Here is a 72,089-nt window from a genome sequence, read left to right on the forward strand (position 1 = left end):
AGGGAAGGTAAGAGGTGAGTAGGGTTTAGGGGGAAATAAAGTCCCATTTTGAATTTAGTATCTCGATATCTTGTCCAAGATGTCTGAAATGCAGGTGGAGATGGGAAATTGGAAATCAGAAGAGAGGTACAAAGATACAGATGAGATACAGAATGTTAGAAGGGATGAATCAATTGAAGGGTTTTTTTTTCAGGATGAGGTAGAGATGAACATATTTGTAGATGGCAGAAAATGAGTTAGCCTTGGTAAGGAGTAAGAACATTTCATCATATGAGAAAGGAGTGAAAGGAAGCAAAAGCCACAAAAGGCCTCTGAGTGAAGAGAGATGAGAAAGAGATGAGAAGAGGGAGTTCACAATAAATGACCTGATTTTTTTTCCCCCTGTAAAATATGGGGTAAAGTTTAGAGAGAACTGAGAGAGAGGGAGCCTTGGGAGTTTTGAGGAGGGATGAAAAGGTTTAAAAGAGCTCATGTGGAGAGTGAGTTAGTGAGCTGATAAGGGAGATAGTTGGATTGATTAATAGCAGTGAGAGCCCAGCTGACATTGTATAATATAAATCTGTAGTGGACTCAGTATAATTGCATTATTTTCTTCATTCAGTAGGACATTTGGAGGGACAAAGTAATTCAAGGTTGAGACTTGTTTGAGCCATAAGAAATATTTATAAGGGGACTAGGGGATTCAAGAGAGGAGAATAGTAGAGAGTGACCAAGGTGTCAAGATGGAGAGAAGAGGAGAGTGGATAATGAATAGGTGATGGTTGAGAAGAGAATTGAAAGGTCACAGTGTGTATGAAGAACATGAAGGGTTTTGTAAGGGAAGGCAAAGGGAGAGGTGAAAAGACAATTATTGTTGGATAAGGGGATTTTGGAATTCTTGAGCACAGAGTTAGTACATTTATGGATTATAACAAAATCAAGGGTGTTACCAAGGTTGTCTATGGGTGAGGTGGGGTGTAAGAGTCTATAGAGAGGGGAGTATGTTGAAGAACTGAATGGTGGAATGTTTGAGGAAGAGTCAACATGAATATTCTCTAGTATGAGGGCAGAAATTGGGGAAAGGAAACAAATTCATTGAGGAAGGAAGGGAAGTGATCTGGTAATCTGTGGACAATATCTACCAGGGTTTTGATTGGATGGTAGAGACAAATGGCAAGAACTCGAAGGAAGAGAGGTTCCTGGGTGATGAAGAAAGGGGGAAGGCTTTCAGAAGTGGCATATGCCACTAGTAGGTGATGGACTAGTAATGAAGAATGGAGCATACACTAATATGTAAGTATAGTATGTATATGTATATGTATTTGCCACACTGTTCGCCACCATAGTGGGTGGGGAGCATGGTAGAAAATTGTGGAACTTATAAATTTGCAAATGGATGCATGTTGAAAAACTTCCATTGCGTGTTATTGGAAAATAAAATAAAATTTCAGTTAAAAAAAAAGAAGGGAGCATATACTTTCAGTTTGTTTTCTTTCGCTATTTTAATTTTTTACAAGGAAAAATTTCTATATGGGGGGGAGACCAAATCAAAAGATAGTGATAAAGATGTAAAAAAAGGAGAGAAAAGGACATTAATAAAACAGAAGAAAACAAAAAGTTCAGGCGGGGGCCATACATAAATTTCCATTTTATTACTACTGTGTTAAATAGCATACACTTTTAAAAATGTATATGATTAAAGTTCATGTTTTTATTATACAGTCTTTTTGTTGTTGTTCTTTAAAAAATATGCCAAGGTGGGGTGGCTAGGTGGCGCAGTGGATAGAGCACCGGCCCTGGAGTCAGGAGTACCTGAGTTCAAATCCATTTAATAATTACCTAGCTGTGTGGTCTTGGGTAAGCTCCTTAACCCTATTGCCTTGCAAAAACTAAAAAAAAATATGCCAAGGAACTGACTCCTTTATTACTATACTGAACAGCAGGGAGAGAGTTGACAGTGTTTGTCCTTAGAATTCAGTGCAGGATTGCAAGTTGCCTGTGTGCCAGTGTGATTTTGCTGACTCTTGTAAAAAGAAAGTGGGATAAGTTAGAGCAGACTGAACAAACTGTATTGTTAGATTTTTACCTACTTACTGGTTGCACCATTTCCTTCATTCTCCAAAATGAGAGAAGTGGTTTTTATCTAAGATTTTTTTTCCTGTTAGGGTCAGCTTCTATAAGTGCAGGCTAAGAAGCAAGGCTTAAAGAATAGAGCAAGATTTTCTACATCTTTTTTTTTAAGTTTGTTTGTTTGTTTGTTTGTTTTTTGCAAGGCAATAGGGTTAAGTGGTTTGCCCAAGGCCACACAGCTAAGTAATTAATTATTAAGTGTCTGAGGTCGGATTTGAACTCAGGTACTCCTGACTCCAGGGCCGGTGCTCTATCCACTGCGCCACCTAGACACCCCCTCTATGTCTTTTTTTTTTAACCTTGCTATTGTTCCTATTCAAATTTTGCTCCCTATAGAATTTGAATTATTTTGCTATTCCCTAAAGCACTGATCTTTAGAAATAGACATGGACTTCACTTAATAATTACATAAAATTATTCATATTGAGAATTGAATGTTATTCATTCATTCAACAAATATTTGTGGCATGACCCATGGGTGCCAGGAGCTATATTAGATGCTGGAGTTATACAGATGAAAAAAGAGAGGATATCTCTTTTGTATGACCTCTATGACATAATCCTTGCCTTGATGGAATTTACAGAGTAACAGAGAAGAGAGAATACAAGGTAGTTTTCAGAGGAAGGAGAAATTTTTTCCCCCCCTAGTTTGAAGATCAGGGAAGAGTTCAAGGAGATGGTAACAATTTAGTTTTGACTTGATGGATGCATTAGATTTTAGCAGATGGAGATGGCCAGGGATGCTACTCCAGGTAGAGGGCATGATGTGAGATAAAGTAAGAGGAAGGGTGTCTTTGACAAAGAAGACAGCTTTCCTGTGGTGTAGTGGACCTCTGTCTTCAGCCTCAAACTGTTTTATGAGGATGGGATTTATTATCTGGTTTGCAGACTGGAATTTTATTCACAGGGCCAGTTTGGAATGAATTCCTTTGAATAGAGTCAGAAAATTTGGCTTTGGACAAGTGCTATTGTAGGTATGGACACCCTATGAAATCCTTGCATTACATGTCATTGCAACCATCACCTGAATGTTGTTGTTACCTAACAGCATAACATCATTTTAATCACATTGGCAAAACTGGTGGGAGTGCCAGAATTCTCAGAAGCTATTTGTATGATTTAGTCTGATTCCCAAAAATTTTATTCCATTTCAAATAAATGTAGGTATTCTTATTAACAATGATTTTCTTCAGATGCTCCTTTTTGTAGGTGACATTATGCTGATTACTTTGAGTCCTGGAATGTGACACCTCATCTCAAAGATATTCAAGATTAGTCAAGTTGGCCTACACTTCACATTGGAAAAGCAAAGTCAATGAAAAACCCATATTGCCCCAATTTTTATCTATAGTTGAATGGAGAAACCCATGAATAAATATATCTGTCTATGTATTTTGGATAGCACTGCATATGTACAGTGAGTGATGAGTACCCACCCCAGGTGTTCACATGGACTATTTGTGCCTGATCTGTGGTAGAGCATTCTGAGCTTGTATTGGTCTAATCAGTTATAGTCAGACATACTGTAAATTGTCTCAAACATAGTGATGTCATTTTGTTCTTCTTTGATAATGAAGGACAAGAACTACAATATACAATGCACTGGACCATAATGGAATAGGAAGAAGATTGAATTGGATTTAAGTTGGGGAAATTCTTTGTACTTCCAATGATTCTAAAATTCTCTGTACTAGGAAAACTCTGTACTGGGAAAACATGACTATTTTTTTCTGATGAAGGGAAGCTAGGTAACACAGTAGATGGAGTACTGGGCCCGGAGTTTGGAAGACTTATCGTCTTGAACCTTATGTATGACCCTGGGCAAGTCACTTAACTCTGTTTACCCCAGTTTTCTCATCTGTAAAGTGAATTGGAGAAGGACATGGTAAAACATTCCAGTATCTCTGCCAAGAAAACCTTGAATGGGGTCATGAAGAGTTGTACATGACTAAAATACAACTGAACAAAAATTTTTTTTTCTGATGATGGTATTTAACTAGAAATCATAATCTCTGATGAATGAAATTTATATACAATCCAAAAGAAAGATATATGGTGCTTCTAAGCATGCTGTAGCATATTGACAACAATGATTATGAATTATAAATGATATTATCAGGGAGGCTTATGGTTAGAAAAGGAGTTGTGCTAATCATATATCAAAAACGAAGGGTAAATGATTTATAACCAGAGTGATGTGCTGGTATCCATGAAATACTCAAAGAATCTTATGAGAACCTTCAGTATGTTGGGTTGATACTCTAAGAGGGATTTATAGAAAGAATTGCCCAGAATGAGAAAGGCATGGACAAATTATGAGCTGTATCATCAGCAGTATACAAGGGGTGTCAGCATGGTCCTATCAAAATATTTTGAAAAATTAATTAATAATTACCACTCCTTGAAGTCAGAGGTATTGTATTATAGTGGTTCTCAACTTTTTTTGGTTTCAGGAAACCATTATACTTTTAACAATTATTGAGGACTGTACGGAGAGCTTTTGTTTATGTGGGTTATATCTATTAATCTTTATCATATTGGAAATTAAAACAGGTAATTTAAAATTTATTAATTTATTTAAGTAATAACAAAATTCATTGTATATTAACAAAATAATATTTCAATGGAAATCATAATTTTTTTCAAAACAAAAAGTTTAGTGAGAAAAGTGGTATTTCATATATTTTTGCAAATCTCTTTAATGTCTGACTTAAAAGAAGACAATTGCTGTTGCACATTTGCTTCTGTCTGTTGTGGTGTTATTTTGGTTGAAGTACATGAAGAAAATCCAATCTCAGACAGATATATAGTTGAAAAAGGGAGCAGTATTTTAATAGGCAAATAATACCTTTGTTATTGTATAGTTATTATTATGAAAAGAGGGCTTGGATACTTCAAGAGATTCAGAGACCAAACTTTTTTCTTTTATGATGTATTAATTTGCTCATTTATTTATTTATAATTTATGATTTTTTTAAGTTCCAAATTCTCTCCCCTCTCCCTCCTCCTCTCACTTCCCCACTATTAAGAAGGCAAGTAATTTATCAATTATACATATAAAGTTGTGCAAAATATATTTCCATATCAGCCACGTTGACAAGCAATCAAGAAAGAAAGTGAAAAAAAATATGCTCAATTTGTACTTAGAGTTGATCAGTTCTTTTCTCAGGTAGTCTTTTGGAATTGTCTTAGATCTTTGTCTTGATTGATGTAGTTATGTCTTTCACATTTGATCATTCTTACAAATTTTCTGTTATTGTGCACAATGTTCACCTGGTTCTTCTCACTTTACTTTGCATCAGTTCATAGAAGTCTACCCAAGTTTTTCTTACAGAAAGACTTTGTATAAAGTGTATAAAGAGCTATTAGATAGAGAATTAATTAGCAAGACTTGGGTTCAAATTAATTGTGTCTTCTTGGGAACATCACTTAAGCTGTTAGTACTCTAGGCAACTTTCTAAGACTAGAAGTTGTAGAAATATCATTATTTGGGTTATATTCTTTTTACTTGGGAATTCTTTGTGACAACAAAATCAGAGGTCTAGTTCTTAATCTTCATTGAAGAGCATTTTGATTTAAGCATATTATATTCAGAATTTTCATTTCCCTTGGAATTTTTCTGGTCTTCATGGAGACTCTTCTTTCTGTGATTCCAGCTATGTTATCATATGCTACCATATATTCCAAAAAATCAATTTGATAAGTATAAGATAAGAGAGATAAGGTTGGATAGCAGTTCTTGTGAGAGGAGAAAGACTCATGATTATTAATAATCTAAATAATCAGACCAAAAGTGGAATTAGTTGCCTCAGGAGAGAATGGGCTCCCTCAGTAGTGGGATTCAAACAAATGACAACTAGTTACCCCCTGGTTGTTTGGCATTTTTCTCTTTATAGTATATAACAAAAGCAAGGGAATTAAAATATAGTATTTCGTCAAAGGTATAATGAGTTTTAAGAAATGAATAAATAAATATTATAAGCATAGTTCTGTCAATTTTTTTTCACTTGTGGATGGAATGAACATTACTATAGGCACTTAGAAAATGCTGTTGCATAGATGAATGCTTTTTAAAAATATAAATATTTTATTTGTTTTCCAATTATATACAGTAGTAATTTCTACCTATAATTTTTATAAGATTTTGAATTTTAAATTTTCCCTCTACCCTTCCTTCCTTTTCCCCTCCCCCAAGGTTTCTGATAATTTTTATATTATTTTTATGCTATGCATTGATCAAAATTGAATTGCAGATGAATGTTTATAAAAAAAAGTAAGGAATATAAATTTGGATTTCCACATTGGGCAACTACCCAGGAGTCCACCTTGGAGAGAACTCTGATTACAAGTGCCATTTTAACAACTGGTTTGCTGAACTTAACATAAAATTAGGTATCGGTTCTGCGGAACTGGTATGAACAGGTTTAATTCCACCACTGGTTTCCCCTCATTAGAAGTCTTCCAGCATAAACTTTTGAGAGTATTTTGGAAAGAATTCTTAGGAACAAGTTGAACTAGATCAAGTAATCTTAATTTTTTTTTTTTGTGAAGTGAACCCCTTTGGCAGTCTGGTGAAGTCTATTAAGTCCTTAGAAGAATGTTTTTAAATATATAAACTTAACAAAGGAAACCAATTATATTGAAATGTAGTTATCAAAATATTTTTCTAAAAAACAAGTTCATGGACATCAGATTAAGAATTACTGCAATAAGTAAAATTATAAGTTTCTGTCAGTTTTGAGATTCTGAGATTTCGATGCTTTATTATGGAACTTATGGAAAGAAATCTTAGATAATTTGGAGCTATCAGATATCCAAATACATCATGGGAAATGGGAAATCAAGACTTGTGATGCATTCTTTGACTATCCCATAAATGCTATGGGTATTTGCTACATTTTAAGTAAAAATTGTTATGTTTCTCTACTTAAAATAATGCAAGAATTTTAAGCCTTCAATTTTTACTATGATTTTCTTCCATAAAAGATAACTATGACCTATTAAAAATGCCATTCATGCTATTAGATTTTCTAGTAGAAAAACATTTTTCAGAAAGTTAAGTAATTGTTGACTTCTGAGATTAGATTAGCAGCATATGACAGTGAACATTAACCAAGGTCCCTTCTCATCAACACTGTACCTTAGAGCATTCCAGCAGGGCTTAGTCACAAAACACCAGATGGCATCAAGGTACCGATTACTTACTACTCAAGAACAATGTCATAGATAAATTGCCTGAAGATTTCAAGCTGTTTTTAACATGAGTTATCAACATGAGTTGATGTGCCCATAAAGAATCGCAGAATCTCAGAGGTAGAAGGAAGCTCAGAGGCCATCTCCTTCAACTTACTATACTCAAACAAGATTCTCTCCTAGAACATCCCCAATAAGTGATTAATGAACCTCTGTTTGAAGATCTGGAGTGAGGAGGAACTCTCTACTCAGAGACAGCTTGATTTCACAATGGATAGAGTGCTGATCCTTGAGACAAGAAGACCTGAATTCAAACAGTGCCTTAAATATTTATTAACTTTGACCTTGGGCAAATCACTGAACCTTTGCTTCAATTTGCTTACACTAGTTAAGTCACTTAACCCTGTTTACTTCAGTTCTTCATCTATAAATGAACAGGAGAAGGAAATAGCATACTATTCTAGTAACTTTGCCCAGAAAACCCCAAATGGGGTCAAAAGAGTCAGACATAATAACAGTAATATCTACCCCTCCACACAGGGTAGTGCTGATGATCAAATGAATTAATATGTACCTTCCTCATAGGAGGCACTTAATAAATGTATGTTTCTTTCCTTCCTTCTTGAGAAAGTTCCTTTCACTTTAGTATAATTTTAATTATTTAGAAACTTTTCTTTCCATGAAGAAATTTGCTTCTTTCTGTCTTCTTCCTATTGCTCCTCCTACTGCCCGAAGTATACTTTTAAATGTAGAAATTGCATTTTTGCTCCAATAAGGTGTTTATCACATAATTTTCACCATGTTCACATGAAAACACTGCCTAAACTAGAATTTTAGGCCTGATTCTGATATTAAGACTGTAAAGGGATATAATAAATGGCAGGTCTATATTACTATTATCCTTATGCCCTAAATTTTCTTGGGCCTTCTCTTTGCAAGAATTCCCTAGTTTTCCTTTAAGTTCAAAGCTTATTGACTCTGCCAGAATCTTTTAAAGGTATTTACTTTTCCATGAGAAATGATACATTGTGTGATAGGATTTGTTTCTCTGCCTTAGAATGAGAATTAAGGGTGGGATTGACCACAGCTAGCAATGTGATTTTGGGCAAGTCTTCATCTATATTCAGTTTTCTCACTGTATTTCAGTTTCCTCATATGCAAAATTAAGATAATTTTATCTGAAATTCCCTTCACACCAGAATATTTTAAGGCTCTCATAAAGTATGGTAAACTCTCTGGAATGTTAAAGAACTATATGCCTTCGAATAGCAATTATTATTATAGATTATAAACCACATCAGGGTGAGGACCAGTGTTTAATGTAGCAGGTGAAAGATGAAATGACTGAAGAAATAGAGGTTGGAGCTTTTGAGGATAATGATTTTTTAAGTAATGCATATCAGTTGCCTAACAGATTAGACCAGTTGCCTTCTTCAGTTTTGGTACCCTGAATACAGGGAGAGACAGATTTTTATACATTTAAAAACAATCAGTAAGACCAATTAATCAGTAAAGGAACAATTAACTAGGTAATCTGATTTCTAATTGGAGGAAAGATTAGGGACTTTCTTGTTAGGAATGGGAGAGCTAACAGAAAAGGAGAAATCCCATTCCCAACAAGTGTCCAAATTTTAATCAAAGGAACATGAAAACAATAAGTGATTGCCCAGGATGGAATCTGTTTTTCAGATAAGATATGTGAGTTGCTTGAGATGTAAAATTGTGGGAAAGTTTCCTTCATCAGTCTTTGGATATGATCAGGTTTCTGGTCAGCATAACCTAAATCTTTAGGTAAAGGTCTCTAAGCAGCTGATAGAAATGGTTTGGCTTCCCAACCATGCAGGGCTAGGTTCAAACAATGCAATAAAGTTTTCTCACAATTCCACAGTTGAGTAAAGTTTTCTTGTAAAACAAAAATTGGACTACCCCATAATTGAATAGAAAGAGAACAGAACTAACTTCAAAACTGAGTCACAAGATGGAGTTGGTGTGGTTCATTCAAGTGCCAAACCCATTTGGTATTCTTTTCCCCTCAGTTCCCTGAAGGAATACCATGTTTTTAATTAGCACTGTCTGGAGGAGTGCCTTTCTTATTCTGGATACTTACTAAATTTTTTGATGGATGCATGAATGAATGAACCAAGGAGAATTGGTTAATAATCAACAGACATTATTTAGGTATTTATTGTATTCCACAGACTGTGGTGATACAAAATAGAAAAAAAAATAGTTCCATCCTCAAGAAACTTCCACTGGGTTAAAATTCATATTGATTATTCAGGAACAGCCTAGGGAAATAACTTTTTGATGGTATTAGGCTTCTCAAGTTATCCTGGATTATTTATAGTTCTATCTCAAACCATTGCAATAAAATCTGAAACAGAAATCGTCAGGCCTTTTTATTTGGATTGTTTGAATTTATTTCAGTTGAGTTTAAGAAATTTGGGAACAGGGACCTTAATATCTGAGCTATCACCATTATCTCACCACCGCCAAACAAAGGTTCAGGTTGCGAGGAATGCAGATGCCAAAGGATGCTCTAGAACATATTGTTGGAAGAAATTGGCCAGTCAGACATGTTGGGTTTCTTCTCATGCAACATGAAACTTCTTGGTGAATTAAATATCTGTTAAGCGTCTAGTTCATACTAGACATTGTGACAGGTGCTATAGATACAAATATGAAAAAAACAACATAGATTGTGCCCTTCAGAAAGTGATAGTTGAATACAGTAGAGGGATATAACAGGCTTACAAATACAAAGAAGACTATAGTAGGGCAGAGGAGAAATTCAGACAAATTTATCTAGGAAAACTTGAATTTTTATTTTAGTCTCCCACATAATAGACAATATCAGGCAGGAACCAAAGATCCCTTCTATCACTGATGGGTTTCTTGTAAAGAACTTAAAGATTCCCTCTTCACCCTTCCTTCCTGATAGTTTTAATGATTTAGGAGAGAAATGCTTAGGTTTCTAGGATATGTGCTAGTCAATTGTTATAGCTCATTTTATAATATCTCATTTGATCTTCCTAATAACTCTGTGAAGTGGGAAATAGAAGTAATATTATTCCCAAAATATAGAAGAGAAAACTGAGACAGAGAGAGATTAAGGAAGTTGCTAGGTGATACTATGGATAGTGTGGACTGGGCCTGGAATTAGGAAGACCTGAGTTTAAATCTTCACACTGACTAGTTAGGTGACTCTGGGTAAGTTAAATAATTTCTCTCTGCCTCAGTTTCCTCATCTGTATAGTAGGGATAATTTAATAAGACCTACCACTAGGACTATTGTGAGGATCAAATGAGATAATATTTGAAAAGTGCTTAGCATAGTGTCTGACATAGGCTACAAAATTAGGTAATCATTTCTAATTGGAGTAAAGATTAGGGGCTTTCCATGGTGGGAGGGGGAGAATGAATAGGATTAACTCATTCCTTAATAAATGCTTATTCCCTTCCCTTTCTCTTAAGGTCAACCAGATATTAAGTGGCAACGATGGGACTTAAACCTGGTGTTCTCACATTTTTCATTTATGAATCTTTTTTTTTTACCTTCCTGACCTAACTGCCAGCTCCACCAACTTCCCTTCATTCTTAGGTGCAATTCCCCTATGCTAAATCACATATCATCATAGAAAATAGTCATAGGAATTCCTTCCAATGAGTAATGCTCTTTGGGGTCAAGAATCATTGGAAACCAAGGGCTAGGGACTTCTCTCTTAGATCATGCCCATTACCCATATGCAATTATTACATTGGCAGTTAAAAGGTTCAGTGGATAGAGTGTTGGGTCTAGAAGCAGGAAAATTTGAATTCAAATCCAGCCTCAGATATCACTAGCTTTGTGATCCTATGCAAGTCAATAACCTGTTTGCCTCAGTTTTCTCAACTGTAAAAGGAGTTGGAGAAGAAAATGGCAAACTATCCACTATGTTTGTGAAGAAAACTCCAAATGAGTCAGTCACAACTAAAATAACTAGTAAACAAATAAAAACAATTCTCTCTTTCTTTATCACTATCCCATCATAGAATCATAAGGGGGTACAGCTAAGTAAAAAAAATAGAGATTTTTGACGTAGATTGGAGAATAAAAGGATAGAAGGGCTGATATGAGTCAATGGTTCATCTTGAATGGAGGACACAGGGTATATGCTTTGGGGAACTCAGTGAAGGATCTAGTTGGATCTAATTCATTATTTTTTTTAGTTGAATTAAGATTTTTATTTAATGTTACAAAAAATATTTAGTCAGACCAAAAACATGTCATCATCGAACTCCTCGGATTCTTCTTTTCTTGCTTCTTCTTTCTTCTTCTCCTCAGCTGGGGCAGCTGTACTAGCAGGAGCAGCACCTCCAGCAGGGGCAGCACCACCAGCTATTGGGGCAGGTCCACCAACTCCTACACTGCAGAAGAGACTTCCAATATTGACATTGGACAGAGTCTTTGCAAATAATCCAGGCCAGAATGGTTCAACATTCACACCTGCTGCTTTAATGAAGGCATTAATTTTATCCTCTGTGACCACTCAGAGACAGCCATTTCGAGAGATGGGTGAGGAGACTTGTTTGTAGTGGTGCTAGTTGCCGGCTAAAGAGAGTTCACCTCAACACGGCCTTAACTTCTGAAGAAGAACCAAGCACCTTACAGACAACCGAAAAAAGTTAATTCATTAGATTTTAACTGAAGTAATTAACACTCTGGTCATATTAGTTTTGATATTTAGATACAAAGTGAATAAAAACTTAATAAATTATGTCTGTTATGTAGGAAGTTAAAGTAGGTCAAGATTAAATTAAGTAAGTGCTCTTTCCAATAATTTCCCCTTTGGGCATACACCATAGTAGACTGATGTCCTAAGTCTTCTAACTTCATTTAATTCAGTCTACTGACAGGCTGCACAGCATGCTTGTAACACTATTAATTCACCTAAGATTTGTTATTCACTTTCCATTGTCTTATAGTTTTTAGGGCATAGCAATGACAGAGAATATTGAATTTCAAGTGTCACAAGATAACCAGAACCATTGCCACACAAAATAGCATAGAGGAGTAGTAGAGGAGCCAAAAACAGTTCAACTTTGTTTTCTAAACTCAAGGGATTGGGTTCAAAGGATGGAAAACTTGGTGGCAGTTATCCTCAGGAATCTAGAGGGAACAGAACATGAGGGGTGGCTCTCAATCCAGAAAAACATGAGTTCAGATGCCTCCTCAGATACTTTTTAGCTGTGTGACCCTGGGCAAATCAGAATGTATGTAATGTAAGGATAAAATGAAATATTTGTAAAACTCTTTTTAAATCTTAAAATACTATTTAAATGCAAGTTATTGTTATTAAATAAATTTTATCCTTGTTCTAATTATAAGAATGGAAATATAGAGATCTATTAGGATTGGGAGTTGATACCTAAGATAAATAAGAAAATAGAGTCCCTCACTATCCTTAATGAGTTCAGATCCTTGGTGCAGATGAATTATATTCTTGGATATTAAAAGAAATGCAGATATGATTACTTAGCCATTGTTTGAGATCTTTGAAAGATTATGGAAAATGGAAGAGGTACCATAGAATTGGAGCAGGGCAGATGTCTTGATTAAAAAAAAAGAATAGAATCTGCACTCCATAGGACTTGAATAATTGATATATTTCTGGAATTTATACCGAAGGGTTGGTTACCAAAAATTTAGAAAAGGAAGTATTGATCATAAAAAAAAATGGTGATCACAAAAGCAATACTAACATGGTTTTATCAAGAACAGGTTGTTTTTGTCCATTTTTCTAGGAAGACCACAATATCAGGGAAGTGAAGCCATGACAAAGACATGAATTGGATTTGAGTGAGGGATGCTGTGCCAAGTCACCAGACTCACTTTCTCCACCAGAACAATCTGGGCCCAGTGGCCAGATGTGGATCAGGATGCCTGGAGATTATCCTTGATGCAAGGAAATCAGGGTTAAGTAAGTTACCCAAGGCCACATAGCTAGTAAGTGTCAGAGGCTGGATGTGAACTCCCAAACTGCTGATTCCAAGGCCAGTTCTCTATCTACTGCACATCTAGGTTCCCTTCTGAAGACACATATGATTTACCTAGATTTCAGACAAGCATTTGCTAAAGTTTCTTTGATGTTACTGTAGAAATAATGGGGAATTGTATGCTGAATGATGTTAGATGAATTTGAGATTGGATGAATGGGCAAAATGACAGAATGGTCATCAATGTCTCAATATAAAATCAGGAGACAAAAAGTCTGATGGAATGCTTCAGAGATATGGGCATGGATTATGCTGCTCAATATTATTTTTTTATCAGTGATTTGATTAAAGATAGAGGTACAGGTTCACCAAATTTTCAGATGATACAGAGCTCAGAGAGACAGCTAAGCCTTTGGTGATAGTCAGAATTAAAATTTATTTTGAGAATTTAGAACATTGGGTTAAATTGAATAAGAAGAGATTTAATAGGGATAGATGTAAAATCTTATAGCTGAATTAAAAAAAAACCCTAGCTTTCCAAGAAGGACAAAATGAGAGCAGTATAGCTAGGACATTTGAAAAAAAAAGTCTCAGGGTTTTAATGGACTACAAGCTCAATATAAATCAATGGTATGATACAACAGAGAAGAAAACAAATGATATTAGTTACATTAGCTCTATTAAGGGAGCCTTAGCATCTAGGGATAAAGAAGTGAAGATCCCACTGTGATCTGCCTTGGTCAGACAATATCCAGATTTTCTTTAGTTCTGGGTGTCACAGTTTAGGAAGGATATTGGAAGGGTGTCCAGAGAAGGTGAGCCAGGATTGTAAAGAGTCTCATTTTCTTGCTGTATGAAATTTTGTAAAAGAAGTTGGGAATATTTACTTATTTAAATTATATTTAATTTTTCAATCAACAAAATTCTGCCTTCTTTCTCTCCTACCACCTTCCCCACATTGAGAAAGAGAGAAAAACAACACCTTTGCTAAAACATATGTAGTAAAACAATTGACTGTGATCAAAAAAAAATATGCTTTAATCGTTACTGTGGATCTATCACTTCTCTGTCAAGTGAGTGGTAACATATTTCATCATGAGTTCTCTGAAATGGTAATACTTACTGCATTAATCAACATTTAAAAAATTTTTTTTAAGTTTTTAAATTTTTAAGTTTTAAAATTGTTTCTCTTTTCGATATTCTTATTGCATAAATTGTTCTCCTGGATCTGCTCACTTTGGTCAGTCAGTTATTTAGCTAATAGATAATATGTAGCAGCTAATATGCTAAAGTCACAATAACTTGTGTTAGAGTCACAATAAAAGGCAAAAATAAAACCCAAAACAAGGAAAAAACCCACAACAAAACAAAGCACTCCCTGCTCTCAATGTAACAGGAAAAGCAATATACAAATAAGCTAAACAGGATAAATTGGAATACTCACACAGGGAAGGCACTGCATTAAGGGGTCTGGGAAAGACTTGCATGAGGTAGGAGATTTTAGCTGATATTTGAAGGAAGTTTAGGTAGCTGCCACCATAGGTCAGGAGTGAGTTTTTTTGAGTTCAAATTCAACCTCAGACTCTTATTAGCTGTATGACCCTGGGTAAGTCACTGTTTGCCTCAGTTTCCTCATCTGTGAAATGAGCTGGTGAAGGAAATGGCAAATTACTCCAGTATCTTTGTCAAGGAAACCCCAAAAGGGGACAGAAAGTATCAGAAACAACTTCAAAATACCTAAACAACAACAGAGAAGCCAGGAGCCAAAACATGAGAAGGAAGAGAATACCAGGCATAGGAGACGAGCTGACCCAGGAAAAGGTTCTGACAATCACGACCTGGCCATTTTACTTCCTTTTTTCTAAACATACCTTTCATGGTGTCTTAATGTCTCTTCTCCAGAGTGAGTCTTCATTAGTTGACATGCCGCTTATGCCCAGTGGGCATCTTTGTTTCATCCTTTGAGAAACCTGCTATTCTTGTTCCAAAACTATGGAATTCCAGGTTGTCTGGATGAAAAATGTAGTAATGGGCTAATTTAAGGGGGGGAGAATTAAGACCAATGTATATGAAGCACAGAGTTGATAAGAGATAAAGCTAAAAAGGTAGGGCAGGGCCAGATTGTGAAGGGCCTTGATTGTGACGAAAATGAGTTTTAACTTTATTCTATGGGAAATTAGGAGCCACTAAAGATTTTTGAGAAAGTTAATGCCAACAGAAAAGGCAGATTGTTTTTGTCAATGGTATGAACAAATAGATTAAAACAGCAAGAAGATCCAGTGATGACAGACTGCATACTTTAGGGAAATCATTGTGTACAGCTGAGTGGAGGATGGACTGGAATGGGAAGAACCTTAAGTCAGGGGGTTTTGATAGGCTATTTTGATAGTCTAGGTAAGAGGTAATGAGGGACTTGGGATTTTACAGAAGAGATATTATCAAGGTAAAATCAACTGAGTTTGGCAGCAGTTTGGATATGGAGCAGAGGGGGTTAAAGAGAGAGAGAGGGTCAAGGATGACTCCTAGGTTGCAAATTGGGAGGTAACTGGGAGAATCCTGTTTTAATCAACTGTCTAGGTAAAAAATGATCTATATAGAGATGATAATGGAATCTTTGGGGACTGATGAGATTAATAAGTGAAATAGAATTGAGGAAAAAGATAAGAGGATAGAGCCTTAGGGAACACTCACAGTTAGTGGATGTGACCTGGATAAAGAACCAGCAAAGGAGATTACGAAGGAAGGATAATTCAGGCAGCTAGGAGGAAAATCAGGAGAGAACCATGTCAGGAAGACTTAGAGAAAAAAGAGTATCAAGAGGTAGAGAGTATTTGTCAGGGCTGAAGAGGGGAGAGTGGAGGCCAAAAGACCTGTTAGGTCATTAAAATAAATTAGTAGCATAGTGATAAGGGTCTTTTATAGTGTTATAGTAAGAGGAATAGGAAGGAATGGATTCAATAGCTATTATGGAGGTAACCTAAACAGGACTATTGATTTCATTTAAGAGGTCTAAAGAGGGTCTTAAATTGGGTTAAAGTGAATGATACCTTATATATAAATATTGAAATCTGAAGGAAGGGTGGGGGAGGGTTTGGGGACACTTAATAAACTTGATCTTAGATTTATTGAATTTCATGTACCATTGGGACATCCAAGTTGAGATGCCCTGTTGGGTTAACTTCTCCAGTTGGAGATGTAAAACTGTGATTCAGAAGAGAAGACAGGATCAAAGAAGGGATTTTGGAGTCATCAGCAGAGAGATGGTCATTGAAGCTGTGAGAGTAAATGAAGTTGTCAAGGTAGGAAGTAAAGAAAGAAAAATAGAAGAGGCCAAGTATAAGAGAAGAAGCTTAGATGTTTTATGACAGAATTAAGATCCATAAACATCTCAGTAGGCTGGAATGATGGATAAACTCTAATGAAATAAAATTTCAAAGGGATAAAGGAAAATTTCTATTCTTGGGTTAAAAATATCAGCCATAATAATACAGTATGGGAGAGAAATAGATAAACAGTTCAGGTGAAAAAGAATTCTTGTGGGGTAGGGGAATGATGAGTGAATCTTAGACTTTAAGTTTGATTTGCATCAGTAGTGTGATATGACAAAGAAATCTAGTGTGATTGTAGGCTTTGTTAGTAGGAGAATAGATTTAAAAATTTTTTTATTTAAGCAATGGGGTTAAGTGACTTGCCCAAGGTCATACAGTGGTGCCACCTAGCTGTCCAGAGAATAGATTTTAGAAAGGAGTTCATAGAGTCAATGTATTCTTCTATTATTAAATCATATCTGTAAAATTTTGCTCAGTTTTGGGAGACACATTTTAAGATAGACATTGATAAACTATTGTGTAGCCATGATGGTGACTAAAACCTATGTTATACAAAGGTTGGTGGAAGAAAAGATTTGGGAGCAAGGAATTGGTAGGAGATGGTGGGGGGAAGGGAGATGTGACAATTTTCTTCAAGTAATTCAAAGGATTAAGCTTGCTTTCCTCAGAGAGATGAATAAAAGAATATTGGGCAGAAGCTTCAGAGGGATTTCAGCTCTGTGCAAATAAAAAGTTCCTAACAATTAGAAATGTCCAAAAATGAGATGTCCTTCCTTAGAAGGAAAGAATTCACTCTCCCCGGAGATCTTTCTTTAGAAAGTGAATAACTACTTTTTACTGGCATACAAAGAATAGCTGTGATGATGGCCTCCTCTAGGGATTGTGTCAGAGGAAAGATTCAGAAAAGATGATATCAAGATAAAAGCTGCAGGACTTAGCAATAAACTGGATACAGAGATGAAAGAGAAGTAAGTTTCAAGGGGATACCTAGGGTGACTAGGAAGATGATGGTGCCCTTGCTAGTAATAGGGAAATTTGGAAGAAGAGGTGGTTTTGAGCAAAAGATAATGAGTTCAGTTTTGGAATTGGTGAGTTTAAGATGTCTATGGAATATTCAGTTTAGGCTATCCAAGAGGCAATTGAAGATGGGGAAACTAGGGGTCAGGGGAAAGAAAGTGGGGCTGGATAAATGATTCTAAGGAGATTTAAGGAAAAAAAATGCCAAGAAAACTTAGAAGAAATTGTCAAAGAGAAGTGGGTGATTGATAGTGTTAAAGACTGCAGAGAAGACAAGAAGGATAAAAATTGAGAACAGACCAATAGGTTTTGTCAACTGAGACACCATGTAATTTTGGAGAGAGTGGTTTTAACAGAATGATGAAATCAGAGTATTAACAAAACAAGGTGAAAGGAAAGAAAATGGATGCCCTGATCATAGATAGTCTTGTCAAAGGAGTTCATGAAAGGGAGGCAAGATAAAGGACAATTAAGTAAGGGTTTTTGTTGTTGCAGTTTTAAAGATGGGAAATGTGGGCATGCTTGTAGGCAGTGGCAGATCAGTCAGTAGATAGGGAGATACTGAAGCTTAGTGACAAGCTGGCTATGACAGAAGAGACATTCCCTTGAATAAGATGGTATGGAATGGGATCATTTAGGCATATGGGGGGATTGATAAAGAGACAATGAGACAGTGGTAAAGGAAGACTTAAGGGAGGTTTAGAATGATTGTGATAGAGAAGTTATATGATGGGTGGGAGTATGTTTTTCATGGAGGAATAAGTTCAGGGAGATTGTCTTTATCCTCAGAAAAATAGGCAGCCTTATGGATATAGGACAGGCTGGTGGTAGAGACCTTCTTACCTTATGAAGTTTCCAGACAGGGACTCACCAATCACTGAATCACTCAAGGTGGAGTCTTCCCAGCAGTTTCTTTTATTAATTTGTAATTTGTCTCTCTAGAACTTCTGTCTTCCCTTTATTGCTAGTTTTCCTTTATGAAAACTGTTAATCACTTACTTTATACTTCACTAAGAAGTCATAAAAACATGTTTGTGAATCCATTGTCATTAGTATAGAATTTTGAAAAGGAGCTTCAAAATTAGACAATTTTACTTACTAGACAATCTATGATAGTATGTGAGATTCAGATTGAGCAGGTGAATAGATAAATGCAGGAGAAATGAGGCCTGAATCTTAATTAGATCCTCAATAATTATAGTGATGAAGTAGGATCTTGAAGTAGAAGGTAAACATTACCTATAAAGTGACTTTATATAGGGTGTCCCAAAAATATTAGTGCTTTTTTTTTTAAAAGTATATAACTTTGTGAGCTTTGATATAAATATAAATGTGTGTGTGTGTATATGCACACACACACACACACACACATATATATATATATATACATATATATATATATATATATATATATATATATATATATATATGTATGGAGGGAAGAGAGCACCTTAAATGGCACTAAGGCTTTTGGTACATTGTTTATAAGAATTTTTTCAGTGGAGCAAAAATACTTTGTAAAGAGCATTTAACTAGCTGTTTGTTGTTCTTTTTTGAGTTTAGAAAGTGGGAGAGATTTGGGTTAGAGTCCTAATAGTAACAGATAAATTACTGAATTCTGGTACAGATGACTAAACCAAGACAGTTTTCAAAGCTTGCACTTGGTTCATGGTTCCTTTGGTTCCTTTAATCTTCTGTCCTTATGGGTACAGTGATTCTACTTCTATCATGGAGATGTTGAGGTCCTTTATTTCCTAGGAGTTTTAAATAGAGATGTAAAGTAGAGAAATTTAAGCAAAGAGAAAAATAAAAGAAATGGCAGAGAAGAGGAAGGAATAATGGACATTCCTATCTGCTCACATTTCCTAAAGAAATGATTTTGGATCTATATTTTCCTTTAGGAAAGGATGAATTTTATAATATCTATTGAGTCCAAGGGTCTCTTCTCCCAGAGAGAAGTTAGGTAGCGAATGTCTTATATAGAACAGGAGATATATTTGTTTGCAGGGAATCATCCATATCTTCTGAAAGCTGAAAGAATTGGTAATGCAAAATTCTATATTCAGAATTTTCTGTTTAATACTTCAATTTTCAACTTTTAAGCTTAATATTTAAACTTTTCTTAATTATGAAAAACTCATTCTATTCCCTCAGGTTGATTCCCAGGGATGAATACTTTTTTTTTTAAAGTGAAATAGTTTAGACTAGTGATAAGACTGAAAAATGTTTCTTCCTGCTGGAAATTTTGGGGACTTACCCTCCCCACACTCTTACACTGATGGCACAATGTAATGTAATATTACTTTTACCTTAATCAAACATAAATATTTTTTTTTTTTTAGGTTTTTGCAAGGCAATGGGATTAAGTAGCTTGCCCAAGGCCACAAAGCTAGGTAATTATTAAGTGTTTGAGGCGGGATTTGAACTCCGGTACTCCTGACTCCAGGGCCAGTGCTCTATCCTCTGTGCTCTATCTATCCTCTGTGCCACCTAGCTGCCCCAAATATGAGTAATTTTAACTAACAAGGAAAATTTTTTTATGTTAAAAGAATTTTTATGTGATCATAGTTGAATGAAAACACATTGGAAAGAGGCTCCAAGAGAAGGTATCCTTTGGCCTGATATATCTCATTGGCTACTTTGAAGTCAATGGATATGTGAATGAAATCCAAAAAAAGGTGTACTTTGAATTTCATAAAAGAATAGAAAAGATATCAATTATGAATCCAAGTATTGTCAAAATTGAGATGTGTCTGGAAATAATGGATATTTCTTATGTTGTTTTGCCACATCATTTCTGAATTTTGGCTGCAATTACCTGAATGAAGGATACACTTAAAATAACGCAACAGGACATTGTGGTTTTCCCAAGGCAGTGCAGCAGCTATATCCGGATATATGTAGGAGGGTGTTTTTGTGTGTGTGTGTGTGTGTGTGTGTGTGTGTGTGTGTGTGTGTGTGTTTTCTTCTTTAAATCAAGACTGCTGGGTGAATTTTAATTGGAAATTTGTTTAAAATGTAGCGCATTAATCCCGTGTAAACAACCACCCCAGCAATTTAAATAAAGCTATTCTCAGGTTTCCTTTGATTCTGTCTGGCAAAAAAATAATCATATATATATATATATTTATATGAATATACACATATATACACATACATATACATATATCTGTGTATTTTTACATATATATATATATATATTTATGAACCTTGCACTAAAGAGAAATAAAAGTTTCAAGTGCAGTTTATTTTGAAAGTTGTCACTTGGCCAAGGCCAGATGGCCAAATGTCTCATGGGAGTTCTAACTTCAGTGTCTCCCCAGAGACTTACTGCTAGTAAGGGCAAGGGATTCAGGATCCTTTCTTTCATTTGATAGCAGCCTTTTTAATATCAAAAGATAGAGATATTGATAGAAAAAGAGAGAGAGAGAGAGAGAGAGAGAGAGAGAGAGAGAGAGAGAGAGAGAGAGAGAGATGTTTGTTTTGTGTTGTCAGGCTGTTTTGAGATCTCTAGTTTGGAGGGGGTAGACATGAAAAAATTCTTCTTTCAGCACAAAGCTCCAAATGAAACCTCCTCACAATTCCTCTTTTCTTATTTCTTTTATCTGCATGCTACCCTAACAGAGAGTACTTCTGAAGAACACCCTGGCTTTCTGGCTTTTGTAGAGTGATTTGAGGGAAAGAGGGGTTCAGAGATTTTTTTTTGTCCTTCCCCAGAGTAAAGACAGGGCAAGGAGAGACTAGGTATGGCCTCTGAAAGTACCTGCTAGAAATTCATCTGTTGTGGAAATCTTGGATAGGGAGGAAGCTTTCCTTTTGACTAGTTCAGTCCATCTGTGCCAGCTGATGCTTGTCAGCTCTGTGGCAACCAGGAAGAGCAGACAGCTTCCAGCAGTCCTTAAGTAAACACCACATCACTCAGCTACCTGGGCATCCTACGGCATCTGGGCAACCTGTTGAACTGGTTTATATTCTTGCCTTGACCCTCTCCCCTCAGTTCCTTGCTCTCCCACTATGTAGACTGATTCCCCAGGAAAGATTTCACCTAGTACTCTGCCCTTTCTTCAGACTTCTCAGTTGTGTTCCCTTTCTTTGGGATTTTCAGGTTATGACTTTTTTTTTTTTTATGTTTTGCCTCATTCCATTGTCAGCAGTAGTGGCCTAGCCAGGTCAGCACACAAGATCCTTATTTTACAGAGAAGGAAAGTGAGTCCCAGAAGTGACTTTTCCATAGTCACACAGACAGGACAAGTCTGCACTCAGGGTTTCCTGTCTTTCAAGACCATTGTCTTCCTCAAAGAGGCAATGAAATTTAAAGCAAAAAAAATTTTTTTAAAATTTTTTTTCACACTGTTCTTTTGGGGGGGGGAACGGGATGGGACAAATTAACCCTTGATGTACCACAGCTGCACAACTCTAAAGGAGTCTATCAACTTGGTGACTTTCTTGTGTGTGTTCCTGAGAAGAGCAAGCCACTTCAAATCTTTTTTTAAAAGTTTTTTAGGTTTTTGCAATGGAATGGGGTTAAGTGACTTGCCCAAGGCCACACAGCTAGGTAATTACTAGGTGTCTGAGGCCGGATTTGAACTCTGGTACTCCTGACTCCAGGGTGCTCTATCCACTCTGCCACCTAGGCGCCCCTGCTTGAAATCTTTAAAGTATGGTATACACTAGGGCTCTTTTTTTCATTAATTAAAATATTTAATTTATTTATCTTTCCAAATCCATTCAACTGTAGTTTTCAGCAATCATTTTTTTTGCTAAATTTTGAATTTTTTATTTTTCTCTCTCCCTCCTTTCCCCCTTTCCCTGACAGAAAGCAATCTAATATAAGCTTTACACGTATAACTATTCTAAACATATATCCATATTAAATGTATTGTGAAAGGAGAATCAAATCCAAATGGGAAAAAAATTAGAAAAAAAGACATAACATATAAGACAACTTTTAAAAATTGAAGATAGTAAACTTTGTTTTATATTTAAATTCCACAGTTCCTTCTCTGGATATGGATGGTATTTTCTATCAAGTCTTTTAGAATTGTTTTTGATTATTATTCTGCTGAAATATGCACTAAGGCTCTTAAACTTTTTTTGTATCATAAGCCCCTTTGACAGTATAGTGAATAATAACAATAATAACTAACATTTATATAGTGCTTTAAAGTTTGTAAAGTACTTTATAAATATCTCATTTGATCCTCAAAACAACCTTGGGAAGTATTATTATCTGGAGTCAGGAAAACTTGAGTTCAAATTCAATCTTAGATTCATTGCCTCAGTGGTACTCAGTAGGCTCTGAGGTCTCTAAGGTCTTAAATTTACTATTCTTCAGTTCAAAGAGAATGTGTTACTATCTTCTCCAGCCTTCCACAGTATTTTCCTTGGTTCTGACCCACAAACTCTTCTTTTAGCTGTCTAAGTTCCACAGCCCTATCATCTCTACTCCTTCAAGAAGAAGGCATCATCAAATGAGCCTTACTTCTGGGGCAGGAAAAGCAGGATCATCTGAACTTTTCTTTCTCTTTCTTTCTTTCTTTCTTTCTTTCTTTCTTTCTTTCTTTCTTTCTTTCTTTCTTTCTTTCTTTCTTTCTTTCTTTCTTTCTTTCTTTCTTTCTTTCTTTCTTTCTTTCTTCTTTCTTTCTTTCTTCCTCTTTCTTCATTCATCTATTTATTTATCTATTCATCCATCTATCTATCTATCTATCTATCTATCTATCTATCTATCTATCTATCTATCTATCTATCATCTACTTCAGGGAAGCCCTTACAAACTATTTCATGTGCTGGAAGAGGAGCTCTGTGTATTGGAAAGAAAACTCTCCCCTCCTCATTTCCTCCCCTGAATGACCCCCACCCCCACCTCAATATGGAACCACAGGACTTCAACTCAGATCATGACTCTCCTCTTTGCTACTTGTCTGTCTGGACCCTGGACCATGTACAACTATTTAGCCTCTCCAGATCTGTTTCCTCAACTGCATGACCACTAAGGTCCTTTGCAGCATTAATAATCTATGAATTAGAAGACATGGGTTGAATCTCTGCAGTGGTATAATAAGAAAGAGCCTCAGATTTGGAGTCAGCAGTTCTGGATCTTAATGATAACTTTGACATTTACTATTAATGAAGGTGTGACTTTGGACAAAGCTTTCATAAATATACATATCTACACACACACATACACACACACACACACATATATTATACAAACATATATGTATAAAAAACTCACTTATATTTATTTTGTTAAGTATGGGCAAGCTTTTAGCCCAGTGTCTTCATGTGTACAATTAATGGACTGAACAACAAGACCTCTAGGGTCACTTGAAGAGAGCCTACTTGTCTAATTTTGGTCCTCACTTAATTTTGGGGGGGGGTCCTCCATTTCCTCATCTGTAAAATAGAGATTGAATGACATTTAAAATCTCTTCATGCTCTAAATCTCTGATCCCATGATCTCTTCTTCAGCTGGGGACACTTAATTGTCTTTCTTCCCTCCCAAAACCATGTTTAATCTTTGGGATTCCTCAAATTGCTTCTGTTCTTATCCTAACTTTATATCCTGGTTCTAGCAAGTAGGTATTTGCCTTGACCATTGAGAAAAAGCTCCTGCCTTGTACCCCAGTCTCAGTTACTTGCTTCTCCATGCCTAAGACTCTGTCCTGGGACCTTGTCTTGTACTCCACTTTCTCCAGGACAGGGGTATAGGTGGCTCTTACTAGTCTTTCCAGGGGCTGATGGCTTGCCTTAAGTTGTTGGATCCTAGCTGTCTATTGTTGGACTCCTGGAAGCCAACCACTTAACATATCTTAATCTCTAGCAATTTCTTATTGCCATATACTTTTCAAGCTCCTCAAAATTGCCCAGGCTGGGTTTTTTTTTTTTGACCTGCTGCTAGGACTTTCACCAGATGATTGGTTTAGGCCTATTTAGACTTTGGGCTGTGGCTCTCCTTAATCGTCCGATCCTCCCCTCCCTCCACTCAAGTCCTGACACAACCCCTGCCCTTGATTATTAGCAGAAAGGGATTTAGGTAAGATTTGCAGCCTAGAACAAGAGTGGGAATTAGAACTCAGAACTCTGGACAGCCAGGCTATTCTCTCTCCAACAGATCCCTCTCTGCAATAGCATTGATTAACAAAGGAAGGGCACTGGTCCATTCATGCTGGGCAGGAATAGGAAAGGGAGGAAAGAGCCAGTCTTGACTTTTGTACTTCCTTTCCACCTTAAAATTCATTTTCTTTGGTTCCTTGAGCTCTGTATCACTCCCCCTGCTAACTGTGAGGGCAGAAGGAAAAGCAATTAAGGGTATTATTAATCACCGAGCTCCGACTGAGGAGGGCAAACTGCTGCAGGATTTTCTCTAAGAAAAAAAATCCTATCACTACACTAGATATAAAAGTGAATGTCAACTATTTTTTCAGAAAATGTAGGCCCCATAAGGGTTTACTTTTTCTTACAGTCGATAACATTCCTTTAGTATTGTGAGGAACCTCTCGGAGGTTCTTCAAAGCAAGAATTTCCTTGAATTTATGTACTGTATTGGATCTGGGATTTAAATGGAGGAGATAGGATTTTATTCCATCTTAGATCTGATAGCCGTTTGGAGGCCTTGTAAGAAGTAGAGCTGTAACCAAGGCAGGGGACTGGGCTTTGGCCACAGTGCATTGAAATTAAGGACAACTATAATATTTGTATTCCTTGAACAGATTGAAACAACTGAATTTAGTACAGGATTCTGAAGAATAATTAGTTAAAATAGAAAGCTCCATCCTGTTCTGCCTTTCTCCTAGTAGCCAAACAACTGAAACTTTAATACAGAAACAAATGAGCTTAATACAGAATCCTCAAGAATAATTAACTAAAATAGAAAATTACCAGTCTATTCTGCTTCTCCCCTAGCAACCAAACCTCAAGTGAGCTCTTCCCTAGAGGGATCCTATACCAATGCCCATTTCCCAAAGTGGCCCCTCATATAAGGTGGTATCCCAGGTTCTTGCTCTCTGGTTCACTTCAAGATTTAAAGATCTGATTTGATGTCTCTCTACTCCCCAACTAAATTAGATTTAAAATTTAACTTGAAGGAGGCAGAATTGTTAGTTATGGCCATGGTAGGGAGATTGAGTTGGGAAATACCTCTGTCCTGCAGTGGAAGGAGAAGAAAGATATAGACACTTTGTCTTTCAAATTTACTATGAAAATTGTGGAATCTCTCTCTCTTTTTAGTTTTTGCAAGGCAATGGGGTTAAGTGGCTTGCCCAAGGCCACACGGCTAGGTAATTATTAAGTGTCTGAGGCTGGATTTGAACTCGGGTACTCCTGACTCCAAGGTCAGTGCTCTATCCACTGTGCCACCTAGCCACCCCTCCACCTAGCTGCCCCTAGGAATCTCTTTACAAGGTACTTATTCACATGGAAATGGAAAACAAGATCATACTGGAAGTGATGCCACATTTGAAAAATTCAGTTATGAGAAGCATATTGTTATTAATAGCCTATACAGACTCAACTAGGCAAAATTATGATGGAGAAGTGTTTTTAGTGATCAATATTTGTATAAAAAATAATGTATACATATATATATTTATTAAAGATTTCATTTACTTTGAGTTTTGCAATTTTTCCCCCTAATCTTACTCCCCCCCCCCATAGAAGGCAATTTGTCAGTCTTTACATTGTTTCCATAGTATACATTTATCCAAATTGAATGTGATGAGAGAGAAATCATATCCTTAAGGAAGAAACATAAAGTACAAGAGATAGCAAGATCAGACAATAAGATATCAGTTTTTTTCTAAATTAAAGGTAATAATTCTTGGTCTCTGTTCAAACTCCACAGTTCTTTCTCTGGCTACAGATGGTATTCTCCATTGCAGACAGCCCCAAATTGTCCCTGATTGTTGTACTGATGGAATGAGCAAGTCCATCAAGGTTGATCACTGCCCCCATGTTGCTGTTAGGGTGTACAGTGTTTTTCTGGTTCTGCTCATCTCACTCAGCATCAGTTCATGCAGATCCCTCCAGTCTTCCCCGAATTCCCATCCCTCCTGGTTTCTAATAGAACAATAGTGTTCCATGACATACGTATACCACAGTTTGCTAAGCCATTCCCCAATTGAAGGACATTTGCTTGATTTCCAATTCTTTGCCACCACAAATAGGGCTGCTATGAATATTTTTGTACAAGTAAGTATACATATATATTAATATATATGTATATTCATATGCAAGTTATGTGTTCATACATATAAATATGCATATACAAACATATACATATAATGCATGCAATAAGATCAAGATAATTCATAGAAGTCACTGGAAGCTAGGCAATGAAGATGGGTTTCACAAAGAAGGGGAATTTGAAATGGGCTTTTAAGAAAAATTAGGGATTCTAGAAAGCAAAGGTGAGGAGAGAGTGCATACATATATGTGACTTGCCATTTCCTTCTCCAGTTTATTTTATAGACGAGGAAACTGAGGCAAGCAGTGACTTGCCCAAGGTCACAAAGCTAAGTAAATGTATGAGGTCAGATTTGAACTAAGGAAGATGATTCTTCAGGTCCAACACTCTATCTGCTGTACCACCTAGCTGCTCCATATGTGTAGGTACAAGTACCTACATGCATATTTGTAGATGCACACAATATACTATATATAGTTTATGAATAGATAGTATATGAATGTACATATGAATTTATTTTAGCAAATACATTTCCTAATCAACCTTAATTAAATATTAATTAAATATATTTTAGCAAATATATTTCTTAACCTGGGTATACTACATAGAATCTTCCTTGACTTTGTCCCAAGAAGCTCATTGTTGGGAAAACCCTATTATCCTGGTCCTTACATGCATACTTCTGTGTTCATGTGTATATGCACATACTCATGCACACATGAAAAAATATCAATATAGTATATATATATATGTATATGTATATGTATATGTATATGTATATGTATATGTATATGTATATGTATATGTATATGTATATGTATATGTATAATGTAAGCTTTGTATCCCCTGTACCAAGGTGTGTGATATCTGGGAAATAAGAGGTGCTTAACAGATACTGGATTATTAATAGGCCAGTCTCTCCTTCTCTCTATTTCTTTCCCCTTCTCTCCCTCAGGAAGCCAGTGCCCTCCTGTTGTTATCCATTTCCCCTAGACTCTAAACTAATTTGCCATCTTTCACCTTTAGTAAAATCTGCTGCCAGCTAGCCTTACCACAGGAAATCAAATTTATTTTAGCAAATCTATTTCTTAATTCTTCACCTGGCTGTACTACATAGAATCTTCCTTGACTTTGTCCCACGATGCTCATTTTTGGGAGAACCCTATCATCCTGGTCCTTACCCTCTGGCCCTCTGGTTGGAGGGTGGAGCCTCCATTTAAAACTGAGGCTCATCTCAGAGCATTTTCTTCTTTCTCACCAGGCTGCATTACTCTGGTACTTCTCTTGACTTTGCCACTATGTTTCCCTCCCCATCCCCCTTTTAGCTTCTTTTTGTATGTTGGCTTCCCTCATTGGATTGTAAGCTCTTTGAAAGTAGGGACTTTATTTTTTGTTTTTGTTTCCCCATAGCTTAATATTTATTGAATGACATATATTAAAACCCTACTTTATGCCTAATACTTTTCTAGGTTTTGGGGTAAGTGATAGAATTTAGATAAGAGTCTTCTTTGTGGAATTTATAATCAGTAGAGAAATTGAGACATAGCTCCAAAATAAATATGTGATGTGTGTAAGAGAGATAAAGGAAAATTGTTGGGTGAGATGTAAGAAGGGCATGGATGCTACAGAGTAGGGGGATTTTGAAAGGGGCTTGAAAGGTTAAGTAGGAAATTAACAGACAAATGGGGACAATGGAGAAGGATAGGGCTTTTCATACTCAAGGAACATGGAATTCAGACTGAAGGCATGGAGAAAGAGGGGAGAGAGAGAGTCAGTTAGGGATAATCAATAATCCAGGTGGTCTGTGTAATAGAGAAGTATAGTAGAGCAGAAGAGTAACTATACAATTCTATGTATGCACGTATTTATGGATCTGTCTATCATCTAATTATTTATAGTATGTTATAAATTATAGCCTAGCACAAGAGTAACATGACCCGATCTGTGCATAAAAAAATTAGGTTGACAGCTTTATAAAATATGGATTGGAGCAGGGGAACAGAGAGGAGGCTGAAAGTTCTATTATGAGACTATTTTAATTATCCAGCCAGGTGGTGATGAGAAACTCTATAGAGAAGAGGGGCTAATCCAAGAGATTGATATTTGGGAGAAAAAAAATCATTAGCACTTAGAAACGATTAGATATGAGAAAAAAAGTGAGGAGAACTAGCCTGATTGTTTTATTTACACTAAAATATTAATGACCAATAGGGTTTACATTTTTTATCCTTCCTAGATTTATTTGTATTTCAGGAGGAGGATGGCTTTAATTTTTTGAAAGTGTTTTCTGAAGAAGATAGGCTAGATATGCTCTGTATTGTTTCAGAGGGAAGAACTAGAAAATTAGATTGGGAAATAATTAGAGAAAAGATTCTGTGAAATCTTTTTTAAGAAATGAATTTCTTTTAAATAATCCAATCAATTAATTGTAAAAATTTAGTAAATTCCCACAATTTGCCAGGCACTTATTAGGTGATGAAGTTTAAAGGCAGAAATGAAATGATCTGTCAAAGAATATATATATTCTATAGGGAGAAATAGCATCCATAAAATTTAGCAAAATATATGCAAATAAATATGAGGTAATTATTGAGGAGGCACTAGTAACAACTCCGGGAGAAAAGGAGTCAAGGAAGGCCTCAGGCAGGAGGACCTTGTGCTGAACTTTGAATAAAACTAGGGGTCCTAAGAAGGGGAGGTAAAGAGGGAGCACATGCCAGGAATGGGGTGGTGTCAAAAAAACTCCATCGTAAATACAATCAAGATGGGAGACAATGTTATTTGTGAAGAACAGAAAGAAGGTCAATTTTGGCTGAACTGAAGGGTATGTGAAAGGGAGTAATAAATAATTAGCCTGGAAAGTTAGGTTTACCTAGGTTCTGAAGGGCTTTAAATGTCAACTAGAGAAATTTCTATTTATTCCTAGGTGTCACAGAGAGCCACTGGAGTTTATTGAGCAGGGGAGTGCTATGATCAGATCTGTGCTTTGGGATTATTATTTGACTGATGTTTGGAGGAACATCAGAGGGGAGAAATGAGGTAGGAAGAACAGAAAGGGAGCTATTTTAAGAAATTATTAGATAATTTTTCAATTAACAAAAATTTTTTTCTGCTACTCTCATCTCTCCCTCTATCTCTTCACCCCAAACAACCCAAATCATATAAAAAGTCAATCCAAACAAATTGTGTTATGTCCAAAAATGTGTATTTCATTCTCCATCTTAAGTCCATTACCTCTCTTTTAGGAGGTTATTTTAATTATCCAACCAGGTGGTAATGAGGAACTTTACAGAGAAGGGGGGAGCTAATCTAAGAGACTGATCTTTGGGAGAAATTGTTACATTTCTGTATTCATCATCAGTCCTCTGGTATCATGATTGGTCATTGCACTAATCAGATGTTAGTTCATCAGTCTCCTTGAGTGCAATGACTTTCTTTTGTATCTTTAGAATATATAGTCCTTAGTGTGTGTATATATATATATATATATATATATATATATATATATATACATATATATATATGTGTGTGTGTATATACATATATATATTATATATATATTTTTTTTTTGCAAGGTAATGGGATTAAGTGATTTGCCCAAGGTTACACAGCTAGGTAATTAAGAGACTGAGACTGGATTTGAACTCAGATCCTCCTGTACTCAATTCACTGTGCCACCTAACTGCCCCCTCCTTAGCATATTTCCTAGAATATAATAGGTCATTAATAAATATTTATTGATTGGTTATTTATTTATATTTTAGAAAGGAGAAAGGCTTTATTTATTTTGAGTTTTACAACCCCCACCCCCATTGATTGGTTATTTAAACATTCATTTTGTAATACTATTGATGTAGGTCTCCTGAATTGATCACTTCATGCAAGTCTTCCCAAATTTCGCTGAGATTGCAATTTTACTTGTTGTGGCACAATAGTTTTCTATTACATTCATGTACCATACTTTGTTCAACCATTCTTTATTTGCTGGTCACCCCCTTAATTCTTAGCAACACAGAAAGGAGCTGATAAAAAAAATTGTGCCTTTTTCTTCTTTCTTTAATCTCCCTACCACTATAGACACTTAAACAGAGGTTGGGTGACCATTTGCTAGGGAAATTAAAAAATTAGATTGTCTCTACACATTTTTCAACTGTAAGATACTAGGTTCCTGTGAATGAATTTCTAACAATGGAAATTCTTCAGGGAACAAGAATTTGGAGTATGACAGTTTTCAAGGATTCTATTCAAATTGAATTTCCCATTCAATACATAAGATTGGGGCCTTAATGGGAAGAAATGAAGAATGGGACTTTGCTTAAAAATTCAGTATTCAAACTCGTACTGCTAACTGTTAATGATGATAATAAACTACTTGTTTATCTTGAAGGCTTGGCAGGTTGCCATTGGATAGTGGCTTCATCTGCTGCCACTTTCTGATCTTCTAGAGTGTGCCAGCCATTAAGGCAGTGCCCCCACACGAGTACCATCCATTTTTCTAAGATTGAGATTAAAGAAACCCCCTTCTAGTATGGAGTGGCACTGAGTTTCTTGGCTTTAGGCCACAAACTGATTGAACATCTTCAAGAAGCTCCTGAAAAATCAGATTGCTTGCAGTCATTGCTTAAAGGGTAAAAAGCAGAGAGGATGAGACACACTAGCTAATATTTGGCTTAAGTAAAATGGTGCCTCTTGGAGATCTCAGCATGGTAGAAGTTGTGGGGCATTGTAAGTGGGACAAAGGTTCAGGGTAGGGGCTTGTGTTTCACATCTCTAATTAAGAAAAAGTTAATGATCCCTATTTCTTCTATACCCCCCCCCTTTTAACCTTTTTTTTCTATTTATTGGGCTGTTGTTGTAGTTTGTTTTTCATTCACAGATAGGACCAGTGACATCAGGCGAGTGATGTCTTAACTTGTGCATGTATTGGATTTAAGTGAGGCAAAACCAAAAATGGTTATCTGCCTCTCTCTCTTCCAGAGTCAGAGTCTAGTGGTAAGAAAAAAGTCATTATCAGGTGGGCAGGTAAAAGGTGTCTATCAACTCACAAAGGAGAAAAATATCATAAATTTTAAACAGAACCAGTGTCCTTGAAAGAGTGGAAAATTTTGGTTAAGGAGATTCCAGAGCCTTTTTTGAAAAAAAAAGTTCTTATAAGGGAAAGAGGTAAACACTATAGAATTACAGTATCCAGGAAATGGACCATTTGGTCCAGTTCTAACCTGAACAAAGGACAGAGAAGGATGAATGACTGAAAAAGGTTTATTAAATGCTTACTTGGTTATACCAACCCTTTTGCTAAGCTCTGGGTACATAAAAACAAGTGACTGCCTTTAAATAGCTTATATTCTAAGAGGAGATGACATATCCAGGGGAATGATGATCAGGGAGGACTGGTTAGGTTTATAAAGTTACAGAGTTATTTTCATTAAAAGAGGAAATTGATATATTTTTTCCAAGATCAGTGGCAATATTGAGTTGATGATGGTTCCAGGATTGGAAAGACCATAATGGGTAAGATGGGTATATGTATGACAGTAGCAAGATAATTGGTAAAAAGATGGTGAGGGAGAAAAGTAGAAGTAAGAAGATAAGAAGCAGTGTCACCTTTGTCAGACTGATGAAGTCTTTAATTCCCTTCTCAGAATAATGTTTTAAATGCATACATTGGATTACAAAGGAAGTCAAATGTATTGAAATAGTTTTCTTTCTGTCTCTCTTTCTCTCTGTCTCTTTCTTTCTCTCTCTCTGTCTCTGTCTCTCTCTGTCTCTCTGCCTCTCTATCTCTCTGTCTCTATGTCTCTCTCTCATTTTCTTCCTCTCTCTCTCCCTATCTGCCTATTTTTCTAAGTTCATGTGCCTCAGGTTAAGAACTATCAAACATTAAGACTAAATTGCAGATGAGCTATTGGAGGATTTTCATTTATCTATTTATTTATTTTACTAGCAGGTTCTTATAGCCATGAAACCACAAGTCTAGTTCAGTGAGGAAACTCCTACCAATTCTGATCAACAACTGTTGGTTTCTGATATAAATATGCTCATTTGAGCCTATGTAGTTAAGTGAAACTAACTTCATCTTTTTTAAAAAAAATTATCATGAAATACAATCTTTCCCATTCAGTGTTTTATTTTTTTTTTGTAAAAAAAAGTATTTTATTCTTTCCAATTACATGTCAAAATAGTTTTCAACATTCTTTTCTATAAGATTTTGAGTTCCAAATTTTTCTTTCTCTCTCTCCTCTTTCCCTTCCCCAAGAAGGCAAGTAATCTGATACAGGTTATACATGTGCAATCATGTTAAGCATGTTTCCACATTAGTCATGTTGTGAAAGAAATAAAGAAAAAGGGAAAGCAATGAAAAACAAAAAAAAGTGAAAACCGATCTGTAGTCATACTCCATAGTTCTTTCTCTGAATATGGGTACCATTTTCCATCAAGAATTTTTTTGGAATTGTTTTGGATCATTGTATTGCTGAGAAGAGTTAAGTCTATCAGTCAAGTCTATCTGTTCATCTTCACACAGCCAATTTATGCTTCAGGACAGGTCATCCTCTGAGACTGACTCTGTACCCACTACTGTATACTGCCTATTTCTATAACTTTCTCTGTATGTATTTATATGTCTAAATATGTCATTTGTAATAATTTCTCAATAAGACAAGTTTTCTAACTCAAATGAACTTTGTGGTATCATTAAAAGTGATGGATTTAAAATTAGGAGAGAATTTTACCTGTCACACTTCTAATGTTATGACCAAGGTAAAATCCCTTACTCTCTTTCAGGCTCATTTTTCTCATCTGATAAATAGTGATGATGATGATACTCAAACTTCAGAGTTGTTATAATAATAAAATGAGATGATATATGGAAAGCACTTTAACAAAATTAATGTTCTAAGTAAATGTCAATGATTATTCTAAGTATCTGTTGATTACAGCTTTCAGAAACACTTCTGGACAGCTAGGTAGCAGAGTAGCTAGAGCTCCAGTAGCAGTCAGGAATCTGTCCTCAGGAACTCACTAGTTGTGTGACTCTGGTAAGCCACCTAGTGCTATTTGCCTCAGTTTCCTTGTCTGTAAAATGAACTGAAGAAGGAAATAGCAAATCACTCCAGAATTTTTGCCAAAAAACTCAAATAGAGTCACAAAGAGTCTGATCAAACTGAAAATAACTGAACATGAAAACACTCCTAAATATTATGCAGATCTAATGTCCAAAAGATTCTATCCCATACTGGCAATCTGTAAGAATAACTGGTTAGATGTCACATAAGGGGATTTATTAAATGACTGCTAAGGTCCTGTCCAAATTAAAATCAGTGATTCTGTGATCTCTTTTAAAATTTTTGATTTCCAAGAGTGTTCTGCCTCCTCCATAAAATCTTACAGTTTTATTTTTCATTTAAATAAGGTAGGCTGTTTGACCCTATAGATTCACAGAGAAAAAATATAAAGCTTTGATTCTCATAGTCTCAAAGAAATATTCTGATAGCAGAGCAGCACACAGAAGTCAAATGAAAAAGACAGAAATTATAGTCAACATTTTTTTTAAAAAAGAAATCATTCATTGGAACAGCAATTAGAGAGACAGCACCAGACAGATGAGGAAAGGCAGAACCGTCCTCTTCCCATGGCATTTTCTTTCATTCACACCTAGAATGCCCCTTAAATAATCTGACAGGTGACCTCCTTCACAGGGGACAGTAAGAAGTAATTAGTGTTTGAAAAGCCCCTTGAGATTCACTCTGGAAAAGTTCAGAGTATAATGTGCTCAAGGTGAAATGAAGCAGCAGCATAGCTAGAGAGGCTGTCGCCTCCATCATCTCAAAGTAGGGAGACTGATCATTCTGGCAAGGCAAAGCACTCTTATTAATCTTTCCCTTTCTTCTTTTTCAAACTATCCTCTTTGCTTTGTGCATCTTAGACCTGAGCAAAGCAACTAATCCTTACTGTCATTCTTCTGGATTTTTAGCAAGAGCTATTACAATTGAAGCTAGGTGGCACAATGGTTAAAAAAATCAAGAAGACTCATCTTCCTGAGTTCAAATCTGTCCTCAGATACTTCCTAGTATGATTCTGGTCAAGTCACTTAACCTTCTTTGCCTCCAGCTTTGTAAAATGAACTGGAGAAGAAAATGACAAACCTCTCCAGTAGCTTTGCCAAGAAAACCTCAAATGTGATCACAAAGAGTAGACATGTCTAAAAAAACTACTGAACAACATCTTTAAACATATTGTATTATCTTTTTGTTCACATTCTTCCACTAATATACGAAAACAGAAGTGACCAGGTAAGACTGGCTAAAACCTGATCCACCTGGATTAAGAGAAGTGTGTTTAAAAAATCTATGACCTTTTGATAAAGCCCTACTCTCTCAACCTGTTGCTCATAAGTTACTCAATAGTAATATTTATTTGCTTTTTCAGAGACACTTTTGAAATGGAAATTAGAATGGTAATTGTTTAAGTCTATAACTTGACTGAAGGAGCTATGGCATTAACTTCTTTAGAATGCTTTTCTTTTTGTTCAGTTGTATCCAACATTTTGCAACCCCATTTTGTTTTTTTGTTGAAGATACTGGAGTGGCTTGCCATTTACTTTTCCATGATTAATTTTCTACGTAGAAACAAATAGGATCCATTTCATCTTTTATTTATCATTCATGTGTTGTGCTCAGAGGGAGTTGCAGTTGATGTTTTCTTGCTTTAAAACTAGCAGAGTTACCAAGGTGATTACTGTGTTGAGTACTTGATCAACAAAGAGAGCTGAAAATCTCAGTGATGACCCTGGTACCCAGGATGATGCAGAATGTCTTTTAGGTAGGCCGCTTCTATCTTGTCTTGATTACCTATTCCAGCAATTTATGAAATCTTGCTGTCTAATATGTTCTAGTAAGCTGACTCCTCCATTTACAAGCATATCAGCTACAATGTGTCAAAAGGAAATGCTAACCTAAGACATTTAACCAACAGGTGGCATTGCTAGCCACTAACTGGATCCTGTTCACCACATGGTCCAAGTTCTGGGACATTCTACATTCACCCTTGAGATTATATCGTCTAGCTTTGCCTTACAGCAGTGATTCTTCAGTTTTTTTTTAATTGTGAAGTCCTTTTGGCAATCTGAGGAAGCCTATGGATCTCTTCTCAGAATAATATTTTTGTGCATAAAATATAATTCATAAGATCACAAAGTAAAACAATTATATTGAAATGCTTATCAAATATATTTAAAAGATTTTGGACAAGGATTGCTGCCCAAGAATGAGCTCTGGGAAAGTGCTAGGGAATTACCAATCTTCTCTTTCTCAGTTCTACCTCTTTCTGGGTAGTTGTTTTTGTCTTTATTAATATAAGGCAGGGGTTCCTGACCTGGGGGCCATGAATAGACTTCTCAGTAGGAAGATTTATAAACTTGGATAGAAAATTTTTTCATTTAGCCTCTAACTGAAATATATTATGAGTGTAGGCAACAAAATATTATTTTGAGAAGGGTTCCTTAGGCTTCATCAACTTAAAATGTCTGTTAGATTAAGGATTTAGAAACTCTGCTATTTGCCTTCTTTTTGTAGTGAAGGTTCATTTCCTTAGGAGAACCATTGGTGCCCACAGAAGCTGCATTGATTGTTTTTTGTTGGTTGTTTTATTTAGGTCCTATCTCTAACCATTTTGCCTCTCTGCTCATACTTTCTTTACTAGCTCCCACCCAAGTGAATCCCAAATGAACTTGTGTCTATGCCAGAGTAGACCTTCTCCATTTCAGTTGCCATCTTCTCTCCTCTATTGCTCTTTATCTGCTTTACTCTTCTACTATTCCCTGAGTCCAACAGCAGGCAAATGCCAACCCTGGAACCCCTAATCCTGTGATATGCCTCAGCACAGCATTGGTAAATGGGCAGATGCTGGTGTCAGGACTCCCTCCCCACCATGTCTCTGTGAAGCACCAGGTGACCTGCCAGACTCCCCGTGGTATCACGTAGCACCAGTTACCTCTTACCACCTCCCCTCAAAGTGCAACACCAGGCTCAAGGGTCCCCCTGGGGACTCAGGGCAGCACTAGGCCAGTACTAGGCAAGAGCCAGGGCCTGCAGCCCTCAACACAAGAAGCTTGGGTTGGTGCCTCTTCCTCCCCAGGAACAGAGTTCAAATTTAAAAGTCAGGAAAACAGATTGGAAAAGATGAACAAAAAACAAAAATAAATCTTACCATAGAAATTTATTATGTTGACAGGGAAGAGGACAACAATGTCAAACACTTGCTTGCAAAGTCCAAAAAAAAAGTGAATTGAACTCAAACCACAAAAGAACTCATGGAAGAACTCAAAAAGGAGTTTAAAAATCAAATAAGAGAGGTAGAAACAAAAATGGAGAAAGAAATGAGAGTTATGCAAGAGTTTCACAGGAAAACAGTCAACAGTTTGATAAATTACAGAAAATGGAAAAAGAGGTACACAAATTTACTGAAGAGAAACCACATTACCCATTTTGCTGAGCTTTGCCCCAGAGTGATACAGAAGGATACAGTGGAAAGAGTATTGAGTTTGGTTCAGTTTTCCAGCTCTCCCATTTAGTACTTGTATTACCTTGGGCAAATCATTTAAATGCTCTATGTCTCACGTTTCCCATCTGACAAATGAAGCTGGGAAAGGGATGAGAACTGACTTATGAAGTTTCTTCCAACCCTTCCAGGTCACAGATGATTCTAGTAGGTTGCCAATGAATATTTGTTGGATGAGTGATTTTATTCTAGTGCTACCTGTTCCATTTCTTGCCTGTATCCCTTAATATTTCTCCCTGCTCCAGGTAGAAGTCAGCCTGGCCATGGTATCCCAGGGAATAGAGACAGCATGAAGATGCTGTATATTAAGGAGTTTGGGGGAAGCATGCTAAAAACAAAAAACAAACAGTGGGGTTTGGTAGAAGAACTAAGATAAATAGCTTTTTCTTAGTTTTGCCTAGCTCTGACCTTGACCACAACATGATCAACTACTAACAGTCAACACAACAGAGATGGAAAAAATAGTTCATTAGTCACCACAACGTTAAAAAAAATAATAAAATGAAATGAGGAAACTGCTCTTTTGCATCTGATGGCATCCAAGTTCCATGAATTATTTATTTGTCCTATTAATCAAGGAAGCCACAGAATGGCAAGAGCAAAAGAATGATTGTTTATCCATTTTGCTTCCTTTCCCCCAAGACATTTTCCCCTTGTCTTCCTCTTCTTTTGTCAGCCTCTTAATAGGGCTTGTTGGTAGTCTTAATGTGAGAAATACACTAACAGAGTTCATTATATTTGAGCATGGAGTGGGAGTAACTTGGAAGATCAATTCAATTCAACAAATATATATTGTGTCTTATGTTCAGGGCTCTGTATTAAATATTGGGTGAACAAATGAATAGGGCAATAAGGCATCTTCATAAAAGAGAGTGATAAGTACACAGAAGGGGTCAAATGGTGAACGAGCACTTGGGAAAGAGGGATCACTTCTGTTCAGAAGGATCAGAGAAAGCTTCATGAAGTAGATAGTAGCTAAACTGGACCTTGAAGTAAGAAAAGGGTCTCAACTAGATAAGAGTTGAGGTTGAGGAGCCTTCTTTCCAGGTTTACAAAAACAGAAGGTTTGGTTTGTAAAAATGAAAGATGATAATTGAATAAACTTGAAGAACAACTTGGTTTGCCTGGAAATGAAGATTAGAGTGAAATAAGGATAGAGAAGTTCAACTTGTATTAGATTATGAGAGGTCTTAAAAGCTAGGCTGAAAAAAATTGTATCTTTTAATCATTAACAATGAGGAGCCTCCGAAAGTTTTTGATTAGGAGAGCAGGATATTGTGACTTAAACTTTAGGAAGATTACTCATCCAGCCATATGAAAGATTTTTAATGGGGGTCTGCATTAGCTTGCTCAGATGGTGTTTCCTCATGGAGAATGCTTGGTCATTGCTTTAGGGAGAATCGTGATGATGCATAAGGGAAATTTGCCTTGGAGAAAGAGGAACATATGAGGATCCTCTGAAACTGTTCTGGTTGGCTAACCTTGGAGCTCTGTGATTGACTCTGGAGACAGTCAAAAAAGACCTATTGATGTTGGCTGCTTCCTTTTTTGCCTTCTCCTCATTGTCTTCATTTGCACACTGATAGTATGTGGTAAGAGAAAATGCTATAAGGGTAAAATCTCCTTGTGAGGTTCTTTTCTGTTTGAGGCCATATGGCTGCATTGTATAGTTCATTCTTTTTCATCATATGGAATGGAGTCTCTGATCTGGGTTGGGAAGACACAGGAATCTGTGAGTTGAAATACAGATTGACTGTTGTAAGTAGCCTAGCATTGATGTTGAAAAGAAATAACCCTTTGGAAGGGTCCTTCAGTACTTCAGCCAGTACATGTATCACATCTGGATGTGAACTTGATGGATAAATGCCATGTTGGAAATGAGTTAAAATTTGAATCCCAGAGACTGAGGTGGGATAGGAGATAATATATCCTTGAGATATTTTGGAAAGTATTTATATTTGCTCTCACTATAGCTTTGAAATAAATATCCCTTTGTAAAAGATACCTGATGTTAAATGGAGCTGGGGTGCATCACTGATTTTCTAATAAATTAGGGGGACTGCAGCAGAGTATCCTAGAATTAGAATTCTAAGAGGCAGAAGTAGTCTTGACCCTGGGAGCAGGGTCAGAGGATATACATTGCAGGCAGAGTGGAGAAGATATACACAGGTGGAAGGGAGACCAATTAAGAGAGGATTGCAATAGTTTAGGTGAAAGATAATGGAAGTCTCGTTTACTATATGATAGCATATATAGGAGATAATAAACAATTATCTAATGTGTTTTTGTGTAGATAGATAGTTTAGTATGGTAGCAGTGGGAATAGTTTAAGGCTTAGGTATGAAAATGCTCCTTCATAGGGCTGACTCAGCTGCTGCCCTGCTTCTTTAAAGGTGCAAGGGGAATGGAATGGTTAGCTAAAAACCAGTAAATGATCAGCAAGGAATTTCAGAAAAATCCCTGCTAACAACTGCCTACTAGTAAATGACTCTCCCGGGACTTCAGGGTAGGCAACTTAAGGTCATTATCAAATGCTTATATCTGCCATTAAATCACACGAAAGTATCCAAACTTAATGTGCTTGTCTTGAGTTGGAGGCAATCCAATTCAAAAACATTTATTTGGCACCTACTAGGAATTGTGATAAGAGGATATAAATAAGAAAAAGAATGACAGTCCTTGTCCTCGAGGAGCTTACAGTCTAATGGAGGATAATACACAAAAGAATCTGGAAAGGGAGGCAAAACACTTGGGAATACCCAGGACAGGTGAATCTCATTCCACAGAGTTCAAACCAAGCAGAACTGAAGAGGGAACAGAACCTGGAGAGTGAGGCCAGGAAACATAGAAGAGTGGGGAGAATTAGTTCAAATTAGTTCAAATCCTTCTCCTAACCTCTCCATGCATACTTCCTACCTGTGTGAAGAAGTTAGTCTAAAAAATTTATTTCTTAACCTTAGCAATGGGGAACCACTGAAAGTTTTTGATTGGGGAGTAGTGTAAAGTGATCTAAACATTAGGTAGATTACTTGTCCAGTCATGTGAAGGATGTGTAATGGGATCTTGTAGACTATATTAGCTTGCTCAGGAGGTATTTCCACATGGAGAATATTTGAGAGTTGCTTTTGGGAGAATCATGATGACCAAGTCACCTCACTTGGGACTCAGATTCTTTATTTGTTGAAATTAGAATGTTTAGTGTGCCTCCAAGATCCCATCCAGTGTTAGGATCCTTCTTCTGATATTGTGCTTCACTGGAGCATGGCTAATGATGACTTGAGGGTTTGTTGAGCATCTATATAATTGCTACAAATTTAAAGTGTTATTTGAAAATCAACAATCACATAAATGGCAGCAGGTGCAGGAGTTCTGATGCACTTAACTGTTGGTGACTCGGGTGAGCTCTCCTTAGGTGTGAGCTTCACGCCACTGGGGAATTGTTTCTGACTGTGGGAAGAACAATTTACCTTTGGAGTAAACTCTCATTGCAGGAACTTCTGAATCCAGATTCTTCAATTCTTGTGATAGCTGAGTCATGGTTATCTTTGGAGAAGTCCAAACTTCTGTTGACTCCTGATTATTCTCCTCTGTTCTTCCTCCTCCTCCCTTTCATTGCCCTTGAGAGCATCCTGAAATTCCAGACTTCTTAATATTATTCTCATTTCATTCCCCATTCCATTCTGCAGTCCAGTGTCACTGGCCACCATGATGTTGCTCATACAAAACCTTCCATCTCCATTTTGGGGTATTTTCACTAGCTGCTCCAAGTACCTTGAACTTTGCTTTATCATCTCCATCCACTGGCTTCCCTCAGGACCCAGATGAAATCCCATCTTCTAGGGAAGCTGGTATTGATTCCCTTTAATGCCAGTGCCTTTCCTCTAAAGATCACTTCCAATTTAGCCTGTACATAGTTGTTTTACCTTGCTTATCTGTGTGTCGCCTCCTCCATTGGCTGATGAACTGCTTGAGGTCAGGGACTGTCTTTTGTTTTTCTTTGTAGCCCTAGAACTTAACACATAGTAGGTTGTTGACTTGACTTCAGTCCTGGTTAGCCCATGCCTTGGAGGGTAGGGTAGCCATAGAAGGAGGAAGTCTAAGCCAAATCAGTAACTGCTCAGTTAGCATTCTTCTGAAAGATTTTGTAAGGTGGGCACTGGTGAACTGAGGAAGCTTCTGGATATCCCATGAATTTAAGTTGCATTTATTCACCTTAGCCCTTGTTATAGCCCCAATTGACTCCATTGTATTTCATATGATGCCACATGATTGTATTAAGAATTAGCCAGGAGGGGAAGATGGTGGAATAGATCAGAAAATTCCAAGCTTTACATATTTTCTCCACTAAGTAAAAATAAAGCCAAAAAACTCTCAAACATCTCAGGGTGAGAGTAGAGGAGCAAAAACAAATAAAAACTGTGGCAGAACAGTGTTCCTTTTGGGACAATGGGAGATTTAGAGAAAATTCTGGGACAAGGTTGCCCTGACTGAATAAAGGGCAAAGATCTTCAGGCTAGCACCCTGAAACACAGGTGAGCATCATGGAAAGCCAGAGTGGGAGGAAACCTCACCCTCTAAACAGTGTGGGGGAATAGGGTGTCTGAGAAAGGGCAGAGAGAGAACCTCTGCTGATAAGGAACACCAGTCCTGGCTGTGCCTGTGAGATGGGTTGGGACAGGAGGGAGCTAGCAGAATCCCAGTAAGTACAGAAGCAGAGGAGTCTGATGCTGTTGCTTGTGGACACTTCAGAAAAACTTGAGTTCTTGGTCTTGGTCCCAGGCCAGAGGGAGAACTGAAGGTTATAGCTACTGGAGGGTTCTCAAGGAGTAAGATCATTTATAGTACAGTGATGGAAGGTCCCAGCTGTGGTTTGGAGGGGAAAGAAGTACACAGGTTGGGCCTAGGACAAAACTCCTACTTTCTACACCACAGGACTAGAGCTGAATATAAGAAAAAGCTGCTAATTTTTTTTTTAATGAGTAGGCTAAGAAGAAAGAACCCACCATAAACAGTTACTTTGGGAATGGAGAAGAGGTTCATCTTCAGAAGAAGATGCTGGAGCAAAAAAGCCTCCACCACCCCAAAGAGTAATATCAAAGGATTACTTGTCCAAAAAAGAATTCATATAGGAACTCAAAAAAGACTTTAAAAATTGAATAAAAGAGATTAAGGAAAAACTAAAATAGAAAATAAGTTCAATTCAAGAAAAACAAGAAAATTATGAAAAGAAAGTAGGCCAACTTAAAAAGGAGATCCAGACTCTTAAGAAAATGACTTTTTGAAAATTAGAATGGGGCAAGGGGAAGTCAATGAAGTTATAAGAGATGAAGAAATACTAAAACAAAATAAAAAGGATGAAAAAATAGAAGAGAAGATGAAAAACTCACAAAATCCCCAACAGATTTGAAGAACAGATAAAGAAGAGAAAATATAAGAGTTATAATAAAAAAGAATCTAAATACAATAATGCAAGAAATAATTAAAGAAAATTGTCCTAAAGTATTAGAACAAGAGGGAAAAGTAGAAATATAACATATTCTTCAGTCACCACCTGAAAGAGATTCTAGGAGGAAAAACTGACAGGAGTATCATGGCAAAATTCTAAAATCTTGGGGACAGCTAGGTGACATAGTGGATAGAGCCACTGGCCTTGGAGTCAGGAGGACCAGAGTTCAAATCTGTGTCAGACATGGCAAGTCACATAACCCCATTGCTTTGCAAAATAAAAACAAAGAAAGAATTCCAAAACCTGTGGGTAAAGAAGAAAATATTAACAGCAACAAGAAAAAACCAATTCAAATATAGTAGTACAAATATAGTACAAATTAAATTATACAAGATCTAGCAGTGACTAGGTTAAAAGACCACAGTTCTTTTTGTAAAATGTCGAAGAGTAAAATAACTGAGGTTGTAGTTGGAAATATCATACCAAGCAAAGTTAAGCATAATTCTGAATGGAAGAAAAAAGAATGTTTAATGAATTTCCAGACTTTCCAGATTTTGTTGCAAAAAGATTTAATAGAAAATTTTACATAAAAAGAAATATAAGGTAAACATCAAAGATAAACAAAATTTCAGGGATTCAATAAGGGCAAATTGCTTACTATCTATACATGGAAATGTAAACCATATGTCCAAGATTATTATTAGTAATTGGGTAGTTAGAAAGAAAGCTGGGGGTAAAGTTGAATAGGATGGGATTCTTACAAGTTAAATGACCTAGGAAAAGTTTCAAAAAAAAAGTTACCATCTGATTCAAATGAGGAATGAGAAGAAGAATTAATACAGAGCATTTAGATGGTGCAGGAGAGCTGGTAGTTCTTGAAACCTCCCTTATCAGGAATGGGTTATAGAGGGAAACACACACACACACACACACACACACACATAAAACCATACATCTATAAAAACCTAAATTCAGAAAGAAATAAGAGAAGGGGATAGAGAAATAATGAGTTAGAAGGCAAGAGAATAGGAAAAGAGGCCATATAGAAGAGCTGGCCAATTAATGGGGGTATAAAAGAATATTAATGGGGAGTAGGGATAGAAGGATTTGTAAGGGAGGAATTCTTTGAAAGGTAGTTGATTAAGGAATAGGAGGGCAAGAAAAACAGTAGAAGTTGAGGATAAAAATGAGAGATACAACAAACCAAATATGTATGCAGATGTGTGTGTATATGTATATATAGTCTATATAAATATGGGTGTGAATATGAATGTGAGTATATATAAGTATGTCTATGTATAAACATGTATATATTCATACTTAATTATAGCCATCCTTAATTATAGCAGGAGGTAGGAGGGGAAAAATAATGTACAGAAGAAAATCTACAAGGAAGCAAAAAAAAAAAGATGGACAATATGGAACACAATGTTTAATATTTATTATTTTAGACTTTCTTGAAATTGAAATTTATTTTTTTATATCAGGGCTGCCCAAGATGAGACCCATTGTCTGTAGTGTGATTTTATGTGACCCCCTGTAGATTTACTAAATGCTTTAGGATGAAACCAAGCTACTGTAAAGCTCTCACTAAAATGCCAAATCAAAATATATTTCTATTGTTTCAATAAAAACTTTCAAAATTAAAGTTGGACAGCCCTATTTTTCTATTATAAAGCCTCTCTTATGTTTTGTTGCACACATGACAATGATTTTTTTTGGTAAAATTAAAAAAAACCCACTTCAAATAGAAAAAAGAAGAGTTAACTAGTATGGTTTTTCCAAGGCCAACTGGCCAACTGCTTTCTCATTTCGTTAACTGAAAGAGGACAGCTAGGTGGTGCAGTGGATAGAGCACCAGGAGGACCTGAATTAAAATCTGACCTCAGATATTTGACACTTAACTAGCGGTCACTTGACCCTGATTGCCTCGCATCCATAGCCATCTGCAGTTGTCCTGATTCATATCTGGTCCTTGGACCCAGATGGCTCTAGAGGAGAAAGTGAGGCTGGTGACTTAGCATGGCACTCCCTCACTCAAATCCAATTCATATGCTTGTCATGTCATCACCCACCTAATGTCATGGTCTTTTTCAAGAATGAAGGACAAACTTCATCTGAAAGAGGACTGAAGCAGTGAGTTTGCTAGTTTCTCACAGGACAAAGTTTGTTCTTGATTCCTCTTGAGTTTCTATTCACAAGGGAATGTCTCTAATTATTCCATTGGCCCAATGTCTTTGTTGGAGTTAGTAAATGGTATCTGGCACTTAAAAAGCAAATTGAACAGAGCTATGTCCCTTAAGGAGATGATTTAGCTGGAATGATAGATGAAAATAGCTGTCCTGCTCATCTTTGTTTCACCTGTCCCTAGGTGTGTGCTACACCTTTGGTTAAGTTTATTCTCCTCCCTTTTTCAATTGAGGACCTCAAAGTGGACCCAGTTACTTAGGTGATATGGGAGATTGAGCAGTAGACCTGGATTCAGGAAGACCTGAGTTCAAATGTGACCTCTGACCCTTATTTTTATATCTTCTCACCAACCTACACACACCACACACACACACACACACACACACACACACACACACACATATCTATGCACTCATATTGATTTTTTTCTATACACACACACACACACACACACACACACATAGAGAGACAGACAGAGACAGAAATGAGTCAAGGCTAGTCCTTGGATGAAAATATGCCATACCACATCAGATATGACCCTGGGGAAGTCATTTAAACTCTGGATGCTCTGTTTCTTTATCTGTAAAATGGGGATATGTAAAATAGCTCCTACCTTCCAGGGTGGATAAATTGGTGTAAAGCATTTTGCAAACCTTAAAACACTATATAAATGCTAGTTAATATTATGATTATAATTATATACCCTTAACCATTTTATGTATGAATATAGACATCATAGGAGTGAGCCAAGCCAGACCTTGAAAGAAAATTTGGTAGTGGGAGGCTAGGTGGCGCAATGAATAGAGCACCAGTCTTGCAGTCAGGAGTACCTGGGTTCAAATCCAACCTCAGACACTTAATAATTACCTAGCCGTGTGGCCTTGGGCAAGTCACTTAACCCCATTGCCTTGAAAAAAAAATATATATATGAAAGAAAATTTGGTAGGCACAGCCCAGCCTGTAAATCTGGAATGGCAAAAAGACCTTCTGACCTCTGATTTGAGGTGTAGCAGCCTTCCCTGAACACCGCCCCCCCCAATATCTCAGGCTAGTAACTGGAAGAAAAGAGTCAGGCAGTATGATGGATTGAAAGAACACTGGCCTTGAGATTAGAGGACTGAGTTTAAACCTAGCCCCTTACTCAATAACTGTGATTTTAGATTAATTTCTTGCTCCCAGTCTTGCTTTTCTTACCCCAAAATAAGCTAGTTACCTTAGATCAGCAATCACCAATTATTTGGTCTCAGGATCCCTTTATATTATTAAAAATTATTGACAAGGAACTTTTATTTTGTGGCTTATATCTATCCATACTTGCTGTATCAGAAATAATAACTGATCAGTTTTTGAACAATTTATTTACTAATTTACTTAAAATCACAATCAATCCATGACAAGTGAATAAAATTTTATGAAAAATTTATTTTCTAAAATAAAAAAGTGAAAAGTGGTATTATTTTGCATATTTTTTCAAATATACTTATTGTTAGGTTTCATAGAAGACAGCTGAATTCTCATACCTGTTTTTGTATTCTATGTATTATATTTTTTTCTATAAAAATGGATTGAAGTACATGAAGAAAATCTGACTTCACACAGATGTGTATTTAGAAAAGGGGAAATATTCTAATAGGCAATTAATGTTTTAATATTATTATGAAAATAATTCTGACCTCATGAACCCCTTCAAAGGGTCCTGTTTTGAAAAGCATTGTTAAGGCCCCTAAGAGCTCTAGATCCTGTGAAATTTAGTTGGGATGAGTTGGGAATCATGGGATTTGGGCCTACAATTTTATTGGAATGGGTCGCCCCCTCTCCCTACCAAGGCCGACCTGCAGCTTTAAGAATTAGAGTTATTTGGGGGCTTCTGAGAAGTACCTTGCCCAGGATTCCCAAGCAGCATGTGTCAGAGGTAGGGTCTGATCCCAGGCTTTTTCTTATTGAGATTAGTTCGATTCACCATGTGTACTGCTTCTCTGAATCTACAATTGGTGTTTTTACATGAATAAAAGCTGTCCAATAGAAGAATTCAACTATTGTTTTTACTTTATTTTTGTTGCTATATTGAAACTTGTGGTCTTCTAAAACTCTAAGGCCCTTTTAAAAATAACTCGCAACCATAAGGATGCCTAATTATTAGGTTTAACTCATTGTTCTAATCTGTTGAGATTTAATTTAGTTTGAACAATTTTTTTTTTAGATTTTTCAAGGCAATGGAGTTAAGTGACTTGCCCAAGGCCACATGGCTAGGTAATTATTAAGTGTCTGAGGTCAGATTTGAACCCAGGTACTCCTGACTCCAAGGCCTAGTGCTCTATTCACTGTGCCACATAGCCGCCCCTACAGTGAACAGTTTTTAAGAATAGGTACTATAAGGTCAGTTATGATTCTAGAGACTGAGGGCTGGGAAAACAACCTACCTTATAAGTATCTTATACTTCCCGCACCTCAGTTTTCTCATCACTAAAATGATCCATGATCCGTAGATCTTATCCATGATTCAATTCCATGCAGTCTCCTAAGTGTTCTTTAAAGATATGGTGAGATTGTCTCAGTTGTTGTTGTTGAGTTATGTTTGACTCTTTATGACCCCTTGAAAATTTTCTTGGCAAAGGTACTGGAGTGTTTTGTCATTTCATTCTCTAGCTCATTTTACAGATGAGTAAACCGAGGCAAATGAAGTTAAATGATTTGCCCAGGATCACATAGCTAGCAAGGTCAAATTTGAACTCAGGTCCTCCTGATTCTAGGTCTGGTACTCTATCCACTGAGCTACCTAGCAACCTAGAGATATTCTCTAAAGTAGCTTAAAAAAGTAAGAAATATTCAGCAATAAAATTAGAGGGAAGAAAGGTAGCTGGCTAGTAGTTATAGAGATTTACATCTAAATACCATTTTGCAAACAATTTTTAGCTAAGTGTTAGCAGTCATTTTCAAGGTGCTATTTAATGGGTATGATCCAGTTACTCTGGGGAAAGGAACACTCTGTCAAGCTTACTACCCCTTGAGATGGAAATTTAGGTTTCATTTTATGAGCTCTAATGATTTTTTCATGAGATGCACTTTGCTGCTACATAGGGTGGTATGATTCATAAAAAAGCTTTTATACCTGAATTAGCCTTCCTAGGAATAAACTATGTTCCCTGCAGCTGTAATTTCTCTTGTGAACCAACCAAATTCTTGTGTACAATTTTCTGCAATTTATTATCATCTTGCCTCAAATTTTGTGTCACAAAATACTCTACAAAGGAAAGGATCACAGAGTCACAGAAACTCTAAGCAGAAAGGAACCTGACAAGCCTGCTAGTCCAGCCAGTACTCGAAAGGTAGCAACCTACTGCCTTCCACAGGTTGTATATGCATTAAAAATGAAGCTCTGGCTAGGCAGGAGGGAGACAGGGATATTCCCCCAGACACTTAGCATTTATTCCTCTGCCCTGTTTGATTCCAGTCCATTATTCATTATATTAACTCTATCCCATCTTTGTGACACCCAGAAATTTGAAATGCATACTTTCTATGTTTTCATCTTAGTCACTGATAAAAATATAGACTAGAACACATGGTTGGGAGTTGAATTTTAGAGCACTTTCCCAAATATGTCCTTCTAGATTAGCATCAATTCATTAATCATTAATAACTACTCAATACTGTTTATTCAATTAATTTTTAACCCATATGACTGTTCTGTCCATAACTGTCTACTTTTCTCTATTTTGTTCATGAAGATATTGTGGGGGACTTTTCTTGACTGTTTTACTAAAATGCAGACATGATATGGCATGTATAACAGTTGTCCCTGGTGTACTAGTCCAGTAACCCTTTGAAAGAAGAAAAGGAAATTTGATTGCCATTATCTGTTCTTATTGCTTATAGTAATCACTATTTCCTTTTCCCAATTGCTCTCAAACCATCCCTTTAACAAAATATTAAAGGATGTGGTTAGGAATTTAGGTAAAACTTGCCACCTTATAATTTTGTAAACTAGGATAATATTCTGACATCTCCACCAGTCTCATGGCACATCTTCCATTTGCCATAATTTCTAAAAGATCATTGTTAATGACTTAGCTCTATCTGCATACTGCAATGTAATTTTACCAAACTCTATGACTTGAACTTTTGAGGATAGTCAGGTACTCATTTATCATGTCATTTATCTTGTTTCAATTTCCTATCCATTATTTTTATTTTATACTTTCCATTCCCAAAAGGCCGGCTTCTCTGGTAAAGGCAAAAGAAAAAAAAACAAAGACAAAAGAAAGATTTAAGGGAGAAAAAGATCTTTCTCTCATTAGTTGACTGGCAGACTAATGGACTAAGTCAGAAGAGAAGGTGAAAATAACTAGGGGTTCATGGAGTGCTATCTATTATTTCATGATGGGGTATGAAGTTGGAGCTGGTTCAATGGACTCTGTCTGAAATGATTAGCAAATCCAGCTCCCATTGTTAAGGAGAGTTTCTGATTTCTTGAAGACATTTCTCATGCTATCCTGTGGCCTCTTTTCTATCCTAATTATCTCTACTCGCTTTAACCATTTTTTGTATGACCTGGATTCAAGGTCTAAAACTCTTCTAATTACCTGAACACTCTCCACTTTTAAAAACAGTTTATTAATTTAAGGCAATAGAGTTAAGGGTGACTTGCTCAAGGTCACACACCTAGGCAATTATTAAGTATCTGAGGCTGGATTTGAACTCAGGTTCTCCTGACTCCAGGGCTTCTGCTTTATCCACTGTGCCACCTAGTTGCCCCCTCTTCATTTTAAAAATTCGGTTCCTGGAACTTGAAGACAGAATTCCAGTGTCACCTGACAGATTCTATCACTTTCATGTCCCTGAAAGCAAAGATGGCAATCCAAGACTGACCTCACACTTCCAACTCATATTGAGCTTATGCTAAACCACTCCTCACCTCTGGATCTTTTTGAGGCGCGCTGCTCCTCTAAACATGCCTCCCTAATTCTGAACTTGTGAAGTTGGGTTTTTTTTGAACCCATTTAAAGTTTACATTTATCCTTATTGAATATCCTTTCAAAGGAACTCCAATATCCTTGAAAGAAGTCCATCTTATTCTAAGTGTTCTAGCTTTTCAAAAACTTTTTGAATCCTACATTCTATAATATCATATATTAGCTCTCCCACCTAGCTGTGGGTCATCTGAGAATTTTATGAGCATGCTAACATTATTCCAAATGGCCTTGGGCCAATCTACTTTATATCCATGGGCATTCTAGTTTCTTCTCCTTGGGGATATATTGTAGATTTACTCTCTATAAATAAATACCTCTACTTAAAACCCCTCTCTATTGACATGGACATTCAGAAAGGTGAAACAAGCATGAATATACAGACACAGAGTGAAATCATGATAACAGTGGAATACTGGATAGGTAGGATTGGTGGGAGAAGGGATGAACACATGAGAAGAGAAAAGCTTTGAAAGGCTCATAGAGCAGGTCAGATCATTAGAACTGGAATGAGAAAGAAATGTAGGTCTGGGTGCCTGAGCTCATATTAAGTACTATATGTTATCTGTTGACTTCCAGGAAAATATGGCAATATTCAGTGCATTCCCTTAATCAGGAACTTGGAGAAATTGAAAGCCAATGCTATAGAGAATTGGCTCAAGGAATCAAAGAATCTTTGAAATCCATTGATAGCTGAGTTGAAATTTAGGAGGAAAAAAATAAAGTAGATCAGGACATTCTTATTCTCTCAATATACACATTTTTGTTCAGTCAAATTAAAATAAGTATATTTTTCTTATTGTTAATACTTTTCCCTAAAATCCACTCTTTCAAATATTTATGTCATCCTCTTCCTTTGCCCAGACCTGGGTTAGGTCCTATTAACCATAATTTTCTTAGTTTAAAAAATGAAATAACACAATGTTAGTTTTATCAGTGAAGTTTTATTCTCTTGGATCTTACCAAACCCATGGGTAGATGGTATCATTAAAGATACCAAGCAAAAGCTTAATGGGGAAACAATATTTATAGAAATCTAATAAAAGATTGACCAACCAATCAGATTGCACATTAATACATAAAGGTGTCATTGATTACTTTATGATTGATTCTCTAATCCACCCACAAGGTTTGTTCTATGTCAGAACTGACAAAGATCCAATTAGCAACAGGACTACTGTATCCTCTTCTGACTAGAAATCTTATATTATCAGATATAATCTAGACACATTGAGATTTCTCCCTTTTCAAAGTGTCATAAGTTTAAGAATTTATTTAGTCTCATAGAGATATCCAGACCAGTTTCCTGTCTCCTCAGGATGGTCTTTACTCTAATTGTTTACGCAATTGTGAAAGCCCAAATTTGCAGATGCAATTAGAGGGAAACTAGGCTGTTTCACACCGACAGATCCTGTCTTCAGATTTATAACTGGAGAAAATCAGACCTTGAGGAGGGCAAGGGCCAGCATTCAGACTTACAAACCCCAATTAGAGGCTGATAAACCAATTTTTGATAAGAAATACAGAATAAAGAATATGAGACTTAGTCTTGTTCTTGATTTTTCTTGTTTGTTTTTAAATAACAAAAGAAAAGACTTTTTTACTTAGCTATATTAACATTTTTGGTTTTATGAGCTTGGCCCCTAGAATACATCTGGTAACCATAGAAGAAAAGGGGAAAGAAAGAGTTGATTCAGTCCTCTTTATTTTCTTATTAAGCTGAGAATTTTTAAAATTTGTTATAGTTATAAAGGAAGAATTGGACCACATTTTGTTCAGTAGTATTTTCAGTTGTGTCCAACTCTTTGTGATCCCATTTGGGATATTCTTGGTATAGATAATGGAGTAGTTTGTCCTTTATTTCTCCAGCTTACTTTACAGATGAGGAAACTGATGCAAACAGGATTAACTGATTTTTCCAGGGTCACAAAGCTATTGTGACCAGATTTGAATTCAGGAAGTGAGTATTCCTGACTCTAGGTCCAATACTATATCTACTGCACCACTTAGCTGCCCATATAAATACTTAACAGCTATCATAGTTATTCTCTGAACTAGGCAAAAATCTGAACCTTTATTGTCTTTCCTACTAGATTGAGAGACAAAAGAACAAGTTCAGAGCTGGCAGTGATATGAGCATTGAAGAAACAAGCAATATAATAATAGAATATAATTTTGGTCAAGTTAACCAGATGCTTTTCATTTTTCTGCTCAGAGGTAGCAATCTTTTTTCTTGGGAAAGATAATTTCTCATAGCTTTTTAAGTAGCAATGTCTAGATCAGCCATAGCACTTTGCAGTTCTGACTAAACTTTAGATCTACAACAAAATAACATGACATTGCTCTCTTCTGGTTCTCCTATCACTTTGAAGGCTTTCTTAACATACTTTGCAGAATCTTCATCCAGGTCATGTCTACTACCTGTGAATGTTCACTAAGGGTCTGGATTGATCCTGTTTTTTTTTTTTTCCTTCTCCTTCCATGTCTTTTCATTGGGTGATCTCATCAACTCTGGAGGATTATTGTCTCCTTACTGCCCTTGGGTTTTTTCCAGTCCCTTCACAACCAGTCCCAAACCTCCGAGATTACCTCTGATTTATCCTATAAGCATTTGTTTGCATGTTATTGTTTGCATATCTACTCCCCTGCCCAACTAGATTATGAGCTCCTTGAAGGGAAGGACTGCTTTTGCCTTTCTTTGCTATCCCAGTATTTAGCACAGTTCTGGCACAGAGACTTAATCTGATCTTTAAATTCACCAAGATTCTCTGCTTCTTCTGAGGAATTTTGCATTTTTTTAGGGGGAGAATTTCAAACTTAAAATTAAGTTCTAAAATGATCTCTTTTATAATCTCCTCTGTATTAAGTTACTTTATCTGAGCTGGGCTCCTCTTTTCCTACTTCTCATTATGAGAAACCAGACTGAAGGGTTTCTAGGGTTCAATTTTTGACAGAAGCCATGTTGAGTAGAGAACAAATTGGGGTCTCTAGGAGGAAATGAATGAATTAGCAGATTTTTACTTATTAAAATTATTCTTTCATACCTACTATTTGTGGAGGATTGGGGCAACAAAAAAAGATTAAGACAGGACAGTTGATTTGAACTGAGGGAGAAAGTACTGATGGGGTTCCCCAAAATAAGACCCTCCTTGCCTGACAATCATTTTTTGGGGGAGCTTCACTCTTTCCTTTTGAAGTTTTCTTCCTAATTTAACATATCCAGGCTTCTCCTTTTGATTCCATTATTGTCCTTTCTTCTCCTACATGCATTTCTTCTTTCTTCTTCTCTTTACTAGAGCTAGTTACTGTATTTTCTCTTCTGGTTAAGTGTGCTTATTATTCAGTATGCAGGCCTGGGAAAATATAGGATGATTTTTATTATTTTAATCATTAATACTAAGTAATACATTATGTAAAACTCTTTTGTTTACTTTTTTTGGTTTTTGCCCTGGGAATGAGGTTGTACAAGTATTGTTATTCCTATTTTATAAATAAAGTTCACTTGGGTTGGATGACTTGTCCTTGGTTATTAAGGAATTGTAATAATTACTAAGTAATTCCTAAGTAATTGTCAGAAACAAAAATCAGTCATTATTTATTGATTAAGGGCCTACAATGTATCCATCACTGTGCTAAGTGTTGAGGATAAAAAAAAAGGGTGTAAGAGACAGTTTCTGCCCTCAAGGAACTTACAATCTAATGGAGGTAACAACATGCAAATAATATATACAAAGCAAGCTGCTGCTGTTGTTGTTTGTCTTTCTTGAAGAAGATCATAGCATCCGGGAAGTGAAGTCATGACAGGCAAGTGAATTGGATTTGAGTGAGGGGGTGCTGTGCAAAGTCACCAAGCTCACTTTCTCCTCCAGAGCCATCTGGAGCCAGTGGCCAGATATGGATCAGTACAACTGAGGATAGCCTGGATGCAGTGGGAACTTTAAAAGCCGTTTTTTTTCCTAGGACAGTTTGAGATAATGCCCATTCAGTCATTAGGATATGTAAGAAAGAGATGAGACAGAGATCAAGAACTTCCAAAAAAAGGAAGAAAAAAATTTTGTTGGAAGACCCTCATGGGTCTCAGGCTAAGCCCACTTGACATTGTCTGGGCCTGAGGGTCTTCCCCTTCCAGGTTGATCAGCAAGCTATATAAAAGATAAATAGGAAATGATTAACAGTGAGAAAGCATTGGAATTAAGAGAAGTTGGGAGAAAGTTTCCAGTAAAAAGTAGGATTTTAGTTGGGATTTTTAAGTGGGACTTTTAAAAAGTCAAATAGGTCAGTAGTCAGAGTGGAAGAGGAAGAAAGTTCTACTCATGGAGGAAAGTCAAAGAGAATGCAGTAACTCTCTGATGTAGGTAATATTGTTATCTTCATTCTATAGTTGGGGAAACTGAGACAAAAAGAGGTTGAGTGACTAGTCCAAGGTCATGTAATTAGTAAGAGTCTGAGGCCAGATTTGATCAGGTCTTCCTGATGCCAGAAGCAATGAAATGGCATAGTGGATAGGTGCCAGGCCTGGAGTCAAGGAGATTATCTTCCTAGTTCAAATCCAGGCTTATTCTACATTTACTAGCTGTGTGACCTTAGATAAGTCACTTAACACTGTTTGCCTCAGTTTCCTCTTCTATAAAATGAGGAGAAGGAAATGGCAAACCCCTCCAGTATTTTTGCTAAGAAAATCCAAAACAGGGGTCATAAAGAGCCAGATATGGCTGAAACAACTGAACAACAACAAAACTTCCTGACTCCAAACCTAGTGTACCATCAAACTGAATAAGGTATCTAAATGAACTGAGAACCAGGCTTAATTAGCTAGACTCTTTAGATTAAGAATGATCTGTCACTGAATGGATTTTTATAGGATGCCCAGGTTTTCCTGGTGAGGTAGTAGGCAGGAGAGAATAGAGAGGTGACATGTGAAAGAAAAAGACAGGTTTAAACCTCCACCATCTTATATTTGGTACCTTACACAGGTGTGACCCTGTGTAAGTCTCTTACTCTGTCAGTGTCTGGACAACTAAGTCAATAAGTTACAGAGTAAATGCAGGCCTTCACTGGCACTAGGAATTTCTTCTCTGGAGAATCTTAGACCAAATAAAATAATAGATATGGTTTAAAAAAAAAGCAAAATAGGGGGCGGCTAGGTGGTACAGTGGATAGAGCTCTGGCCCTGGAGTCAGGAATACCTGAGTTCAAATCCAGCCTCAGACACTTAATAATTATCTAGCTGTGTGGCCTTGGGCAAACCACTTAACACCATTTGCCTTGCCAAAAAAACCAACCCCCCCCCCCCCCCACCAAAATAAGTCCCAGAAACTGGTATACCTGAGCCCATAACATCTTAGCCACTGGAACAAGTACTTCAAGCAAATAGTTTTGTCATGACAGAGAGCAGTAGGAGTAGACTGGTCAGAAGCCACAACTTTCAGTTTAGCCACTATCTTAGTGACCTGTGAGATTGTGCCTGCCATGTTTGTATTTCTTCCATTGACAATCAACCATTATATGATTGGAGGCCCAGGTATCATCTATCTATTTTCTAGCACATTAAGTGTTCACAAGAAGACAAGACCCAAGAATACTCAATTACTCAATCGATAAATCTTTAAAGAGACCTGGGGCATGCCACTTAAAGTATTTAACTTAAGAGCATGTGAGTCAAAACTCTGGTAGGCAGAAGAACATTCCACATGATAGAAAGGGTAGAAAAAAGATCTTTTAGGTGTTGGAGTTATATAATAGGTTAAGAGTTTTCCCTATAGAGAACCTGGAACTTCTAAGGAGGAAACAGGATCTATGAAGGTCCCAAGAAGGTTACCAGTTAATGATCTCAGAAAAGAGGTAGATATGAAATGAGAAATATTTTAGTGATTTTTGAAACATAATGAAAATAGTAATAAGCAAAATGATTTGTTACTAGTAAAAGACAGAGCTAATCACTAGAACATATCAAGCACATAGCATACAGAAGCAAGAATGTATTATCCTAGGATTTGATTAATTCAAAGACCCAAGCTATCTTGGTAAGAATCACTATTTAGACAAAAACTGTCTGGAAAACTATATAGACTAACATCTCATACCATACAACAAAGGAAGCTTCAAATGGAAGCTTGAGTTACATATAAAGGGTTACATCATTAAAAAAAGGAAGAAATTATCTTTCAGATCTATGAATAAGGAAGATCTCTTGATCAAACAATAGACAGAGAATATAACAGATTATAGATATGATGACAACTTTGATTATACTAAAGTCAAGGCTGCTAAAATTAGAAGAGAAGCGGATTCTTCATTGAATTAAGATCTCTAGTTCATCTTGCTTATTGCTCATATGTTTCATTTTGAATGTAGACTATGGAGTTTGCTTATTCTCTCCTGAGTATTTGTGTTCATCCCATTTCTTGATTTTTTATTCCTATGTTGTATATGCTACCCTTCATGGCATTTGGGTTCCTCAATATATTGTTTGTTTTCAGTCATGTTTCATTCTTTGTGACCTCATTTAAAGTTGGCAGAGATACTAGAGTAGTTTGCCATTTCCTTCTCCTGCTCATTTTATAGATGAGGAACTGAGGTAAACAGGATTAAATGATTTGTCCAGGGTCTTACAGCTAGTAAATAGGCGAAGTCAGAATTGAACTCAGGAAGACAAGTCTTTCTGACTCCAGGGCCACCATTCTACCTACTATGCCTATGCCACCTAGCTGTTCCTCTTTGATATTATATATATATATATATATATATATATATATGCATTTTTGTATATAATTTTCTCCCTTCTATCCTCCATTCTTTTCAGTTTAAAAACTTTTTGATCAGATTCAAGTCTCCATATGGGAAAAATGTATTTGATGGGTTCATCCCTGGTCAACTGTCCATTATTCAACATTTTAAGTCATGGTACAGAAATAAAAATCTTGTTCCTAGACATCTTAACCATTGGTTTATTTTATTTTATGGAAAATAATTATCACACTGGGTGAAAGGCACAGTATCCAAAAAAGATCTCCATGAGTGGGACTTGTGAATAGAAGTTAACATCATGTAATTTAATCAGGGATAAATATAAAAATCTTTATTGAGCTTCAAAAATTACCTTCACATTGTTTTGCATATTACTTTGAATGTTTTAAATATAATTTTTCCCTCTTTTTTTCTTTTTGTCTTTAAAAATAGTTATTTATAATATGGGAAGGACAAAAGGATACAGGGGAAAATTAATGGTGTAAAAACAAAAGACATGAAGAAAAACTGATTTTTAAAAATGTATAATAGATATAATAAAGAGGGAAATAATAATTATTGTGTAATACTCTGTCCTAGTTATATCTGCTTGATCAGAGATGAAGTATATTTAACAAGAACTCATCAAACTATGGTGTTCAGTTCTGGGCATCATATATTAGGAAGAATATCAATAAATTTGTCTAGAGGAGGGCTCAAAGGATATCAAAGGATAATAAAAGTACAAGAAGTCACTCAGTATAAGGATTAGTTGAAGAGGTTTAGTTGCATAACTCAACAAACATTTATTAAATCCCTGAAGAAGATTATGCATGTGAAGCCATGATACTTGTCTTCAAATATTTCAAGGGTTGTTATATGGAAGGGGAATTAGTCTTATTCTATTTCATCCCAGAAGGCAGAATCATGTGAAAATTATAGGAAGTACATATCAAGTCAATACACACACACACACACACACACACACACACACACACACACACACACACACACATATTTAAATAAGAACAACTTCCTAACAATTGAATTTTTTTCCAAAATGGAATGATTGCCTTGGAGAGATGTTGAGTTCCTGTCCCTGGCACTCTTCAAGTGAAGAAAGAGTAATCATTTGTTAAACTTAATGCATCTGGGAGAGATGTAGCTAAATAAACTCTGTGGTCCCTTCTAACCGCAAGTCTGCAACTCATGATTTATTTTAATTTTTTTAAAAAAATTTTTATTGACCTTTCTAAACCTTCCAGGACTGTAAAGTATCTATCAGCATGAATTGTGCTCTAATGTTACCACAGAGCACATTTCAAATTTTAATTCAAATTTATACTTGCCAAGTATTCAAAATGGTTCAAATCCAAGGTCCATGAGCCTCTGACCCATCTTTAAAATAAATATCCTTTTGAAGGTATAAAATGAAAACCTTGTAACCTCTAGCTGTTGTCAGGCCTATTGGGAATGTTTATGGATCTATTTAAACTAAAGGTCATTGATTTTATTTCATCTTCTTTAGAAACAAATTACTTTGCAACCTGGAACATACATTACAAATGTCAATCCAGGCCTTTGGTGGCCAAATGCATCATTCTTGAAATGCGACAAAGAAAGAGAACCTCTCCTCTCTACTTCCTACTGGGGAAGGATGGCTCTGATTGGAACCATTCAGAAGCTTTATAAAGTGTGATTATAGAACATCCAACATGATTGTCTTCCAGTTAAATAATCTCCTTCTTTCAGTTCCTTCAGGTAATAGTTCTGCATGACAAGAATAGGAGTAAGTTGATAAATGATTCCCCTCCTTATTTTCATGCAAGAAGGAAAGTACAGGCAGAACACTCTTTGTCTGTTTGGCTATCACTGTGGTTGTCAAGATATTTGTTATTTGGGTATAAAAGAGTCACATTTTAAAGGATGAAGTTTTCATTAAGTCAATCATATAGGAATAATTATGTCAATTGTTGCTTGATAGGATTTGAAATCCTTTCTGTGATTCTGATAGTAAGAATAATAGGAAGATGAGAGTCCTTGGAATGATTATATGTTTTTGGTTTATAAATTATCTCCTTATACATACATACATATATATATATATATATATATACATATATACACATATATTTATACATAGATAAATAGATATGTATGTGGCAGCTGGGTTTAAGTAACTTGCCCTGGGTCACATAGCTCTTAAATGTCATGTTCCTTAAGACCAAATTTGAACTCAGGGCCACTGATTCTAGGACTGGTGCTTTATCTGGTACTCTTTCCACCACACCATCTAATTTCCCTTCAGTACAATTTTTATGATATAAAGAGGGATACTTTGAAGAAAGTACAGGATTTTTATAACTACCCAACCTCAAAGTTTAAGGTGATTTCATTCTAGCAATAAAGTGAAATAACAGCAGGGGCATCAGAAGACCTGTATATGAGAGGAAGAGTGGTGTGGAGGATGAGTGTTGTACTTTGGAATCAAGAGGACCTGAGTTCAAATTCTACCCCAGTGACTTGCTATCTGTGGGACCATGGGCATATTACCAAAGATCTCTAAACTTCAATTTCATTAGTCATAAAGAGAGGTGCTGATAACTCCTGTTTCACAGGGTTGTTTGAAGGGGCAAATGAGATCGTCCATGAGAAATGCAGTCAATGTGCAGTATGTCATTTAGGATTTGAACCCAGGATTCTGACTCAAAAACCATCCCTCTTTCCACTGATTTCTGCTACCTCTCTCACAAGGATGAGTCATCACTGGCTTAGAATTCTTTGCTAAAACCCTTTTATTAATTAAATTCAACTCAATTCAATCCCATAAACAATCATTAAATTCTTATTCTGTGAATCATTATTAACAAATGGCTTATTCCTGTTCCTTCCTGGGAGCTTATTAACATCAGGATCATTTTGTCCAGCTTTTTATTGATTTTGATATTTTTAGGTAACTTCGATTAGAAAGTCTTGCTCCAGTAATTTGTCCTGGTATGGAAGTGAACTTTCTTCTTTAAAGTGAAGTGAAGTTTTGGTAATGCTCAACTGAGCCTGGATAGGTTTTTGATATAAGCTTAATTGTAGGACTGTAGGTTTCTGAAGTGGAGGTAGACCAGAAGCTCATCAGCACATGGGTCACACAGTGAAGCATATTTTATCCACCTCTCAAAGACTATCTGCTAAGTCAGAGGGACAGTGATCTGAATTGAAGGGAGCATTCACCCTGGGAATCCTTGAAGTATTAATTCTTGTTCTTTGAAGTGAGTGGTATTTTAATCTAATAGCTTCTGGAACTTCCCCATTGGAGGCCCTGGACCAATTTCCCTGTGCTTATTGATCTGCCTGACTACTTTGTCTGTTTCCATTCTCATTAGTTGTTCCTTGAATTCGGATTGTCCTCTTATTGACAAACCTCAAACCCCTCATTGTCAATGAATCAAGGGGAACTTCTCCTGGCAAGATGGGCAGATGAGAATAGTTTGTTTGCTCTTGCAGGGTAAGACTGAGGACTTCATGCAACTCTGCCTCACTTAAATCCAATTCAACCTCAAGTCAAGACATCATCCAAGGATGTCATTGGCTCTTTTCAAAAACAAAGGTCAAACAAAAATAGCTAACATTTATACATCATTTAGTGTGGGGGGGGAGGCTCTAGGTTAAGTGTTTTACAATTATTTTCCAATCTGATCCTCACAACAACCCTGGAAAATAGGTACTTTTAAATTTTATTATAATATTTATTATATTATTATTATTATTTATTATCCTTTACAGATAAGGAAACTGAGGCAAACAGTGTTAAATGACTAGCCAGGAGCCGCACAGCTAGTAAGTGTCTGAGATCAGTCTTCCTGACTCCAGGCCCAGTGCTAACTGTCTCTTAGATTGGACATTCCTGGTGATATGAAGAGCACTGAGTTGTAGTTGTAGGTAGGCAGATTTCAAATACATATAAGAAAAAAATCTCCTAAGAGTCAGAGCTTCCCAAAAATAGATTGGATTGCTGGTCCTGGGTTCATCTCCTCTCTCATGTATCCATAAAACCCTGGGGAAGTTACTTTATTTTTCTGGACCTCAGTTTCTTCATCTGTAACATAAAGGGCTTGGGGCAGTTGAATTCTGAGCTTCCTTCTTGCTTTACATCTATGAGCTAATGATATTTCTTGGCTCATTTTTGTTTGATACTGTCATGAAAAAAAGCTGTTCCTCACAATTTGAGGATTTAAATCAGATGAAAAAAAATTTTTTTTTGTTATTACAAATCATGGCAGGGAAAGGCTGCTAGGTTCACTGACAAGTCTTTGGGAGGCAAGTAGGTTCTCTTTAAAAGGCATTTCCTATTAGTATGTATGTATGTGTGTGTGTGTGTGTGTGTGTGTGTGTGTGTGTGTGTGTAGATACATATGTAAATATATACACTAGACTTTATATAAGCCATTTCTTGCTAGTATATATATTTATACTATACCATATATACTATATTGCATATAGTATATATACATATATGTCCATATTATATGAATATATTTATATATATATCTATATAAAGTATAAAATGAATAAGAATATCAGACAGTCTGGTAACAAACTGTTGACCATTGACTTTGCAAATTGGACAGGGCAGCTCATTTCTTTCAAGGGAAGAAAAGGGCGAAAAGTTCTCAAGATTGCTAAATCTTGTTTCTCTTTTTGATCAATCTTGTAGGGATACTGGAATAAAAATAAATACAAACCCAGGGACTTGCTCATTTTATACTACAATGAAGGCTAGTTTAAAAAGGAGGCATACATGTCAGCAGAATATGGAATCCCTTTCTTTAGACCTCTAGAAGATAACTCCCCTGGAAGTTATGATGGAAAATATGAATGATTATCCATTAGTTTTTGGGACCAAAAAGAGGGCTAGGATTATTTAGACCTTGAAATGACTTATTTCAACCCTCTTCATGAGTGACATGGGTCTTCATGTAGTTTATTAATTTAACAAATAGGCATCAATCAGTATGGATCAATGAAATGTCAAAATGACCCAATTGTATTACTCTATAATTTGGTTATTGTATATGCATAGTGAGATGGCCTATGGATATCTTGAAGAAAAGATTGATGATGATGGTCCTTCATTCTTAAGGAAGACATCAGGGAGGTGATGCCATGACAAGCACATGGATTAGATTTGGGTGAAGGGGTGTCGTGCTATGTAATCAGTCTTACTTTCTCCTTCAGAGACATCTGGGTCCAGTGGTTAGATATGAATCAGGATGACTGGAGATGACCCTGGATGTGAGGCAATCACAATTTTCCTCTTTAAGGAAATATCAAACCAGAAAATATCTGCTTCAAGTACCTTTTCCAGGAAAACTCCAAATGGGGAGGGATAAGATGAAAGAGGGAAGGATCTTTGTTTTCTGTGTTTATTAAAATGGTAAGATTGGACTTGCTAGATAACTTTTAGGTACTTTCCAACTGTCAGTCTAGCAGGATCTGAGTTTGAATCCCTTCTCAGATATTTATTGTGTGACCATGGATAAATCATTTAACCCCTCTGGGTTCCTCATCTGTGAAAATGGGGATGATAAAAGTGTCTACCTCCTAGGGTTACTGTTGTGAGGATTAAATGAGCTAATACAGGGAATACCAAAAATCCTCATGCAGGTAAGCACTTTGTATGAGTGAACCTTAAAGTGCTGTGTAAGAGCTGGTTATTATTATATTCCTAAGATCCTTGGCAGGGGTGAGAGGAAGTCAAAGAATCATCTGCCATAGAGCTCAACCAATAAACTATAAGGGAACCAGGTCATTATCACTAATCAAAATGTTACTTACAACTCCCCAGACAAACCCAAGACTATTTTACATAAATATTGCCATGCCAAATACTCACAGGTTCCATGGCAAGTGAAATGAAAGTCTTTCAAAATACAGAGATCTTAGCAGAGGAGATCAAAATCATGAAGGACAGGAGGAGGTATCTACACTGTCATCCCCTTTTGGCTACTGAGGTTGTACCAAGGATGCCCTCAGTAAACCTACAGAGAATGAGCTGACATCTCAACCTTTTTATTCAGCTACAAGAAGCACTGGTTTTGTCCACCTCTTCATAAGTCAGTATCACATTAAATATGATAAAATAATATCAATTTAGTAACTTGTCCTATTCCTATTTCCATTTGAGTCCTTTGGAAAAAGATGAAAATAAAATGATAATAATGATACAATATGCAATAATTCAACAATACAACAACAGAAATGTAGGCATTTAATGAAATGCTTCAAGGTTTGCAAAACACTTTGTGCACACTCTGTCTTGGTTCTCAAAACAACCAGATAGTTAGGGATTGGATAAAATAGTATCTAAGGCTTCTTCCTGTTCTAGATCTTATAAAAGAGAATACTATCTCTAAAGTAATATTATTAATTTTAATCATCATTATCAAAATTGTCATTATGTCCAGGGCATTGTTTTAATCTCTGAATAGAGAGTCTTACCTTCCTTAAGTTTTTCTGAGTGGGAGTGACTGCTCCTTATATTATCTATAAACAGTTGACCCACTTTTTTAAAATGAAAAAAGGAAACAAATGGTTATCATGCCAAGTGCTTTACAAAGAATATCTTCTTTAATCCTCACAATAGCAACTTTTTTAGTTTCACATTCATTGCCATATTTCTATGCATTCATTTTTCTTTAAAAAGATGCTGCTGCTCTTCTACTATCAATTGAACAATTCAACAAACATTTTAGTGCCAAAAGCATGCTAGGCACTGGGAATAGGGGAGTGGGAAAGAATAGTTGCTATTATTATCTTCATTTTATGGTTGAGGAAGCTGAGATAAACAGCTGTTAAGTGATTTGCTCAGAGTCACACAGCTGCTAAGTCTCTGATGTCAAATTTGAATTCAAGTCTTCCTGACTTCGGGCCCAGGGTTCAATTGTAGCTGTCTCTGAAAAGAAAAGGCAAACAGTAAAAAGATGAGAAGAACAACAGGTAGCCTGCATAATTGAATGTGGTATCATTAACAGGCTGGGTAAATACCAAGGAGAGCAATTTTGTATCTCAGAATAATTATTACTGGTGTGCTATTGCACAAGATGTCCCCGAATCTTTTTCATATAGTAATATTTCCATCCCACAATATTCACTAATATTCTCCAAGGAAGTTATAAATAAGCATTAATATTTTTTCCTTAAAAAAAGAATTTCTCATTTAATGATAGCAATTATACTGTTCTGTGGGGGTACTGTGAATAGAAGATAATGGCTCTATAAATCAAAGACTGTGTATGATTCACTTCCTATAGCTTTTCTGCAGTGATTTTTAAAAGAAGATATTCACTAGATCACAAATGTGCCTTAGCAACAATACATTCAAACATACAAAGGAGTATACTAAGCTAGAGCATATTGAACAATTTCTTTGCCTGATAGATCTTTATCTGAATTAGAATTCCAACACAAATGTCCTATAAAATCAAAAGTTCTTTTTTAGTTTTACATTCATGGTGAACAATTCAAGAAACATTTTAGTTTACTATATTAATAAAAAGTAATACTCAAGACTATAATCTGCTGGTTAGGGGAGAGAGAATATAAAATGTACTTAAATAAGTGAGATATCAAATGGAAGATTGTAAATACAAAAAGAGAGTAATTTTTTTTAATCAGTCAGCAAAGTTTTGATTGAGGAAGTTCAAAATTATACTGACTTGGACTTTTGCAAATTCATTTTTAACTGGGCCCTCAAAAATGCACAATAATCTTTTTAATTTGAGTCTGATTGATTCTATCCTAGCCCTCCACACTAATTGTTCTAAAACTTGGCTCCTTTCTTCAAGCTCCCATTGTCATTTTCTCCCACTCTAGTTCATGCTCTAGTCTTTTATTTTACTAAGAAAAATCAAGGTTATCCACTCTGAATTCCCTCCTCTGTTCTCTTCCATATCTCTAAGGCTTTCTACATTTTTGTCCATCTATTCTCTTTTAGTTGCATTCTCAGGCTATAATCCTTTTTCTTAGCAAGGCTAGTTCTTCTACAACTATGTTTAGTCCTATCCCCTTCCATTTCATTAGAGAGATTGTATTTTCCATCATTCCCTTAACCTCTCTCTCATTTTAAATCTCTTCCTATCCTCTAACTTTCCTTATTGCCTTAAAACATGCTTAGGTCTCCCACATCCTTCAGAAAACTTTCCTTAATATGGTCTTAGCCTCAATCTATTACTTTATTATGCTATATTTGGAGTCCTTGATGTTGGTTCTGGTAGTTATTGGACCTTGAGCAAGTTGCTTAACTGCTTAAGGCCTCAGTTTTCATGTCTATATACTTGGGAGAGTAATATCTATATTGCTTGCCTCATACATTTATTGAAAAATTTATTTGTAAAACTTAATGTAGTTATATAGACAGGTAGACCTTTATTATTCAAAATTGTTACCTTTCTTCAAGGTTCCACCAACTTTTCTATTTAACTTTGATTCCTATCAGCTGAAAATTTCTCTCTTTCCTCAAATATTTGTAGAGAATTTTGTCTGGATTTTTCATTCCTTTTACTATACTTTGTTGTATTAAGGCCATATTCTCCCCCAATAGAATATAAGTTCCCAACTGTATTTGTATCATAACTCTCCCCAACAGACTGTAAGTACCTTAGTGTTAGAAACTGTGAAAAGTATGTAGTATAAATAGTTAATGTTAATAAGACTTACAGAATAAAATGCTAATTGTGCCATCTGGACAATAGGCACAAGAAGAGGTTCAGAAAGATGAAATGAGCATGACTTGGAGTCTTCATCAAGGAGGGGAGAGAGAGAGAGAGAGAGAGAGAGAGAGAGAGAGAGAGAGAGAGAGAGAGAGAGAGAGAGAGAGAGATTGGTTGAGCTGGGCTTTGAAAGGTGCCAGTGTATCTATCAGCTAGTGTGTGAAGTAGTCAGTATCTCATTTATTGCTGTTCAGTTGTTTCTTTGTGACTGAATCTTTGGAGAGAGCACGAAGGCAGAAGTTGGAACAATGATGGTCTATCATAAGGAGACAGAATTCAATTCATTATAAAGAACTTTATAACACTATGTTGTTGAGTCATATCCAACTCTTTGTGACCCCACTTGGGGTGACAACAATAGTGGAGTGATTTGCCATTTCTTTCTCCATTTTACAGATGAGGAGACTGAGGTAAAAAGGATTAAGTGACATAGCTAGTGTCTGAGGTCATATTTGAACTCAGGTTTTCCTGACTCCAGTCCTGGTGCTCTATCACTAAGCTCCCCAGTTGTCCCTTGTATCCAATACAAGCCGGCAGCTATTACTATTCCTCACTTTTGAAATGTGGGAGAAGCCACTTTCCTAGTTCCTACCTTAGTTGATTTTTCCTTTAGTCAGAACCTCTACTTTACTCCTCATTAGAGGACAGAACAAATTTCAAAGAGAACAATGAAGGGCATGAACTTGGGATAAATACCTGCTTCTTACTTATTCAACTTTCTTCCAGATTTCCTTGGGGATAGTTTCACTTTAATCTGAGGGTAGAAAAAAATGGATATAGTTTTGTTTTGCTTTAGAAAATTTATAAAATATTAATAAAGAAAAGCTCATTGAGATTCTATTTCTTTTTATTTAAAACCTCCATCCCAGAGAAAGGCAGGCATTTTGGACTGAGTTTCCAACCTCTGTCCTCTTTTTATCTGTCTATCATTCAATGGTTCTCTCTCTTTTGCATTCCCCACCCTTTTCACCAATAAGGAGATCAAAATTAGTTATGATCAATTTTATCTAGTGAGCTATCTTTCTTCATCCCCCAGAGAGAATTCAACTGCTTCAATTTATCCAGCCACAATCTCTGACAGAGACTTCTCAGCACTCTTGCTTGTTCAACTCTATTTGAGTCCTGCTCAGCACCTCTTTCCCTAAAACTGAGAGCCCTAAATCTGAGCTACCATTTTCATTGCCATAGTCATGGTTATTCAGAACTTGCTATTGCCTCATTTCTTTTTCAAAAGGGAAGAACAACACTTTCTATCTGGGCTATATTTCCCAGAACCTCACACAAATAGAATCTGAAAGCTTCTATCTGCAGAAATCTGTCTCCCAAAACCTGCTCCCTTTGGAATAGGCAGAGATGAGTGGGGGAAGTTAATTGAGTAAGAGAGAACAGCAAGTGATGATGGGTTGTACTGCATTCTTCGCCCTCCTGTATTCTGTCATTTGGACTGCAAAGACTGGTAAGCCTGTCAAGGTATTGGTAAACAGGTTCTCTCAAAAAGGAAAAGTTGTGAATGTTGCAATGTTTTTTATTAGTTTCATGATTGATGATAGCCTAAAGAAGTTTTGATCCTCTACTTTAATATGCTTTTAGTCTCTAATGGCTGCCATTAGATAATTGATGATGATATCTTTTGTAGGTGGTGGTAGCAAGCATGGAAGCTACAATGGAAACTCTTATGTGTCAAGAAAACCATTGTGCTCATATAAAGAAATATAATTATTTTATTTATAAATAGTAGTCAGTCAACAAACATTTGGGATGCTGGGTGTGCCAGGTCTAGAGTCAAGAAGACTTATATTCTTGAGCTGAAATCTGGCCTCACACATTTACAAATTGGGTGATCCTGGTCAGGTCACTTACTCCTATTTGTGTCTGTTTCCTAATCTGGAAAACAAGCTGGAGAAGGAAACAAATCATTCCAGTATTTTTGCCAAGAAAACCCCAAATGGGGTGATGAAAAGCATGAAAAGTCAGACACAACTGAAAACAACTGAATAATAATAATAACAGAAAATTTTATGAAGCATTTTCTGTGGGCTAAGTTCTGGGGCAACAAAAAAAGGCAAACATAGTCCCTACCCTGAAGGAGGCAACATTATAATGAGAAGACAATGTGCCCAAATTTCATGCAAGATAAATGAAACATATAGATGTAATATATTATATATAGTAGTAATATATATGCAAATATGCATATATACCATTTACATATATATACAAATATGTACATATTTCTGTATATATAGAATGTTATGTATAGTATAAGTATTTATATATAAATATGTGTATATGGGAGAGAGAGGAAAGAAGAGGAGGATGAGAGAGAGAGAGAGAGAGAGAGAGAGAGAGAGAGAGAGAGAGAGAGAGTGTGTGTGTGTGTGTGTGTGTGTGTGTGTGTGTGATCAGACTTGAGCTTTAGGAAAGTTGGTTACTGAACAGGGGATGAATTGGAGTGAAGAGAGAATTGAGGCAGGGAAACCACCCAAAAGTCTATTGCAGCAGTCCAGGCAAGAGGTGCCAGATTACCAACTGGAAAACTGGAGAGATGGGAACTTACACTAGACAAGTTGTCAAGGTAGAAACAAACAAACCAAAAGAAATACCTTGGCAACAGATTGGACATTTGGGGTGAATGGAAGTGAGGAAACCAGTCTAGTGCTGAGGATGCAAGTTGGACTGATTGGGAGGGTAGTACCAAAGAGCGCTGAAGAAGGAATAAAGCAAAGTTGGTGCTTCTATTCCATTCACAATGGTTGCATGTCTTTGTAAAGGTTGCTTCAAATATCTTGACATCAGTTTCCTCCTTTGCAAAATTTGGGAATTGTACTAAGTGATCTCTTAATTCCCTTCTAATGATTAATAATCTATAAATAAACAAAATGCCAGAGTAAAAAACAAAAAAAAATTAAGAAAGAAGGATGTTAAATATAAAAGGGCATCTGCATCACTTTTAAACATAGCACTATTTCTCCAGGTTTATTCCAAACTTCCTATTACATTGACCCTTTCTACCTCAGGTTATTTTTAGCTGATAATCAGTCATAGAGTCAGTGTGCAAATATCACATTAACATTATTTTGCTATTTCCTGGGAACCAATTTGTCTTGAATTGACTTAGTTTGAACACTTTGTTTCTCAGAGCAGAGTCTCCCTGCTAAACTGTTTACTGCTCTTTGGAACAAACTCTCCCTCTCTAATTCTCTTTTTTTTTTATCATGTATAATATCTGGAGAACTATTTGTATTTATTCCCAAAGGGCTACAGAGTGTACAGACCTTGAAATACCATTAAGCCTATACCACAAAGAGATCAAAGAAAAGGGAAAAGGACCTTTTTTTCAAAAATATTTACAGTAGCTTATTTTGTGGTGGCTAAGAATTGAGAATTAAAGGTTTGCTTACCAATGAGGAATGACTGAACAAGTTGTGGCATATGATTATGATGGAATACTATTGTACTATAGGAAATGATAAGAATAATTTCATGAAAAACTTAGGAAGACTTATATGAACTGCTACAAAATGAAGTGAGAAGAATCAAGTGAACACTACATTGTATTACAGCAGTGTTGTAAGGATGAGCAGTGGTGAAAGACTTATCTACTTTGATCAATATAATACTATACAATTAGAACAATTCAAGACAATTCTGAAGGACTCATGATGAAAAATGCTATCCAACTTCAGAGAGAGACCTGATGAACTCTGAATGTATATTGAAGAATAGTTTTTTACTTTTTTTTTGCCTTTCCCCCCTCTTCAATATGCTTAATATGGAAAATGTTTTGGGTGATTTCACAAGTTAAATTGATATATTTGCTTGACTTATTGGGGGGGGAGTGAATTTTGAACTCAAAACTTAAAAAAAGAATCTTGAGAAGTCAATAAATAATGAAAATTTAAAAATATATAAAATAGGCATTATATGTACTCCACTTAGACTAGTAAAGAGTAATTCTCTCCCTTTTCATAAAAAGTAATAGTGTTTTACAAAACAACAAATAACTGAAGTCATTCTAGGTGAAGGAATGACCATGATTAAACAAAGTTAATCCAGTTTGTATCATAGACATTAGACAGAGTGATTTATTCACATATACCACTTAGACATTCAACAAGCATTTATTAAATGTCTAATATGTATCAGGTATTATTCTAAGTGCTGAAAATACAGATAAAGGCAAAGGCAGTTAGGTAATGTGCTTGGGCCTGGACTCAGGAAGAATCATTTTCCTGAGTTTAAATATGACCTTAGAGAAAGGTAAGTCACTTCACCTTTGCTAGTCTCAATTTCCTAATCTATGAAATGGGCATCATCATCATCATCATCATCATCATCATCATCATCATCATCATCATCATCACACCTATCTCTCAAGGTTGTTGGGATGATAAAATGAAATAATATTTATAAAGTTCTTAGCATAGTGATGGGTAGACAGTAGGCATTATATAAATACTATTATTAGTATTTTTTAACAGCTCTTGCTGTTAAGAAGCTCACAGTCTAATGGGAATATATCACCTACTTCCTTAAAACATACATTATAGTAACACATTCAAGTTATTTATAACCCCATAGGACAGGTACCTTAGGGTTCTGTTGAAAGCTTGATTTCTTTAATCTTTTAACTGACTGAAATTGAAAAATTCTGTTCTAAAACTTGACTCTATCCTACCTTTCTGATTAGAGCCACAACTAAGGCAGGGTCTTTATCCAATGTACCAAAATTTATAAGGTACAAAAGTATTAAATAATATTTTTAAAAGTTGGCAATTCTTTAATTTTTTTGCATTTAAATTCACAATTCATTTGCATTCTTTTAGCATCTTAGAAACAATTGATCTTGGTATCTGATTAGTAAGAATAGTTATTTAAAATAAGTTAATGGATGTTGAGTTTTTTCTTATCCTTGCAATGACTTTGTGTTATCCATTTTTCTCTCCTTTGGAGGGATTTGTGTCTTAGGATTTCTCCTGAGTTTTTCCTTCTGCTCAATTGAATATATCTCAATTACTTGTACTATTTTTACATTATGAAATTCAAAGTTGATTTGTGGATGAATTTTATCCTGCTTGTCCCAGGGGCAAAACTTTCTAATTATAGTATCATCTTTAGCCATTTCCTTCCAGTACTTTACACTTTAGCCAAACTCTATTATTTAATGTTTTTTTCCACTTCCAAGACTTTGCTTTCATTTTTCCTATGCCTCAGATGCTGATTTCCTGTCTCCCATAACCATCTTCCTTTCTACTATTCTAAAATATTCCCTGAAGGCAAAAGGACCACTATTTTTTGCCTTGGCACCCCAGAAATGAGACAATATTTTGCACATAACAGGCACTTAACACATACAGTAATATAAGAATTCACAGTAATCTAAATTATAAAGTAGTAGGAGAAAAAAATCAGTAAGCCTTAAATGTGAACCCTGGCCCCAAATCTTGGCATCATCTGTGACTTCTCCCTTTCCCTTTTTTCCAATAAATGAAAGCATCCTTCCTTTTCAACTTATCTTGAATGAATTATTTTCTTTCCACTTTCACTGCTCCCATTATTTCTATTAATCTATTACAATAGTTTCCAACCTGGTCTCTCTGTTGCTAGTTCCCCTCTGCTCCTGACCATTTTATGTTTTGTTACTACTTTAATAGGTTACCACTAAAGTATTATTAAATTTCTTCAGTATGCATTGCATTCATTGAATGCAGTAGTCTCTTAATTGATCTCCCTGCCTCAAGATTCTCTCGTGTTATTCATCCTCTAATCAGCTACCAAACTGCTTTTTCTAAACTGCAAATCTGACCATGTCATTCCCTTACTCACAGAAGTTCCAGTGATCCCCAGTTACCTCTAGGATAAAGTATAAAGTCCCCTGTTTGACATTTAAAGCCCTTTACAGATACTTTTTCAACCTTATTACATGATATTCCCTCTCCATGTACACTGTGGTCTGGTCAAGTGGCTTTCTATTCACTGGATGAGTACAGTGTATTCCTCCTTCAGTAACAGGGGACCTTGAGGACTGTTCCTTTCTGTCTGGAATGCTCTCCCTCTCTCCCTCTGCCTCTCAGAATCTTCAAGGCTCATTTTAAGTACAACCTCTTCAAGAGACCATTCCTCATCCCCCCCCCCCCCCCCGCCCCAGGTGCTGGTGCTTTTCCCTCAAAATCCCTGTGTAACTATTTCTACATACTAACATATGTACATGTGATCTTCCCTAGTTAAAGTATAAGATCTTTGAGGACAGAGACTGAGTCTTTGTATCTCCAGGACCTAGAACAGTACATGTCTTGTTGAGTCGTTTCAGACTGACTTGGAATGATCTCATTTGGGGTTTTCTTTGCCAAGACACAGGAATGTCTTTTGCCATTTCCTTTTCTTGTTCATTTTACAGATGAGGTAACTGAGGCAGATGTAATACCTTGACTTGCCCAGTCAAGTTACATAGTAAACTCAAATCTTCCTAACACTAGATCTAAATCACTCAGATTTTCATTGATTGGTCAATAATTTAGTTTCCAGTCCTAGCCTCTCTGGGTCATTGTTTGGACTCTGATGGCTCAGTGTAAATGTAAATAGCAAATATTTCTGCTTTGGCCAGAAATCCTGAGGTCTTCTCCTCCCAGA

The sequence above is a fragment of the Macrotis lagotis genome, chromosome X (genome assembly GCF_037893015.1).
Source record: "Macrotis lagotis isolate mMagLag1 chromosome X, bilby.v1.9.chrom.fasta, whole genome shotgun sequence".
NCBI classification, from domain to species: Eukaryota; Metazoa; Chordata; class Mammalia; order Peramelemorphia; family Peramelidae; genus Macrotis; species Macrotis lagotis.